General features: G+C 38.3%; 1 protein-coding gene across 2 annotated transcripts; it reads right to left on the bottom strand.

Moving 5' to 3' along the window:
- Positions 1–36599: 36599 nt before the first annotated feature.
- Positions 36600–47644, bottom strand: SLITRK4 (SLIT and NTRK like family member 4). 2 transcript variants are annotated; one of them, XM_036306061.1, is made up of 2 exons: positions 47302–47644; positions 36600–42827 (listed from the first exon to the last, which is right to left on the bottom strand). In XM_036306061.1, the coding sequence occupies exon 2, from the start codon at positions 42775–42777 to the stop codon at positions 40264–40266; it is 2514 nt and encodes an 837-aa protein (XP_036161954.1). In that variant the 5' UTR covers positions 42778–42827; positions 47302–47644; the 3' UTR covers positions 36600–40263. The 2 variants fall into 2 exon arrangements, with proteins under 2 accessions (XP_036161954.1, XP_036161955.1); XM_036306062.1 differs by lacking the exon at positions 47302–47644 and adding an exon at positions 46468–46649.
- Positions 47645–72089: the final 24445 nt, after the last annotated feature.

Here is a 72089-nt window from a genome sequence, read left to right as displayed (position 1 = left end):
CGTGTCTTTCTCAGATTCTCCAGGTTGAAATTGCCCTCTTGATCTTTTTAATTCATAAATCATTTGGTATATATTTTCCTTTGTGGCCCCCAGACTGCATTGCATCTAAGTTCATTATTTACTTGATGTTTTTCTCAGCCTATAATCACCTAACGGTAAGCAGGGTAAGATTCATCTTTGTATTCTTAAACTTTGTCTAAGACAACAAGTGGCATAATTTAAGATAATAATTCATGAAAGGCATGAATTATTATCATTCCCTTTATGCAAATAGAAAACTAAAGTCCAGAAAAGTGAATCAGTTTATTTAGGGTCATGTGGATAGTAAGTAGAGAGCCTGTAGTCAAATTTTTGTCCATCTTGTCTATGATTCTTTATAATATTATATAATATATAGAGGCCTGGTGCACTACATTCATGCATGGGACAGGGGTGGTCCCTCAGCTCGGCCTGTACCTTCTTGCAGTCCGGGATGCCTCAGGGGATGTATGACTGCCAGCAGGAGCAGGCCTAAGCCAGCAGTTGGACATCCCCTGAGGGGTCCTTACCACTGCCGCAGAAGCAAGAGAAACTCCTGCCACTGCTGCTGCACTCACCAGCCATGAGCCCAGCTTCTGGTTGAGAGGCACTCCCCCTGTGGGAGTGCACTGACCACCAGGGGGCAGCTGCTGCATTGAGCATCTGACCCCCGGTGGTCAGTGTACATCATAGCAACCAGTCATTCTGCTGTTCAGTCGATTTGCATTAGCCTTTTATTATTATTACTAGAGGCCTGGTGCACAAAAATTTGTGCACTCAGGGGGGTCCCTCAGCCCGGCCTATGCCCTCTTGCAGTCTGCGACCCCTCAGGGGATGTCCATTTGCCAGCGGGGAGCAGGCCTAAGCTGCAGTTGGACATCCTTAGTGCTGCTGAGGAGGCGGGAGAGGCTCCCACCACCCACCACTGTACTGGCAGCCATCAGCCTGGCTTGTGGCTGAGCAGAGCTCCCCCTGTGACAGTGCACTGACCACCAGGGGGCAGCTCCTGCATTGAGCGTCTGACCCCTGGTGGTCAGTGTGTGTCATAGTGACCAGTCATTCCCAGTCGTTCTGCTGTTAGGGTCAGTTTGCATATTACCCTTTTATTATATAGGATAGAGGCCTGGTGCATGGGTGGGGGCTGGCTGGTTTGCCCTGAATGTGTCCCCGATTAAGGTGGGGGTCCCACTGGGGTGCCTGGCCAGTCTGGGTGAGAGGCTGATGGATGTTTGCAGGCTGGTCACACCCCCTTCAGGGTGGGGGTCCCCACTGGGGTGTATGGCCAGTCTGGTTGAGGGTCTGAGGACCGTTTTCAGGCTGGCCAATCCCCCCTGGCGACGGAAGCTCACAGCCTCTCCTTTTTTTCTTTTTTTTATTCTGGGATTTATTTACCTTCTATAATTGAAACTTTGCAGCCTTGAGAGGAGCTCAGAGCTGGCCAGGGCAGGTGGGAGGGAAGCTTGGCTTCCTGCATCATTGGAGAAACCAAGCCTCCTGCTTGCTCCAGCTCCGTGGCTGCTGGCTGCCATCTTGGTTGGGTTAATTTGCATATAGTCGCTCTGATTGGCTGGTAGGCGTGGCTTAAGGCATAGCAAAGGTGTGGTCAATTTGCATGTTTGTCTTTTATTAGTATAGATTTTTTTAATGTATTTTCATTGACTTCAGAGAAGAAAGGAGAGGGAGAGAAAGAAACATCAATGATGAAAGAGAATCATTGATCGGCTGCCTCCCACAAGCCCTCCACTGGGGATTGAGCCCACAACCCAGGCATGTGCCCTTGACTGGAATCGAACCCTGGACCCTTGAGTCCGCAGATCAATGCTCTATCCACTGAGCCAAAGCAGCTAGGGCTAGACTTTTATTATATAGGATATGCTACTGTAACTTTCCCTCAACACTGTTGGATTGAACTAATTAGAACAGAGCTAAATTTTATGGACATGAAATAGACATGAAATATAAGGCAACCAGAAACCTCTGATTTAGCCCAATCCTCTCACTGTACAGGCAGAGAAATGAAAACTTAGCATGAAAGAGTGACTTGTCCAAAGTCAGGCAGCAAATAAGTTGAGTGTCTTGCCTCCTGAATTGGCGCTCTTTCTTCCATATATTCTATTCCTCCCTTGTTTTGTCTGCTCATGCTGTACTAAAGTGAGGTCAAAGAGCTAAATCCAGGTAACTATCTATAAAAAGATATGATATGTGTTTACGGCTCAATTTAGCTCATTAAATATCTTCATGCATCCTTTGACAACTGGTAATGATCATGGTTCCTGATCAGACAATTCATTTTTATGCATCTAATTTTCTACATTTTTTCTTTCAGATATTCTTTTTAAATGGAAGTAGAAATGTATCAGATATTATAATAAATATAGTCTACTTAATTCACAGAAATTGCAGTCCTTTAAATTAAATATTGAAGAGACCAGATCATTTCAATATGTCTAAAAGAGCCTTGTCACTTGACATAACTTAAGAGGTCATAGTGTACATTTTATTACAATCATTCATATCCGGCTCACCCTCAGCTTCTATGGCTCAACAGACTTACCTAAGATTCTTCTTGAGCCACAAAGAGAGCAGAATATGATGAGCAAAATAGAATCATAACTTGTGTCTAAGAATTGTTAGATAGCTATAACCAGAAGAAGCTGCATGTGGTTGTTTCTATATGACTTCAAATCTCTCTGACTTTACTAAAATAAGTCCATTGAAAAACACATAAAAATCCTCAGATCTCAAAACACCAATTCAAAGTATTCTAATTTTTTTTTTCTTCTATTTTTGATGTAAGTGCTTGAAAATAGTACAATTTTGTCTCTCTTAAATGACTAAAGTCAACAGTTGAGATAGTTCAACCAATAGTGAAATCAGTAATAAAAAAAGAATTTTTATTAAGATAAACAGAAAAAAAAACCCAGTGAATTAAGGATCAAACATAGATTGACTTAGTTTAAACACAATAAATCAAGTTCCTCATATAATAAAAGTATTTGGCTTTCTGTAAGAATTTTACTAACTGCTTTCCTGATGATTTTGTTACCAAATTTAGAAAATTGGGCCCTAACTGTTTGGGCTCAGTGGATAGAGCATCAGCCTATGGACTGAAGGGTCCCAGGTTAGATTCCGGTCAAGGGTATGTACCTTGGTTGCGGGTACATCCTCAGTAGGGAGTGTGAAGGAGGCAGCTGAATCAATGTACCTGTCTCATCAATGTTTCTAACTCTCTATCCCTCTCCCTTCCTCTCTGTAAAAAAATCAATAAAATATATTTTTTTTAAAAAGAAAAGTGGGCAGTACCAAAAGCTAATAGACTTAAATGTTATAAAAACATCTTAAAATGATGAGACCATGTCATCAAAGGCGAAAGTTAAGATAGAAATGCATATAAGTACAAATGTCCATAAGTAAAATTAATTCATCTTACAAGCATTAATTGAGTGCTTTGCAATTGAGTGCAGGCCAATAGGCCCAGTGGTGCATAGGTAGGAGAGCTGACTTAGGCAAGAGGTACACAGTCCTGCCCTCCAGGAGATCTCAGCCTAGTGGCAGTGATAGCAATATAGAACCAACTATAATAAAAGGTGTCTAAGGAAAGAGACAGATGGAACACAGTGGGAACTCAGGGAAGGAAGAGAACAATTCCAGCAGGGGTGATATTTGAAATCATGTAATATCTAGAGCTAACACTCCAGTGAAAAGACAGTCAAGCTTCTGGACATACCACTCTCTCTAATGTGGTAAAATAAGGTTATGCTGATGGTCTAATGGAGTATTTACAGGAGCACAAGGAGGGCTGGAAAGATCTCAAAGGTCACATGTGAGCTGGGCTTAAATAGTAATAATACATAAAGCTGGAGAGATTGACCAGTTTGGCTCAGTGGATAGAGCGTTGGCCTGCAGACTGAAGGGTCCCAGGTTCGATTCTGGTCAAGGGAATGTACCCTGGTTGCGGGCACATCCCCAGCAGGGGGTGTGCAGGAGGCAGCTGATAGATATTTCTCTCTCATCACTGTTTCTAACTCTCTATCCCTCTCCCTTCTTCTCTGTAAAATTAATAAAATATATTTTAAAAAAGGACCATATTAAGATATTTAAATTTTGTCCTGTGGGCAATAGAGAATCATCAAAATGTTTCAGGTAGAGGAATGACATGATGATAGTTTGCACTTGAGAAAGACCACTCAGTGTAGAAAATAGATTGGAATGGAAGAAAGCAAGTGAGGAGGTCGAAAATTTCATTAAATTTATTTTTAAGTTAAAGACGATGAGTGCCTAAGAAGGCAGTGGTGGTGAGGCTGGAGAAAGTAAAATTTATTTGACAGTAGAATTGAAACAGAAATGATAGATCTTAGAAATGTGACTAGATAAAATTGACTAGACATGGTAAGTGATTGGATTTGGGGTGTAGGAAAAAAAAAAAAGAGTCAAAATTACCTCTCAGATTTTTAGCTAGGATGACTCTATAGTAATAGAATGCCATCCTATCTAATAAAAGAGAAACATGGTAATTAGCTTACGAGTGCTACCCTTCCCATTGGCTAATCAGGGCAATATGCAAATTAACTGCCAGCCAAGATGTCGGCCGGCAGCCAGGCAGCTTAAAGCGAACATGAGGCTTGCTTGCTTCAGTGACGGAGGACTCCAACGTTCCCTGCCTGCCGCTGCGGGCCTCTGAGCTGCAACTCTAAGCAACTATGTTACAAATATAGAAGCTAAACAAAACCCCAGAAACCTGCTTTAGTCCACTGGGCTTCAGCCAGCAGGATAGCAACATTGTTTCAAATATAGAAGGTAAACAAAGGCCAGAAACCTGCTTTCAGGAGCAGAGGCCTAAGAGCTGGAGCCAAGCCTCAAAGCTGAAATTGGCCCAGAATAAAAAAGAAAGAAAAAAAGGAGCGGTTGGGAGCTTCATTCACCCACCAGCCTGAAAACAGCCCTCAGCCCCTCACCCAGACTGGCCAGGCACCCCAGTGGGGACCCCCACCCTGAAGGGTGTGTCACGAGCTGCAAACAGCCATCATTCTCCTCACCCAGGCTGGCCAGGCACCCCAGTGGGGACCCCCACCCTGATCCAGGACACCCTTCAGGGCAAACCAGCCAGCCCCACCAGTGCACCAGGCCTCTATCCTATATAGTAAAAGGGTAATATGCCTCCCAGCACTGGGATCAGTGTTACAGGGGGCAGCGCCCAAACACCCTGATCGCCCTGCGGCTCTATGTGTGACAGGGGGCGGGGCCACAACCTCCCTATCCACCCTGCTCTGCTCGTGACAGGGGAAGGTGCCCCAACCCCCTGATCGGCCCTGCTCTGTGTGTGACGGGGTAGAGCCATAACCTCCCCATCGGCCCTGCCCTGAGTGTGAGAGTGGCAGCGCCCCAACCCCCTGATCCGCCCTGCTCTGTGTGTGACAGGGGGCGGTGCCCCAACTCCCCTATCAGCCTTACTCTGTGAGTGACAGGGGGGAGCTCCCCAACCCCTGATGGGCCCTGATCTGTGCATGACAGGGGGCAGCGCCCCAACCCCCTGATTGGCCCTGCTCTGTGTGTGACAGGGGGTGGCGCCGCAACCTCCCCATCGACCCTGCCTTGAGTGTGACAGGGGGCGTTGCCCCAACCCCGCAATCGGCCCTACCCTGAGCGTGATTGAGGGTGGCATTGCAACCTCCCAATCCGCCCTGCTCTGTGCATGACAGGGGAAGGTGCCCCAAATCCCCAATCGGCCCTGCTCTGAGCCCGGCCAGGGCCTGCACCTAGGTTTTGTGCCTGCCCTCTGCCACCTGGGAGCAGGCCTAAGCCAGCAGGTCGTTATCTCCCAAGGGGTCCCAGACTGCGAGAGGGCACAGGCCAGGCTGAGGGACCCCCCCTCCCCCCCCCGAGTGCACAAATTTTTGTGCACTGGGCCTCTAGTCCTATATAATAAAAGCCTAATATGCTAAGTGTCTGGTTGACTGGTCCGCCTTTCAACCAATCAAAGCTTAATATGCTAATGATATGCTAAGGCCACTCAACCACTCACTATGATGTGCACTGACCACCAGGGGGCAGACAGTTGACAAGTTGACCAGTCACTATGATGTGCACTGACTATGAGGGGGCAAATGCTCCAACTGGTAGGTTAGCTTGCTGCTGGGGTCTGGCCAATCGGGACTGAGTGAGATGGGCCAGACATGCTCTGGAGCCCTCCTGAGGTCCTTCCCTGGCTGGCCAACCTCCTGTGTTTCTCCCTGCCCAATCATGCACCTTAGCCAGGCCTGAACCCTCTCACAATCTGGAAACCCTCAGGGGATGTTGGAGAGCCAGTTTTGGCCCAATCCCGCAGACCAGGCTGAGGGACCTCACTGGTGCACTAATTTGTGCACTGGGCCTCTAGTTACTATATAAAACACATTTCAGTGAGAATGATGGCAGGGGTGGGAAACTGGGAAAAAGTATGTAAGAAACTGATCAAATTCCATGAGAACAAGAATTACCAATGAAAGGTATTTGAATCTGTAAACTCTACTATAGAGTAAAAACAAACAAACACCCACACACAAAAACCCCTTTTTATGAATTGACCTAATAGTTATTGGGCATATACCAGGATGAGTTATAGGTACTGGGGAATATATCAGTGAGCAAAACAATGGTAGACCTATATTCATGAATTTATATTCTAGTCAGATGTGACAGATAATAAACAAAAAACATAATTCTTCAATTGGTGATAAAAATTATGAAGAAAAATAAATCAGCATAATATGGTTAGAGCAGGGGTGGGCAAACTTTTTGACTCAAGGGCCACAATGGGTTCTTAAACTGGACCGGAGGGCTGGAACAAAAGCATGGATGGAGTGTTTGTGTGAACTAATATAAATTCAAAGTAAACATCATTACATAAAAGGTTACAGTCTTTTTTTTTTTAATTTTTTTTTTAAATATATTTTATTGATTTTTTACAGAGAGGAAGGGAGAGAGATAGAGAGTTAGAAACATCGATGGGAGAGAAACATCGATCAGCCGCCTCCTGCACATCTCCCACTGGGGATGTGCCCGCAACCCAGGTACATGCCCTTGACCGGAATCGAATCCGGGACCCCTCAGTCCGCAGGCCGACGCTCTATCCACTGAGCCAAACCGGTTTCGGCCTTTTTTTTTTTTTTTTTTTTTTTAGTTTTATTCATTTCAAACGGGCCGGATCCAGCCCACGAGCCGTAGTTTGCCCACGGCTGGGTTAGAGAGTGACTGGATGCTTTTAATGTAAAGTAGTCAGGGGTAGTCTCTCTTAAAAGTGATATTTGAATACAGAACTGAACAAAATGAAGTGGTAAATGTGCCTATCTGGATGAAGAATATTTCAGTCAAAAGGAATAGCAAGTGAAAAAGCCGCAAGGCAAGAGCATGAATAGCATATTCATGTTCAAAGAATAGCAAGGAGACAAGTGTGACTTAAGGGGGAAGTAAGCAAGGGAAGCTTGGATAGAAGATGAGGTCAGAGAAACCAGGGACTGGGTTGTGAAAAGCTTTAAAAGCTAGTGTAAGGACTTTGGCTTTGTCTCTAAATGCTCTAAGCTCCATTAGATTGTTTTTAGTAGAGGAGTGACATGGCCTGACATGTTGCAACAGGATAACTTTGCTGTGTAGAGAATAGTTTGTAAAGATGCAAGAGCAGAATCCAGCAGACTTGTTAGGAGACTTTTGAAGTTATCTAAGCAAGAGATCATGATGGCTTGCACCAAAGTGAAAACATTAGAGATGGTATAGTGAGAAGTGACCAGGTTCTGTTTTGTTTCATTCTGATTTTAGTTTTGTTCATTTTTTAAGGTAAAACTGGCCAGATTTACTGAAATGCTGGTTATGTGGTGTGGGATAAAAAGAGAGGCAAAGCTAATTCCAAAGCATTTGGTTTAAACAACTCAACAACATTGCCATTTACTGAAATGACAAATACTGTAGGAGGAACACGTTTCAGGATGGAGTATCAGTAGTTTGATATTAAGCATGGTAAGTTTGAAATGCCTATTAACGTATAGTTGGCAATTAAGTATACAAATCTATAGTTCAGGTAAGAATTTTGGGAAGGAAATAAAAATGTAAGAGTCATCAGTATATTGATAATATTTACTGGCTAGGACCACCTTCTCCACAGAGGAAAAAAAAATGAACCCAAGACTAATCCCTAGGACATTATAATGTTTAGTTGTCAGCAGGAAGATCTAAGCAGAGAGCAATAAAGGCCACTAAGGTAGGAGAAAAACAACCAAAATAAACAAACAAACAAAAAACAAAAGAAAAATAGTGGTGTCCTAGAATCAAGTGAATCAGTATCTTGCAAAGAAGAGAGCAATCAACTTTTCAAATGTGTGGACAGATCAGGTAAGGGGAGACTAAACATTGATCTTTATATTTGGCAACTAGGAAGTCACTTGCGAACTTGACAGCAGCTGTTCAGTGGAGTGAAATAGAGTGGTATGGTTTGAATGAAAACATGATTATAGTCAATTCAAGAGAAAATGGGAAGAGAGAATGTGGAGGCAATAGTGGCAACTAATATTTCAAATAGGAGTGATGTAAAGAGGAGGATAAAAATGGGGCTACCTCGTCATAAAAGAAGTGGAGAATCCAAATCATGTGTTATCTTGTAGGCCAGAATTAGTACTTTGGGTTTTACTCTTAGAGAGATGGAGAACCATCATTCTAGAACAGAATTCTGAGGAACCCCAATATTTAGAGGTCTGAAAGAGAAGAGGAAATTAACATAGGCTGAGAAGCTACTAATGAGATGATGCTATAGGATAAATGCATAAATGGTCTTTCCCTGTTGCTAGTGGGAGTGGGGTTCCACTGGAATAAGTAGTTCCAGAATCATACATGGGAGGATGAGATGTGGTAGAAAGCTTTATTTGTGTGGAATTGCATCCTTGGTTTGCAAAGTCCCATTTCCCTTAATCCTGTCCTGGAAGATGTGCAGCTGATATTCAATAGAGCTAAAAGCAAAAGCTGTGTCCAAAGTCTTCGATCTATTATGGAATTGGATCCGGTCTAGCATTAGGCTTGTTGCAGTCCATTAGTCAATTGTGTGAGGGGTGCACATGGCAGTGGGCAAATGGAGGAGCGTGAGAATCCCACAAGCCAGGAGCACTAATTAAGAGCACAAGAAACAAGATCAAGAGAGTGAACTCCTTTGTATAGGAGATTAAATATTTTAAAATCTTCCTGTGCTTGCAGTGGCCACATCTACTCTGCCAATGACCTGTTCCCAAGTGTGACTGATATGCGAATACCTTCCCTATGTCACCCCAGACTTTACTAGGCATGCGTCTAAACTGCAGCTTCCTGGCAAAGCTGCACAAATGACTATAATATTTGGCCTTTTCTTTGCTCCTTTCCAGTTATTCATAATTAGGCTAAATTACAATGATATCAGTAGGAAGGAAAATTTTTAAAAAAGCATTTATGTAGAAGCCAAGACAGGAGAGGATGAAGTGGTCAACTATTTCAAAAGCTGCCTTGAAGTATAGTGGGTTGGGGAGAGTTGAGAAGATCTAAGAGTAATAGTAATCAGGCACACTAATCTAGAACAGAAGAGATCAGCTCCACTGGCATATACAGAAGGGGAAAATTGTGTGTGTGCATGTATAAACCATAAAATACATAATAGTTCCTTTAAAAATGATTAGGCAGGGATTGAGGATTTAAAGATTTAAATACTGGACTTTGGGAAGCAAAGGATGCTGACCATTGAAGAAGATTTGAATGAATGGCAAGTATAATTCTAAAGGTATAAGATTGGTGATTAAAATTTGGAATGGAGTGACTGGCTTTTGAAAAGTAAGTGGAATTCAGATCTTAATGACTCCAGAGCTAAAATTAGTGCACTATTACAATAATTATATCTTTCCTTTTTCTTGGTACAATTATCTCTCCATTCTTATCTTTCTTTGGTTTTGGAGCTCTTCTTGAAATTTATGTACTTAAGCCATCCTTTGTGGATGTACTTTTACTATTAGTTTCTTCATAGTACATCTCTTTTGAAATATACAACTACAAATACTATTTAAACGCACCTTAGGAACTAGTTTCTTGGGAAGTCTTATTTGGTAAATGTGAAGCTAACCAAAAGGTAAAAGCTGGGTAATTTTAATAATACTCTTCAACTGTGACAGACGGGTGTGCTAGAGGGCTGCTCTGTCAAGGGGAAAAGAATTTTTGTGGACATTGATCAAAGTAACCATCTACAAATTTACTGGATAAATATGGAGTATTCCTGCTTTGGATTCTTCCCTTACTTCTCCCCGCTAAATTTTTTACAGACTCCAGCCCTTCTGCTAACATGTTTACTTCTGCTTAAAATTTAACTACCATTTATTGAGTTACACTGACTTAGGTATTTGGTTAAGCTAAAATATAATAGCTTATGTTTAATGGAATGCTTACTTGAAGTACTTAAACGCCATTTAATGTTCACAACAAACCTCTTTGGTAAGTGATACAATTCTCATTTTTGCAAATGAGAAAACAGACAAAAAAGTAGGTCGAAGTAACTTACTCAATATTGCACACATAGGTAGCTGTGGAGCTAGGATTAAAACCCAGGGGGTGTGGCTCCAGAATCTATGCCCTTAACCACTAAGCTCTACTGCCTTCCTAGGACTAGCATACCTTATTTCACTCAATGTTTTTATTTCCATTTTATAAAGAAGAAACTGAGGCTTAGAGCAAAGCATCAATAAGTGCTTCAAAATAACACACGTGGAAAACAAAGAATTTCCATGCCAAGCTTATCACTTTTTCCACATTTATAATACACTTGATATATTTAGAGAGTTTACTTTCTCTTTAACACAGTAATTGTCAAAATTGTTTTCCTTGGTCTGTTTGAATAGGCATTGTTTAAAACAAAAGAAGGTTCTATTAGTAAATACATTTGGGAAAGCTAAAGAGATGTCTTTTCTGCAGGTCTTTTCAATACCTCTGATATGCTAATGTGCCATTTGAAGCCATGGGGGGCGGGTATTTAGCAACTTAACCATGTAATTTGTTTTTCTTAGAGCATCTTTACCAGCAAATTCATAGAACATACTTAAACTGAGGCATAAATACATTCCTGAGCACACACATAGTGCTCTGATGACCTTAACTGGATTGAAAGGCAATCTGGTTTCTGAATTAGATTAAGAGACAGTCAGATCTTTATGGCCGAGATGCAGGATGTAATCTTTTCTTAATAATACCATATTTACATGCCATTCATTATGGTAAATCATTTTGAAGATGTCCAATTATGTCCAATTGATTTTTGTTCAGTTTTAGAGTGATGTTTTCAGAGTTGGTCCCAAAGTTCTAGGGATAAGTCTTTGTTTGCAGGCATTCCATGCTCTATATTCTGATAACCATCTTCAAGGGTGCCACCAATAATTTGTATTATAATTTTGTGGTTTATGTTCTTGTAAAGTTAAGTGGATACAGTCCTTTCACTTCTTTTAGAAGTGTCGCTGCAGTTGGATGAATTACATGAGTAATAATAAAGATAAAAATAAGAATATTTAAATCATAGGAGGATAAGAATCTAATAAACATGTTTATTGATTTTCATCACATGGTAGCTCCAGTGAGCTCTCACTTAAGGTGATATCTGCTTCAATGATGGCACAAAGTGATTATTGTGATGAGGAGGTCTCAAGCCAAAATGTATTCCTCATCTCCATTATAACATAAAATAGAGAAATTATTTTGGGATAGCACTAACCTTGGAGAACCCACAGGAAAGTACAACCCCACCCTCAATCTATATCATAAAAGGCCTGTGGTCATGACGCCATAATGTCGTCACAACCAAAAGAGCAGCAGCTAGTGCAAAGGGCGGGGCGGGGCGCCGGCAGTGTCCATGGAGTGTGCGAGGCATCACAGTGTGGCGGACATGGCCCTTATGGCAGGCTAGGCCTAGGGGACCCTACATGCGTATGATTTAATCGTGCACTGGGCCTCTAGTTATAAATAAACATAAGAATGCATTATGTGCTAGAAAAGAATGAGCTGAAATGCAAATGCTTTCTTTTCCTCAGGGAAGTCATTAGGAATAAAAGCTAATAGGTAATTGTGACTTGGTGCCAAATTTCATGGCTGTTAGGAAAAAAAAATCAGATCTTAATTTTTTTATAAAGACCAATTGAGATGGAACAGAGAAAGATCCATATAGAGTGGATATTCCTTAGGCCTAGAAAAGAGGAAAGTAAAGAAAACACACACACACACACACACACACACACACACACACACACTCAAATTTTGCACTTGGGTTCTATAGCCTGTTACAAAATCAGGAAATCATAGAATATTAGAGTGGGAAGAGACTATTATACTATCTGACTTATCAATCCCATCTATAATAGCTCCCACAACTGATTGTCAAATATTTGCATGAATGAACTAACAAGATAATGAGATAGTTTCTTTCATTACTATACTAGTAGAACTTATACTGGTCATCGGGGAGGCCTTGTATTACAATGAAAAGACTACAGATTTTGGAAGCAGAATAGACTAGGTTCAACTGTGACTCTTCTTCTATTTATAGCTGTATCAGCCAAGATAGGCTGAGTTATGCTATAGTAACCAATAACTCCAAAGTCCCTGTGAGAAATAGAAATTTATACTATAAAAACAACCACAGCTTAGAACATGAGCATAGAGTAAGGATATATATGTATGTATAGTAGTCATCTCTTGGGTTTTCATGGCCAGTAAGAAAGGTTTATTTCTTTTTTCTTTTATTTTTTATACCCCCATTCAATCTTGGCTGCCACAATCAGACAGCAGAAAGCATGAGCGAGGACCTTTTTTCTTGCACTGGAGCCCAAGTGGCAGACAGTAAATACTCCAGACCTGTCAAATAGATGCATAAGGTTTATTTCTCACTTATGTCACATATCCAACCTATATTGGTAGGGAATCTCTGCTTCAGCTTTGCATATGTTTTTATTATCACTGCTAGAGGGAGAAGGGAATATGGAGAATCACATAGAGACTTTAAAAAATTCCACCCAGAGGTCACATGCCCATCCTTAGCTTCAAATAAGGTTAAGAAGTACAATCCTACTCTGTATCTGGAAAGAGGATAAATGAAATATTTGTAAACAGTCTTAATTACTACCACAGTATCCATATGACCATAGGAAAAATTTACCCTTTCTTGATCTACTTCTTCATCTGTAAAATGGGTCAACAATACTTATTTTGTCTAGAACAGTCTTTGATATAATAGATGTTCAAGCATAGTACTTCCTCCTCTGTCTAATATATATATTCCTTCTTCGCTATGACATGCACTGACCACCAGGGGGTGGCATGGAATGAAGGAAGGCCCCGGCCAGTAGCCGGCAGCCGCTAGGGACCCTACCTGTGCATAAATTTCGTGCACTGGTCATCTAGTTTAAAGATAATATTCTTACCTGCACACAATTATTCTCTCCAAGCTAAATATTCCCAGTTCTTTCAACCATTCTTCATGCAGTATGTGTTTGAATAGCTTCATCATCTTAGTATTTCCCCTATGACCGTGTTCTGGTTTGTCTCTGCTTTTTTAGAGTGATGTTCATATCTGAGCCCAGTGTCCCATCCATTCTAGTCTAATAGCATAGCATTCAGTTGAGACTATAAGTGGCCTCTTCCTGGACACCATGCTTCCTCTTCATGTAATAAAGACATTTTGAGAAGTCAGGCCACACTCATAAAATCAATGGATGTCATGGCTAGAAACGAATGGAAATTATTTAAACCAGAGGTCCCTAACTATAGATCTTTCTCAGTAACATCAGCTTTGTTTGTAGAGTTCTTCATACAGTGATATTTACATGACAATATAATGAAATGCACTCTTTTAGTTTCCAAGGTCTTAGGCAGAACTCTCAAATCTGGCACATTGACAAATTTGAGAACTCCTCTTTAGTATCCCCACAGCTTTCTTGATTCTATACATTGTTATTTTCAAATGTTCACATGTAGACCAATCATATACTTCAGAACACCTGAAGCACTGGTTAAAATTGTTTCTAGAGCCTTCCCTCAAAATATAGAATTGGAATCCTTGGGTGTGGAGCCCAGAAATTTGCATTTATAACAAGTAGTTAAGTACAATCTGATGATCAGCTAGATTTGGGAACCTATGGTCCAGTTCAACATTCCAGCTAATGCTTGAACTATGAATAATTCTGCCAAGAAGTTTCACAGCAAATATCACCTTGAACTCAATTAACAACTTACACAGTAGAATATTTACAGATTAATTAGGCCGAGAACATAGGATAAGGATGTATACACATAGTAGCCTTCTCTTGGGTCTTCATGGCCAATAATAGAATCATGAAATCATAAATACTTGGAGTTAGAGGTACTTGAGATTCCAATTTTAGTCGGGATTTCCCAAAGTATGTTTCATAGCACATAAGACCTTTAAAAAGGAAATTGAAAGTTAAATTAGATTGGAAAACACAGAATGATATCACATCTCTTCGAGTGTCAAAATGCACATTAGCCCAATAAACACTCTGAGAAGTACTGTAGTAAGTAAACTCTTTCAACTTTAATAAAATCAACATTTTAAAAAAATCGCCCATTAGCCTAAAGAATCAGTGTCCTATGGAACAGTTTTGGAAAACGGTTATCTAGGGCATCGTTCATCTAATGAATGAATGTACTCTCCAATGTTCTATCAGGAACTCTAAAATTGGAGGCTGGTCATTTCATTTCTGAAATCTCCAATTGTTCACACATGCATCAGCATATTGTCTTCTGTTGTTTTTAGTTCAGGACTATATGCTTTATGTCTAGAGATAGCATAATGAAATGCATATGAAATTACTGTCAGAAGTCCTGGGTTTGAATCTTGGCTCTACTAACTACTAATTATTTGCCCTTGGGCACTATTCAGGCTCAATGAACATCATTTATTCTTATATAAAAAATAATACTCACCTTACAAAGTGTATTGAGAATTAAATGAAATAATGTATGTAAAAATCTTAGCACTGTGCCTGGAACAGAGTAAGCACTCAAATAATAGCAGCATTTATTCCATTCACAGATGACAATGTGCAGTGCTTAGTTTCAAATACAAAAGGAGGGGCATTCTGTCTTGTTACCACCTTTGCACCCCACCCCATATACAAATCTCCTTTCTTCAATGATCTTCCTCCAGATTTTTCTGACCTGTACAGATGCATATCAGTTTGAAATTAACATCCCGATAAATTTCACTTTAATAAAAACAATTCTACTGACCCTATTACTCAGTAATATTTTATTTTCAGAACACAAACTAATGGAATGCAATGTGAGCATATTAATCTCCCAAGAAGACAAGATAGATGAAACACTGGAATAAAATAAACATTGTGAGACAAGTTGGGGGAAGTGCTGAAGATGCTATTATAGGAACCAGTGTGTTCTGTGAAAAGACTTTCCTTAGAAATATTTAGTGGTGACTTTAGTGGGATTACTTATTTATTAATACTCTATATATTTATAGGAAAACCAAGTTAATAAGACATTCTACATACTAAAAGTATATGACTGCCTTATGATAAAGTAAAGAGTGGTAGGGAGATGACTATGGGTGTTTCTATATATTAGCAAAGCAAACATGAAAAGTGGTATTATTTAAAAAACAGTGCAGCTGCTTCGATTAAAAAAAGAACAAGCAGATATTAAAATGCCAACTCTGTCTTTACCTAGCTCTAACAATATGTAAGTCATTTAAATTCTTTGAGACTTGATTTTCTCTTCCACAAAATGGGTAGTGCAGGACAGTTGGTTGGTTTTTGTTGTTGTTGTTTTGTTTTCTTGGAGTCAAAACTCTAGAAGCTTCCAAACAATGAGATTTATTTAAGATAATTTTTAAATAACTAATTTTTAAAATACTCAATTGTCAAGAACATAAATAGGCAGTTATTATAGAAGTATAAATAGCTTATAAACAGAAAAATATGCTTAGCTTTAATCATACTTAAATATATGCAAATTAAAACAGAATGAGATACTGTTTTTCACATATTATAATGGTAAATATATAAAACAAAATTAATAGTTCAGAGATTTTTTTTGTGGGTGTGAGGAAACTGGCACTTTCATACAATGTTGATTGACCTCCAATATAACTTATTGGAGGTCAATTAGACATCACAGATCTACATTTTAGGTGCATATCCTCTTTAACCTCTACCCCAAAATTATCCTAACAATATGTTCACATTTGTGTGTAAATCTATTATGAACAATGTTTTTTCTTTGCAGTAAAGTTTTTAATAGTAAAAAGCTGAAAACAATTTCAGTGTTCACCAGTAGGAGACTGGTTATATAAATTTGGTTCAAAGTAATACTATATGGGCACTAAAAAATGGTGGTAGTTAGGGAAGTTTCTCATGGGGCTAGATCATTTATACCTTACATGCAAAGAAATAAAGAAGGTGTAGACTAACTCACATTTAATGATCACTTACTGAGTGACTGACTGGTACTGGCCCTTTATTATTTCACTTAGTCTTTACATCCAACTCTATGAGGCAGTCTCTATTATCATTCCAATATTACAGAGGAGGAATTTGAAATACACAGAAGGATGACCAAGTTCAAACAGCTAGTATGTGACAGAACCCGGATATAAACTCAAGATTGAACTATATTGACCCACTATTCTTTTTTGCTTCTTCTTATATTAAGTCCCTGTATTTTTCCATTTGAAGAAAGAACAAAGAAAATATGTACATATGCCTGGATATGATTTTAAAAGTCCAAATGAGATACCCAAATAAATGTTAGCTGCAGTTTACTATGGAGGGTTGGGGAGCTGAGGCTACAGATAGGAGGAAAACTTGCTCTGGGTCATATATATCCCTTTGTTTTTGTTTGTTTTGTCTTGTCTTTATCGTTTTCATGAATTAATTTTCATTTAGTGATAACTAGAAAAGCAACTAGCGTTTTAGGCTAAAAATTTATTTCAAAACAAAACCTAATATTCTCATCATTCAACAGATTGGGAAACTAAGACTGAAAAAGGGGAAGGGATCCAGTGAGTTCAAGGAGCTAGTTAATAGATAAGTAAGAACAACAATCCATGGCTGTTTGTTTGAGTTTTCTTTTAACTTTCTTATCCCTCTTATCCCTGACCCTCAGGGACTCTGTGGGTCAGAGATAAAAGAGAGACATCAATTTCATTGTTAATTTTTTAATTTTGTTAAACATTTTATATATTTTAATTAAATAAACATTTTGTCGAAAATGCCATCATAGTACTAGCTAGCAGAATTCGACAGCACATTAAAAAAGTAATTTTTGTCATAACCAAGTGGGATTTATTCTAGGGATGCAAAGATGGTTCAACATATGAAAATCAATTAATGTGATACACTACATTAACAGAATGAAGAATAAAAACCTCATGATCATCTTAATAGATGTATAAAAAGTGTTTGAATCAATTCAACATCCTTTCATGATAAAAACAACAACAACAACAAACAAACACCTCTCAATAAACTAGGAATAAAAGGAAATTGCCTCAACATAACAATGCCATGTATGACAAGCCGTAGCTAACATTATACTCAACAGTGAAAAGCAGAAAGTTTTTCCTCTAATATCACAAACAAGGAAAGGATGAACACTCTTGCCAATGCCACTTCTATTCAATATAGTACTTGAAGTTCTAGCCAGAACAATTATCTAATAAAAAGGCATAAAAGGCATCCAAATAGGAAAGGAAGAAGGAAAAAATGTCTTTGTTTGCAGATGACATGATCTTATATATAAAAAACCCTAAAGACTCCACCACAGAACTGTTAGAACTAATAAATTCAGTAAAGTTGCAAAATACAAAACCTACATACAAAAATCCATAGTCTTTCCATATATTAACAATGAACTATCTGAAAAGAAAATTACGAAAACAATCTCATTTACAATAGGATAAAAATAATAAAAATCTTAGGAATAAACAACTAAGATGGTGAAAAACTTGTACATTAAAAAATACTGATAAGCCCTAACTGGTTTCGCTCAGTGGATAGACAGAGAGGTCCCAGGTTCGATTCTGGTCAAGGGCATGTACCTTGGTTGTGGGCACATCTTCAGTGGGAGGTGTGCAGGAGGCAGCTGATCGATGTTTCTCTCTCATTGATGTTTCTAACTATCCCTCTCCCTTCCTCTCTGTAAAAAATCAATAAAATATATTTTAAAAATACTGATGAAAGAAATTAAGGAAGACACAAAAAATGGAACGTCATCCTGTGTTCATGGATTGGAAGACTTAATACTGTTAAAATGTCCATACTACCCGAAGTGATCTATGGATTCAATCAATGTCTATCAAAACCCCAATGGTATATGATTTCACTTATATGTGGAGTCTAAAAAAAAAAAAAAAAACCAAAACAGATTCACAGATACAGAGAAGAGATGGATGGTTGCCAGAAGGGAGGGGGGTTGAGAGGTTGAGTGAAAAAGGCGAGGGGATGAAGAACTACAAATTGGTATTTACAAAATAGTCATGGGTATTTAAAGTACAGCATAGGGGGCACAGTCAATAATATTGTAATAATTATGCATGATACCAGGTCGGTACTGGGAATACTGGAAGGAGCACTTTGTGAATTGTTTGACTGTCTAACCACTGTGCGGTCCACCTGAAATAATACATAATAGTATTGAATGTAAACTGCAATAAAACAACTTTAAAAAAACAAACAAACACCTAAACTGGAGGTACCAGATAATACAAATGGTATTTCTTATAGAAATAGAAAAAAATTCTAAAATTTATATGGCACCACAGAAGACTGCATATGGCCAAAATAATTTTGATAAAGAAAAACAAAGCTGGAAGCATCATACTTCCTTATTTAAAAATAGATTACAAAGCTAAAGGAATTAAAACAGTATGCGACTGGCATAAAGACAGACATATAGCCTGTGCAGAATTCAGAGTTCAGAAACAAATTCATGCATATGTGATCAACTGATCTTTGACAAGGGTACCAAGACTTGTGTTGGGAAAACTGAATACCCACATGCAAAAGAATGAAACTAGACCGTTATCTTACAGCATAAACAAAAAACCAACTCAAAATGAATGGATTTAAGACTTAGAGGTAAGACCTAAAACTAGGAAACTTCTAGGAGAAAAAACAGGGGAAAGCATTATGACATTAATGTTGGCAATGATTTCATGAACATGATAGCAAAGGTATGGGCAGCAAAAGCAAAAATAGACAGGGCTAAATCAAACTAAAAAGTTTTTGTAAAGCACAGGATGCAGTCAACAGGGTGAAAAGGCAATCTATTAAATGGGAGAAAATATTTGCAAGCCATTTATCTGATAAAGAGTCAATTTCCAAAATATATAAGAAATTCTTATGATTCAATAGCAAAAGCAAATAAAATAAAAAACAAACAAACAAACAAAAAAACAACAAAAAATACACCTCATAACCCAATTAAAAAATGGGGAGAGGGCTTAAATCCACATTTTTACAAAGGAGACATACAAATGGCCAACAGGTATATAAAAAGAGTCTCAATGTCAGTCATCACTAGGGAAATGCAAATAAAAACTACAATGAGATATTACCTCACACCTGTTAGTATGGCTATTATGTAAAAAAAAACCACACACAAAAAAAACTTAAGACAACAAGTGTTGGTGAGGATGTGGAGAAAATAGAAGCCAGTACACTTTGGGTAAGAATGCATAATGGTGTAATTGCTATAAAAAACGTATTGAGGTCCCTCAAAAACTAAAACTAAAACTACCATATGATACAGCAGTCCTGCTTCTGAGTATTTGCTCAAATAAATTGAAATCAGGTCTCAAATAATATCTGCACTCCCATGTTCATTGCAGCATTATTCACAATATCCAAGAGGTGGGTATAACTTAAATGTCCATGAACGGATAAACAGATAAAGAAAATGTGATATATACATACAATCAAATATTATCCATCCTTAAGAAGGAAGAAAATTCTGTCAAGTGCTATAACCTAGATGAACTTTCAGGACATTAGGGCAGGTAAAATAGGCCAGTCACAGAAAGACAAATATTGCATGATTCTTCTCATATGAAGCATCTAAAATAGTTAAATTTGTAGAAGCTGAAAGGAAAATGGTGATTGCCAGGGGGTGGGGATGGGGGAAATGAGGAGCTATTATTCAATATGTGTAAAGTTTCAATTATGCAAGATGAATACGTTCTAGAGATCTGCTGTGCAATAATAGTGCCAACTTGGGTTCTAGGTTCTCTGAATTTATAGAATCCTTGGTGCCAGAGCTATATAGCCTCTGCAACTATCCCATTACACTAGACTTTTCTAAAGTTGCTGATATTCTTTCTCACCTTGAGCTACCAATGTTGATAAAATTGCTTATTTTGCTCAGGCATGGGAATTTTCCAAGAAGTTATTAGCCTCTTTGATATGCTGGGATTTCCTTGAGTTGGATAGTTGAGTATACTTGATCAGGCTTGGCTTGTGTGTGTGTGTGTGTGTGTGTGTGTGTGTGTGTGTGTGTGTTTGCAGTACTCTTATGGAGAGGACAGGAAAAAAAAGATACATCACTAAATGGAGACATTAGCCACACTTGACCTTTCAAGTGTTATATTATTCTCTTCTAGGCTTACATAGGGAATAACTCTATTGGTTAGATGACAGCAGCTCTGAGTGTAGACAGACTGCATGTATCCAACAGTGAAAGCTAAAATAAAACCCAGATAAACAAGCAACAGTGAGAAAGGCTGAAGTGCTTTTTGGTGTATATATATGGAAGTTGAGGGTGGAAGTAGGGAAAGGAAGAGAAGAAAAAATCAGTTTCTTGGGCCTCTTAAAATTTTTATCCAACTATTCTATGATAGAGCTATTTTACTTTGTTTAAATCAACTCATTTGTAGTCAATCTCTTTGCAAATTAATTTGCTCCCCTTTTCTAACCTTTTCCCTGTGAGGAAAAACTGAATTCAGTGCCCCATGAAATGTCTAAATTTTTGCTGTGTAAGTGGGTATTGTTGTTTAATACTGGGAAATGTTAGTAAGTGTCATCTTTCTACCTGCTACAAAAAGTTTGCAGCCCTATTCTAGGCTGCTATGTAGAAGATCATTACGACTATAAAATAATTTTGAATCCTGCCACTAGTGGCAGGTAAATCTATACATATAAGAAAGTAAATAGAAAGGACAAACACAACTGACCTAAACAAGATAAATGATCTAAAGCTTTTTAAGTTTTGTTGAAAATTTTGCAACTCTTTAAATTCGCATGACAAAGGGCATAGCAGCTATTTCTCCTCCCTCCATTACAAAATAGGGAGGGAAAAAAAAGAAAAGAAACCTAGAGGTTCAGAATAGTGAAACTATGGAGCTTTAACAAATGTGTTCAGAGCCTCCCTCACTTGTCATTAGAGTCTGAGATCTTAAATCAGGTGGCTTCCTTAGGACTTTAGATGGATGAGACTGCATCCTCATGGAGAGGCCCCTCCTTTCCAAATCTACTTCCCACGGGACAAGATCAACACAACTTTATGAACAGAAGAAACACCATGGGAAGAAAGGTTAGGTAAACTGTGAGTCTTCCTTAATAAAAGTGCCTTTTGGGGACAGTTTTATTTGCTACCACTGGAGGCCAAAATGGAAACTCAGCCTCAAGTTAAAGAGAGATTTATTCTGTTGATATTTGATCCTTGGGGTTCTAATTATTGAGATCCAAGTGTAACTAAGTAGACCACCCACCCTGCTGACAAACAACAGAGTCATACTCCAAATGCAAGCTCTGTTCACAGAGAGGTGACAGCTCATCAAGGCCCTCCTTCCTCAAAAAGCAGAGCAGACAAGCACAAAAAATAAAATAAAAACTGGTTCTTCCTTACAGAGTAAAAGAAAAAAGAAACGAGAAAGGTAGGCACAGAAAGAAATGAAAGAACAGGTTCCCTATCACCTGAAACCAGGGACTAAGGCAAATTGGAAAATATAAATACCATGGATGGAACTGGAGAGCATTATGCTAAGTGAAATAAGCCAGGCAGTGAAAGAAAAATACCACATGATCTCACTCATTTATGGATAATAAAGACCATTATAAACTGATGACCAAAAAGATAGATACAGAGGCAGAGAAGCATCAAACAGACTGTCAAATTACAAGAGGAAGGCTGGGGAGTGTTGAGGTGGGGTGGTAAGAGATCAGCCGAAGGACTTGTATGCATGCATATAAGCATAACCAATGGACACAAGACACTGGGCGGGGGTGAGGGCATGTGCCGGAGGATAGGGGAGGCCGGGGGAAGGTCAATGGGGGAAAAAGGAGACATATGTACTACTATTTGTAATACTTCAAACAATAAAATAAATTTAAAAAAAAGACCCCATGTAAAATTGCTAGGAGGGTCAGACTTTGCTTTGAATGGAATAGTTTAGAGCTGTTTATGAAAATCTACACTACTCAATTATTTCATCCTTTAGATGCCTGCAAAGAATTAGAACATCACAAATCCTAGCAAAAAAGCTTCATTTGAGTTTAGCAGAGTACACCCACCAATAGACGTAGGAGTGATGCACTGCCTCCCCAGCTTTCAAGGTTTTAAAAACAATAACCCCAAACTCCCTCAAGGGCTATTCTGAGCTAAAAGGAAATACAAAGTATGTCACTTGACTGAAAAAAACACCTTGTCTTCAGTTATTTCTTACTCAGATTGGAGATAAATCACCAGAAATACAGGCTAATGCATGATTTAGCCTAATTCTGTGGTATAACTACAAAGTGAGATTTTTACCTAATCAATGTTAAACTTCTGTGTAAAAAGAAGCATGCTGGAATAAACTACCTGAGCTGCAGGATCTTTGAAGGAAGAAATATGTTTTATTCTCCTTTGTCTTTCCAAACATATACATTGGCATGTAGTGTGTATTCATTCTTGTGTTCATTCAGCTAATGTTTAACAACTAGAGTCCCGGTGCAGAAAAATTTGTGTACTCGGGGGGCAGGGGGGTCCCTCAGCCCGGCCTGTGCCCTCTCACAGTCTGGGACCCCTCAGGGGATGACCACCTGCTGGCTTAGGCCCGCTCCCCAGGGGATTGGGCCTAAGATGGCAATCAGACATCCCTCTGGCAGCCCAGCAGCCCTCGGGGGATGTCCACTTGCCAGCAGGGAGCAGGCCTAAACTGCAGTCGGACATCCTTAGCGCTGCTGAGGAGGCAGGAGAGGCTCCCACCACCACTGCTGTACTGGCAGCCATCAGCCTGGCCTGTGGCTGAGCAGAGCTCCTCCCATGTGAGAGTGACCTGACCACCAGAGGGCAGCTCCTGCATTAAGAGTATGCCCCCTGGCGGTCAGTGTGTGTCATAGTGACCAGTCATTCCCAGTCTTTCTGTTGTTAGGGTCAGTTTGCATATTACTCTTTTACTATATAGGATAGAGGCCTGGTGCACAGGTGGGGGCTGGCTAGTTTGCCCTGAAGGGTGTCCCAGATCAGGGTGGGGGTCCCGCTTGGGTGCCTGGCCAGCCTGGATTAGGGGATGATGGCTGTTTTCAGGCTGGTGGGCAACTGAAGCTCCCAACCTCTCCTTTTTTTTTTTTTTTTTTTTTTTTATTCTGGGATTTATTTACCTTCTATGGCTGTCACTGGAGCTGAGAGCTGGCTTTAGCTCTGAGGCTCGGCTCCAGCTCTGAAACCTCGGCCTGCTGAAAGCAGGGATCTGGGTTTGTTTGGGTTCTATAATTGTAACACTGTTGCGGTCCTGCTCATTCCAGCTCTGACAGCTGAAAGCAGGTTTCTGGGGTTTGTTTAACTTCTATAATTGCAAACATAGTTGCTTAGAGTGCAAGCTCAGAGGCTGGCAGCGGCAGGGGGGAACCTTGGCTTCCTCTATCACTGGAGCAAGCAAGCCTCCTGCTCGCTTCAGCTGCCTGGCTGCTGGCTGCCATCTTGGTTGGCAGTTATTTTGCATATCTCGCTGATTAGCCAATGGGAAGGGTAGTGGAGTTATGGTTAATTACCATGTTTCTCTATTATTAGATAGGATTCCTACTAGGGCCAGCCTGGTGCTAGGTACTGGTGGTATAGCACTGAGTTATATGTGGTGCTGTCCTTAAGAAAAGCAAAATCTAGTCGAGCTTGTCAAATAAAACAACAAATCTGAACTTTGTTAAGTAGAGAATTTATTGGAAATAATTGTTGCATGTAGGATGAAAGGGATAATCGCAATAAAGGGAAACTTGCAATAGGGTGAAGATTTTGATCATGAGATCAGCAAGTGTCTCAATGCTCAGGGATGAAAGGGTTTTCCTTTTACAGGGAAAGATAAACAAGGCTAGAAATAACTAGGTGTGAGGAGTGGTATGAGCAAGGGTGGCATGATGGGATGAAAGGTCAGAGAATGTTTTACTCTCAAGTGGAGGCTTTAGGCTGCTAGTTCAGGCTGAAGGTGGGTAAAAATTCAGAGGTCAGGAGAAAGAAGAGAAGGCTGACAAAATATGTTCAATTCTAGTTAGTGGGCATTTTGTTATGATTTTTCAATGGGTTTAAACATTTCAGCTAATCATTTTTGAGATAAAGGATGGAAATTTGGTGTATCTATGTCCGTAGTTATTATAAGAATTCCAGGGACTCATTCACAAGACTGCACTAAATCAAGGGGAAGAGTGGTTCTTGGCTGTAAGTTATTTCAGGGAACACAAAAGTGTTGGGGAGTTATTTCTTAACCACTGCTCTTTTCCAGGAACACGTGGCTCAGGTAATGCAACACTGTCAAGGGATAAGACCTGTACATAATTGAAAATGAACCAAAGCCATGCTCTTATAGAGGACTGTTCAAAGAACTTTCAGAATAGAGAGGAGAGGTCCACTAACTGGGGATCAGGGCAGGTGACCCAGGAGAGTTGATATTGTGGCTGAGCCTTGTGGGGTGATTGATTTGTCTGCCAGAATAGCACTTCCCTTCTAGTTTTCTCTCTCTCCCTACCCCAAGGCCCTCATGCACATACCCTCTAACCATGAAGTTCAAATGAGAACTGTCATCTTATAATTTAATTCACTCATTCAATGAAATTATTAAGTACCTACTTCTTACCAGACATTGATCTGGGTACTAGGAATATAGAGTGAACAAAACACATGGACTTTCCTGCTTTTGTGTACCTTATGTTCTAGAGGAGGAAGATGTGAAATATATGTCCTGAGTATATATTAAATGAGTGAATTCCTTTCTCTCGCACTCTATCTTCCTTTAAGCCATTACTTAAAAGTTATAGATCATTTGGTCACTAATACTTTGGGTCCTCATTCTCCTCCTTACTCTGCATTCAATTATTTGTGTTTTTGTGGGTTTCTCCTCTCATCTTCTAGGCCCATACTATTTACCATGTATAGCAGTGTTTCCCAAGCTCTTTTTCCATCTCACTGGACAGCTGGGTTTTGATACTTCTATTAATAATAATAGCTCATATTAGTAATGATTCTGAAAACAGTGGTGGAGGTAAGACTTTTGAAAAATATATGTGATTACCCCTCCCTGAAATTTTGTTTTACATTTTAAGGCAGAGCATACATCCTTACTCCCCAGTGGAAAATCACTGATCTAGACTACAGCAATAGTATCCATGGAAGATTAGGTTATTGTTTAGCAAATAATCATTTCCTCCCCTCTAACCTCCATTGGAGGAGTATTTTTCCATGTCCCTTTGATGTTGGGCTTGCTTGTATACTTGCTTTGGTCAATGACATGATCACAAGTAGGGGCTTGATACGTACTTGTGTGGTTAGTCTTGCCCTTTGTGCTGTGACACTGCTATGAGGAAAGCTTCATAATGGTGTTCAGGATGATGTTCAGTTGGGCCTAGAACATTGGTTCTCAACCTGTGGGTCGCGACCCCTTTGGCTGTCGAACGACCCTTTCACAGGGGTGGCCTAAGACCATCCTGCATATCAGATATTTACATTACAATTCATAACAGTAGCAACATTACAGTTATGAAGTAACAACGAAAATAATTTTATGGTTGGGTCACAACATGAGGAACTGTATTTAAAGGGCCAGAAGGTTGAGAACCACTGGCCTATGAGAATGAGAGACACATGAAGAAGACAGAACTTAACCTGAAGATTGTAGACAAGATCCTCTAAACTGCGCACCTGTAGTCTCCAGCAGCACCTCTGTAGCTAATCCACAGACCCATAGCCTGGAGCTGAGCCACTCCAGCCAACTCATGATGCCTACTGCTGAGTTTTTTGTTTGTTTATTTTATTTTTTAATTAAGTTTTATTGGGGTGACATTGGTCAACATGAACATATAGGTTTCATATGTGGATTTCTAAGTTACAAAATCTATATATAACACCGTGTGTACACCACCCAAAGTTAAATCTTCTCCTGTCACCTCATATTAGGACCTCTTCTCCCCCAGAGGGAGGGATGTGCTGCTGAGTTTTGAGGTAGTTCTTTTGTGCAGCAAAAACTGACTAATGCCCTAATTTTATAATTATCTTAGTAACATCCTCATTATCTTCTTGCCTTCAAAATCACCTCTCCAATTTCCACAGAGTATCAGACTTTTCTTCCTAAAATAAAAAAGCTTAGATTATATCTTTCAACTTCTCAAAAATCCTCAATGGTTCCCCATTGCCCAAAGAACAAAATACAAATATATTCACATGGAACCCAGTTCCTTAATAATTGACTCCAAACTACCTCTCTCAGACTTTATCTACTGTCATACCAATTACTATATTTATTGATTTAATAAATAGCTGTTCATCACCCACTATATTCCAGGCACTATGCTGGGTACCGGGGATATAAGATGAACAGAATATGGATCCCACACTTCAGGAGCCCTTATTTTAATTAGAGAGACGGATAAGAAAACATGCAGTTTTGATACAAGGTGCAAGTGCTAATACAGGGGTCAGCACAGGGTACTATGGGGATGTATAGGAAGGGCTTCCTGAGGGAGGTAGCACTAAGATCTAAGATGACAATAGAAGTCAATGTAGCAAAGATAGGAACAAAGGGTAGTTTAGGCAGAGGAATACAGCTATATGTTCAAAAGCCTGAGGACAATAGAGCGTAGCACGTTCACATAATGGCAGCCATTTAGTTCAGTATGCCACATAGAATATTAATGGAGAGAAGGTAATAATGGCATGACGTAAGACTAGAGAAGACAAGCAGAGGCCCAGACATGCTGGCTATGTTATACCATGCATGGTAAATAATTTACATTTTGTAGGAACCATGCAGTGCAGAGAAAAGTTTGGGATCTATAGCCAGAATGCCTGGGTCTGTTTTCCAGCTCTGGTACTTACTAGTGTGTAAGCTTGGGCAAGTTTTAAAAATCTCCCATTGTCTCCATTTCTTCATCTGTAAATTGGAGATAATAGTAACTACAAGGTCTGGAGAATTCTCCAAGACTCCCATATTTGTGCCTCATCTTTGTGGGGCAACACCACTGAGCATAAAGCCTCTTAAAAAGTAATGAATTTTGACCTTTCATCACAGCCCACCCTGACACCCTCTGGTGTTAACTCTAGATGCTCACTTTGACCTCCTGCCCTATGTATGACCTTGTGGCTGGTTTTGCTGTTTCCATGCCTCTCCTCTGGACTCATAAGGTCTTCCTTGCACTGACATTTTGCTTTCAATTTGTCCAGTATCCTGGTCCTGATTCTTGTCTCATTTCTTAGACTGTCTTCATCTGTGAAGTTTTCACCTGTGAATCTGTATTCTCTTAGGACATGGAGTCCCACAGCTTTTCCAACATCTGTCTTGAAGGCAATCCAAGTAGACTATTACCAGGAAAGCCTAGTGAGATAACATGATGTCTCTCAGCAACACTGAACACAGTTGACCTCCATCCTTCTTGTAGCACTCATTCTCATTGCTCCCAGGACCCCACAGCCTCCTGGTTTTTCCTCCAGCTGTCTGGTTCTGATTTCTGTCTTGTTCAGGTGCTTTCTCATCCAAGTTACTTCAACAGCAGTGATTCTCACAATTTAATGTCAATGAGAATAAACCGGGAAGCTAGAAAATGCACATTCCTGGGCCCTGCCCACAGATATTCTGATTCAGAAGGGGCCTGAGAGTCTAGATTTTAATATAGATGGTGCACAGATAACATTGAAAAAACAAAGCTCAGAAATACCCGCACTTATTGCTGAGCCTTGTTTTCTAATTCTGTGATCTCCTTCTATGACCTTCAGTGTCAGTGATGATGATTCTCAAATCTATCTTTGGTCTAAACTGCTCCTCAGAGCTCTTGCTAGACAAAGTCAGCCATCTATCTGACAACTTGAAGACTTCCAGAAATTTCAAATTTAACATATTCAAAATGGAACTTGTACTCTCTTCATGTCTACCCTCCACAGCCACTTCTTCTATAGAATTCCTCATCTCAGTGAATTATATATTCATTAGCCCAGTTGCTCATGGCAGAGAACTCTGAGAACCCTCTTTAACATCATGTCATCCTTAACCCCCATATCCAGTCTATTGGCAAGATCTTCAGAGTATACATTTAAAATATGACTCATAATTATATACTTCCTTCATCTTTAACAGTTTAGATCACTTTTTTTTTTTTTTTTTTTTTTTTTTTTTTAGTACTACTGCAAGAGCTTCCTTACTGGTTTCTACCACTTATACTCTGATCTTCTCTTCCTCTGGTTTCATCTTCAATATAACAGTCAGAAGCCTGTCTTAAATAAGCATAATCATGTCACCTCTCTTGCTTTTTGAAACCTTCATTGACATCCCAAAGCATCTGGAAGTCAGAATCCCTTCACAATCTAGCCTAGCGGTCAGTTGGCACTGATGACTTTTGGGACAAATACATTCCACCATCATTTTTAGTTGTTAGGAAGAAAGAGGGAGACAGATTGAGAGAGATTACTTTATTGTTCCACCCTTTTATGCATTCATTGATTTTTTTGGGCATGTGCCCTGACCAGGGATCGGAACTGAAACCTTGGTGTAAACCTCAACCTTGGTGTAATGGGACAACTATCTAACCACTGAGCTAATGGACTAGGGTCCACCACCTTTTTGTTAATAAAGTTTTGTTGAGACACAGCCACACCCATTTATTTACTTATTATCTACTAAAGGCCCAGTGCACGAAATTCGTGCACTCAGGAGGGTCTCTCAGACCAGCCTGTGCCTTCTTGTAGTCCAGGAGACCATGGGGAGCATACCTAAGCTGTCAATTGGACATCCTTAGCACTGCCATGGAGGTTCCCACCACTGTCTCTGTGCTCACCAGCCGTGACCTCAGCTTCTGGCTGAGCAGCTCTCCCCTTGTGGGAGCACATTTACCACTTAGGGGAAGCTCCTACATTGAGTGCCTGCCCCCTGGTGGTCAGTGCACATCATAGTGACTGGTCATTCTGCCATTTGGTCAATTTGCATGTTAGCCTTTTATTATATAGGATGGCTACTTTTATGCTGCAATGGCAGAACTGACTAATAACGAAGACCATATGGCCCACAAAGCCTCAGGTATTTGCTATCAGGCCCTTTGCAAAACAAGTCAGATAACTCCTCTTCTAGCCCCTACCTATCTCACCAGCAGCACATAATAAGATAATTGTATTTTGGAGTCTTAGCCCATGCTGTTCCCTTGGCTTCATATGCCTTTCCTTAACCCCACTCTTTAACAACTAATTTGAACTAACTCTTCAGGGCTTTAATTTAAATGTAATTTTTATAGGTAAGCCTTAGCTAACTTCCCTCCCCCTTCTCCTCACTCCAATATGCATAAGGTTGAATGAAGAAAAGCATATTAGGGAATCTAACCTTGGTGTTTAGGAGAATAAGTTTAAGCGAGTCTTCCAGTTCCAATTGATCTGAGCTGCACCAGCTTTACACATGGTATTACTGAAGGATAGCAAGAAAGGCCTCCTGGTGCACTGCTTATCATACACCTGAAATGCCCACATTTGTTCTACTAATTTGGTATGCTCCTCTACTCCTGGTATCCTCTCTTAAAAATGCATATAACTCTAAGAGCACTGACATACTAATGTGCATGTGAATTAGCTGCCTGTATCTGAATGAAAATCAGAGAGAAAGAAAAATATTAAACAGAATCAGCATTGTGATGAGAGTGGAGCTTCACAGGCAGTGAGTAGGGTGAAGTGGTGGCCTCAGTAGACACATAGATAAAGAGAGAGGGAAGCCAGAAGATCAATATGTCTTGCTCTTACAAACATTTTACCAAATCAGCAACAAACCAAAGTACATATTTTTATTTTTTTATTATTATCTACTTAAACATAAAATTAATTAGGCAGGGGTTGTTTATACATTAACACTGTACTGTGACTATTTATAAGTGAAGTACGATTCTAAAGGGTAAAACTGCTAATTTTGAATAAGTTACTAAGTAATACCTGAAGGAACACTCTTTGTGATTAAATGGGTCAGTGAGTGCACAATAGTCAATTTTGGAGGGTTCTAGTTAAAGTGTTGAATGAAAAAAAAAAAAACAATTGCATTTCAGAGTGATCTTGGATGTATTCAGAATCTTTAAAAACTAACACCCAAAATAAACAATCCAAAACTCTTGAAGTCTGAAGATTTTTTCCCTTTCCTTTTTATGAAACCTTCTGTCTCTATGGAACACAATTTGAATAGAAATATCTGAGTGCCTTTTTAAAAATAGCTTAGATTATTTGAAGTTGCTATTCTTAATATAGTCTGTTGAGCTATAACCTGAACTAAAATTCTTTGGAATAAATTTCAATTCTATCTAATTGAGGGTAAATGAAAAATAGACTCAACTCCAACTAGAGAAGATGATATAAGAAGTAACTTTTATGTTTCATTTGCCAGTGTCAAGAAATAACCTCAAAATTAAAATGTAGGATTCAAATAATAAATATAAGCATGCCTTATCATTTCTAGTGTGAGGTTGTTACTAGAGTGCCATCTTCAGTGCAATGTACAGAGGAGGTGTTTTGGTTTTTTTGTTTTCTTTTGTTTTGTTTTTTTGCTTTGTACAAAATTAAACATTAAAGACTTCTTTTTGGAATGCTGACACATTGAAAACACTAAAAATTAAAGGGAACTTTATGTCTCTTCTAAAATGATGCTTAATATATAACTGGTATTTTGGGTTATTGATTTGTTATTCTAGTATCTAGTAGATATAATCTATTAGTAATTACTAGATTGAATATTTAAATGTTTGAGACAAAATATATATTTGATAGTTTTGACTTGCTTGATAAATTATTTTAGTATATACACCAGAGAAACCTAGGAGCTTAGAGTTAGAAGTGTCTTCCAAGATCTAGTCCAAGCTTGCATTCAAATAAATTTTCTTGAATAATATCTATCCTTCTTGTTAGAATCATTCTCACTTTGGACACTTCCATGGATAAAGAACTCTGTATGTTGTATCTAGCTCATTCCAGTTATAGGCTGCTAAACAATCTTATGGAAAATGTTCTTATGCTACATTAGACTGTCTCCCTGAAGTCTCACCAACAGATCCTCATTCTCCCCTCTGGAACTTTGAAATAGAGCAGTGTAATGGAAATAGCATCATCCTGTGAGTCAGTAGAATCAGATGGTAGACCAGAATGGCTATAATATCTTATTTGACCTTGAACAAGTCACCTTCCCTCTCTAGACCTAGTTGCTCTTTCAAAAGAAATGGGATTAGGACCAAATGGTCTGATTTGAAAATTCAATGAGTTGTGTATGCTCCCATCTTTCTATGATAGTGCTTAAACATTGAAGGTGACTTTTTGCCAACAGGCTTTTGGTTTAACACTGCTCTGATAACCTTTGAGATGGAATAAAGACTATTTAGTTCAGCCTTACTTGGCTACAGTAAGAACATTATCTTAGAAACTGGTCTTCTCCAATGTGATTATATTCAAATGAGCAGCTGAAATCAGATAGGCATGTGGGATTAAATACTAGTAACCTAGTTAATGTTCACATTCTACAGCACAGTCCAGGCAACCAAGATGACTGTGTAGAGAATGGAAATGCCTTTGAACTCGAGTCTTACTTCCTTCACAATGCACATATTCAAACCTACAAAAAGTCAAGAAGTTCAAAGGAAGGTGATCTACCATGACGTAATTTTAATAAAATGCCTCATTTTGTTTCTTTAAGGACACTAATTTTCTTAATTCCGATGTTACTTTTTAAATATTTTTATTGATTTCAGAGAGGAAGGGAGAGGAAGAGAGAGACAGAAACATCAATGATGAGAGAGAATTGTTCATCAACTGCCTCCTGCACACCCCATACTGGGATCAAGCCTGCACCTGGGCATGTGCCCTGACCGGAAGTTGAACCATGACCTCCTGGTTCATAGGTTGATGCTCAACCACTGAGCCTGAGCCACACCAGCCAGGCCTGATGGTTTTATCCAGTTTCCAATACACATTTCTATGTAACAGCTTAGGTACATATAGAAAAAAAGTTTTTTGAATTTTCAGGGTAAGAATTTGATACAGCAGCTGTATCAAATCTGAGCAAAGAAATATTTTCTTAGAGTGTGAGGAAAAAATAGTAGCCATGTGGCAAACCTACCCACATGTCAGCAATAATATACTTATTTAATTATTGCAGGGATTCCAGAGTGAAAACTGATTTCTTTGAGTCCAGCTCAGAAACTAAAGTATTATACTTCACTTCCAATGTAAGAATCTAAAATACAAGGTTGACTTTTTTACTGATAACTCACTCTGTCTTCTTATAATTCTTTCTGTGTCAGCAGGACTTCCTTTTAAATCAATCACTTAATGTATTAACTTTTCTTTATTTCTAGAAGTTACCGAAGGAAATGAGCAGAGAGAAGTGTCCTGATTCTTTCTATAAATAACTGTGACTTTCCAGGGTGGAGATTGCCTTCTACATTGAAGGAGAGCTATGAGTAAAACAACTCATAGTTGTGAGCTAGAAGATAACTAGTAAATAAAAACAAATATAGCAATGTAGAATACATATGCAATTGAAATGTTCTTTGGTTGTGATAGTTTTGCAATGGCAAATATATGCTTGGACACAGAATCCTAGATTTTTTGTGTGTACTGCCACTAAGGTTCAAACAACTGTGAAAAAATCTTCTTAAGCTAGCCCATGCCATAGATGACAAAGGCTGTTTATACCACCAGAAAAGAAGAATTTCCAGCAGAGAGAACTTGACAAATGTGATACATCCTGCTATGAAATAAGGGGACCCATGGCACAGACATAGCTTCCCAGGGGTTCTTTGCAGGAAATAGCTTCCGAAATATGCACTTGGTAATCTGTATTGAAGTACAATTTCTGAAAACAAACCAAAAGGCCTAGCTGCTTGTTACCATATGGGACACTCAAAATGATTGTATTTATTTATTTTGCTCCCTATCAAAATTCATTATATGCACTCAGTTGGTGTTGCTCAGTGGTTGAGTGTCAACCTATGAACCAGCAGGTCATGTTTTGATTTGTAGTCAGGGTGCTAGCCCAGGTTGCAGGCTCGATTCCCAGTAAAGTGGTGTGAAGGAGGCAGCTGATCAATGATTCTCTCTCATAATTGATGTTTCTATCCCTCTCTCCCTTTCCCATCCTCTCTGATATATATATATATATATATATATATATATATATATATATATATATATATATATTTCATTATACGTACTATGCATGTTTCACCTTTTGTTCTCATTAAACACAATACTACTTATTATTTTTTACAGCTAGAACTATATCAGGAGGCCCTGACAATCTGTCAATCCATGGTGTTAGTCATCCCAGGAAAAGATTCTATGGGGGCTGGAAAGGTAACTAGCTATTTTAATTGACCACTGAATTATTTGAAAACATATGAATTACTGGTGTTGTGTTGATATAGCATACATTTCATATATTTAAAAGAAAGCAGAGAGAATAAGGAAAAATATGATTTGATTTTTTCTCTCTTAATAGTCCTTAGCCTTTATCCTCCCTAATCTTAGCTTAGGTACAGAGCTGTTTAGTCAGTAATCTTCAATATACTTTCTTCTCTTTTTTAACCTCCATGTTCTAATAATTTCTAATCTAATTCCCACCCTGGGGTTCTTTATTTTGGATCTAGATATCCCTCCATGATTCTCTGAATAATATTTGTGAAGGATGGTAGCAGGATTGATTTACATCGTGGTCAGCTACCTGGGAATTACGTACTGCAATACACACTAAGTAAGCTTATAGAATGAGGATAATAATGATGATAAAGTTAACAAATAAGGAAAATCAAAGCCAGATCTCAAGGTAATAGACATTATTGAAATCCAAGTAAGTCCTGGTAGATGGACTGGATCTACTTTTTACTATACATAATAAAATGATCAGGTTTCAATTTAAAGTGAAACAAAAAGAAGAAAAAATATCATTTTGGGCCCCAAATACATACTTTGATTTGAAAAACCTAGGTAGTTGAGGCAGAAATGTTGTATTTGTTTACATCAATTGAATAATTCCTTTTGTGCATAATTCACTGTTTCTGTGCATTCGTGTGTGTGTGTGTGTGTGTGTGTGTGTGTGTGTGTGTGTTTATAGATATGCCTATCCTATCCTGTAAACTAATAAACAATTGTACCAGCTAAAAATCAGATTATTTACATTTCTTTGGATGTTGAGCTTCACTAATTTCATGATAATGAACACACTGAATGGCTACAAGTATGACCTATAAAAAAAAAACTTTTATTAGTGAAAACAGCATTAAAATTACTGATTATCAACTCAGAATTTTACCACAGTGGTTCAATTTACATGAAACAATGATTGATATATACGTTGCAATTCTTATTAGGGAGAGCAGAGCTTATTCTGATTTCCAAAGGCTTCCATGAGCAGTTTCCACTGTACAGCATGGCTTCCTTAGGCTGTTAACTAGCAGGATAAGAAATTATCTAGTATCTGTGAGTTGCCAACTAAGAGAAAGATATTGTTCAGGAGCTTTAGAAGACTATTTCCTTCCTATAACTAGTTTAAAAGTGATATTTTATATTTTTTCATTACATATTCATGTAATTTCTCTGAAGGCCTTGTTCATGAGTTTTTTTAAGTTAAACAAGTATTTCTCACTTTTGATGTATTACTAAAATCATCAAAATTTCTATTTAGCCAATGTGTCTACAAAAGAAAACTAAGGTGGAGGGCTGAGTAATTCTTTCCTGGTTCTGGATTCTGTAGCCAGTGGATCTGGTAATTATGATTTAATAAAAAATTGAAATTGTTTTATTCTCAAAAGCAATTATTTGGTTCAAAGTATTGAAGTAGTTGTCTCAGAGCCCCACTTCATTTTCCCTCTGTGGACATAAGAACAGCAGTCTAAAAATAAGATTTAAAAATTAAAAAGTCATAGTGTTTCATATCAGGCAATTCAGTTTGCTTTCCTTGATTTCCCCTTCTGAAATGCAATCTTATCAACCAGTGGAAACTAAGACAAAATGAAATTTGAAAATAGATTGAGGGCAGTTTTATACAAAATAAGCTATTAAAATTCATTTAACCTCCCATTTGCTTTTAATTTAACAAAGGACAGATCCCCGGCAAATCTGTAATTGAAGGTTAACAATTATCAGATGAACTTGATATATGTCGCCAGTAATTCCCGGTAAATGAAGCCACAAACAGGATATTTTAGTTCAGTCCATCTGACCATAGTGACTAATTGAATGAGCACTGGAAATGAAGCCAAACCTTTATTTGATGCCACTTGTCTACATAACTGATGGCTGGACCCAAAGCCCCAATGTTCAGTACTCAGAAAGAACGAAAATAAGTCATATAAGCATGTGATGTATATCCTGTGATACATAAAACTTTTAGTCCAAAAGTATTTGTATAAACTGCCTATACTGTTTACATTTTCAGCATAGCTAGGTACAGACATAAAGCCACAACAATATTAAATTATATTACCTCTCTCTGTTTTCCTCTCTCTTTATATCTCTTTCTATAAGGAAATGTGCCTATAACCCACTTTATTGGTCAATACAGTCTGTTTATAATCTTTGCTACCCTCAAAGGAACCATAATGCAGTTGGCTCCTGTTTCTCAATCATAATGACCCTGGTAAAATAATGGACTGATGATTTTGGTCATGTTTGAAAAATACAAATCACAATCCACCCGATAAATAGGTAGGTAACCAGTAATCAGTCAAGCTGGTCATGAATTATAGTGATCATAAAGTTTTTCTAAAAGTATTTCAATCAATAATTAAGACAATATTATATTTGCTTGTCTGCAGTTATGTCAGATTCCAACTGATTAATCAGAATGAGCAAGAATCAAAGCATGTTGATCTTGGCACTGTCCTACTCTTCTCCAAAGAGGCTGCCAGTGGAAGGGAACACAGATTGTAAAGATGTTTGAAAAGAAAGCATCTCTTAACATAGATTTAACAATTAAGTTGAATACAAACAGTATTCTAAAGCTCTATGTCTTACCCTCAAATCTAGATGAAAAGATCAGTTCGGTTACTGCTTTATTTCTTCTGAAAAATAATGGAAAGATAAATATATTTAACAAACTGTGGCTTCAGAAATACCATTGTAGCAAACAATTTTATTAATACTTTCATAAAAATGGCATTTAGTAAATTTTCTCTAATACCTTGATGTTATTAAAAGCAAACAAAAGTCATTAAAACAGTTCCTTTCTGTTTGATTACTAATAATCAAATCAGGGTAAAAACAATACAATGTGTTTTCTTTACTTTATTTCAAAATAGTGATTATAAATACATTTTAATATATTTTCTCCCCCAGCTCTTTGGATGTGACAACAATAACAACAACAAGAACAACAAAAAACCTCACTGTGCTCATTTCATACAGTGTCAATGTACAAATCATGCAAAAGATATTATAGATTAATATTACTGCCATACATTTCTAGATGTGTTCTCTTATTTCAGCAATACCTGTTGACATTACTCATGAGGCCATGCCCTGTATAATTTATGCATTCTTATGGCTTAAAGAAATGAAATGTTTTTAAAAGCAACAAAAGAATGTTGGTCTTAAATGATTTTCTAATTAATATATTTATTGAGTTTATTATGCAGAATGGAAAACTAAATATAGAATATAAATTGCCTTATAGACTTCAATCACTATATTTTAATAGCTGCTTTCTCATAAAATTACACAAAGATTTACTTTTAAAGAATTGAATCATCTTTATTGATTTCATAAAAAAATAATTTAAAACTTGATTTATATTACATGAACATAATATATTGTCTCAACCCCTTCACTGAATTATATGCTCTAATTTACTTTGCAACTATTCTAATAGAGTCCAAGCACATGATACAGTGCCAAGAAGCCCACGATGTGTCAGACCACATTAGAAATGAACACTTCTTGGATTTTCTATATTTGAATCAAAACCAAAAATGCTGTATTGACATATATATCACTCCTGCAGGGGTTAAACTAACATCAAGGTTATAGTTGAAGTCAAGAAAATGTAGATACAGAATTTTAACTGCTCTTGTACTTAACTAAAAACTTATGCCTAACAACATTATCATAAAATATACAAGTAGAACTAATGAGAGACAGGTGCAAAATAGTATACACTGTATAATGTAGGCACAATGACTTTAGTTAAGGAGAATATATCAACCTTAACCAAGGATTTGTTACTGTCATTCACTTACAATTAGATCCTCCAAATAACCACATACATTTAAATTACTTTTTAAAAAGTTGAACATTTACATCTTTCAGCAGAAGAGTTTGAGATAGCCAATATGCTACAGGAATCTTTGAGATAGTGGCAGGTACTCCTGCCATTGACAGTTGCAGAAACCTTGAATCATCTTCAAAGCATCACCACACTGAATAAAACACATCATCCGAATGACCTATGATCCCCAGATCATGGATGGAGTTTTTGATTCCTCCCATAAGGGTCTACTTAAGATTTTTCAATCCATCCACACTTTATTGACAGGATAAACCTTTTCATCTTTATCCTGTCAGTATGCATTAGGAGCCCTTTAACCCATGGATGCATGCAAGCATGGTAATGGTATATTAAAAGTCCTTATGAAATTATAGATGAAAACAAGCTGTTGGGCACACATCTTCATGTCCTTTCTTTCAAGGTCAGAAAGTATTTGTATTTTTTAAATATTCATATAAAGTTTTCACAGACATTGTCATGAAAATTAAAACTACACATTAAAGTTTTAAGAGCACCAGCACATACATACGGAGACTATTTTTTGTTTGCTATTTTAAAAAAATCTCCAATTATGGATATGTATGCATACACACACACACACACACACACACACACACACACACACACACACATACACACACACACATGTCCAAGAATGCCAAGTTGTCTGTTTGTTTGTTTATCTTGGAACAAACATAGAAAGCCCTCAAATTAGTAATCAATAAATGGACTGCTGTTACAACTTTAATCATAATATCATTTTAGAAGCTGTACTAAAACATTTGCCACTTGAAATTCATGAAGAATATATATGTTGTTTACCTTCTTGGTCATCTTACTTATGAATACAGTAGTTATAAGAGATGGAGCACAAAAAAAATATACATACACAGGCAGACCAAGAAGGCAGTGTGTTTCAGGATGTCACTGCTAATCGGGAGCTCCTAAAAATCTTCAAATATCTCCCATTATCAAGTATTTCCTTCCTTTGACCAAGTTTGACTCAGCAGTTAACAGCACAAGCAAACACAGTGGCATATCATTTGTAGTTGCAGAGTGTAAACTCATCTGAGATCAATGAAAGCATTTTACAGTGTGGCTTTGGTAGCCAAGAATACCATGATGTTTACTGTTCTATTTGATTATCTGATAGTAGTCAGAATGATGAAAGAACAGGAATACTGATGCATATGAGATATAACTATTAACCTTACTCATTACTTTTTTAAATATTTGCCATTAAAACTATTTGAATTAAGCTCATATAATCCTGAAAAGCAAGACAACTGATGGCGAATAACAACTGCCCCAGACAAGATACTATAAAAAACTAAGGGATCTATTTTAAAATGCACAATTGGTAACAAATCTGAAGAGATAATATGCTAAATTCTCAAGAATAGCACAGAACTGTTTTTTTAAATATTTTTGTTGCTTTTTGTCTTTTTTTCTTTTCTTTTGTTTTTAAATTATACCTGATCACAATGTCCAGAATATTTCTGTACACATAAGCTTCAGTTTCAGTTTGGTATATTTTCTCTGTCTAAATTTATACTTATTGATAAATTCCCTGTGATCAGGAAAACAAGTCAGGCATATTAAATACATATTAAGGAGTACATATTTTTCTATTTAGTATACAAAGTACTTCATAAATATGAATTATGTTACAAAAATAGCTTTGGGTGCGCTCACACGGTAAGCACTTTGCTTATTTTGGACAACCTTTAAGGATTGTGGGTATTTCACATAACTGAGAACAAACTCTAATGTTAGTTTAAGTTGAGCCATGTTTAATTCTGATAAACGTCACGTATTTCTTAAGATCACCACAAACGTTATGTAACTCACGTTGATTTTTTTCTCTCTTAGGTTTTATGTATAGACAGGTAATGCTTAAAGTGTTCAAATTTATTTTATACTTATGCAATGCATGGTATATTTTAAAGAAATATTTGCACAATTTAACATTATAAATCCAGTGGTTTCAAGATGCAGGCCATAAAGGTTATCGATTTACAAATACTATCGAATGTTCTCTCTTTGCATGCTTTTTGTTTTACTTTTCAGATAATCTTTACAGAGAGTTGTTACAATGCCACAAATCAGAAGGAGTATTCCAGTTCCACCAACTTAATCTACGTGCAAGATGAAGGACCCAGTTGAAGTGTGAACACTGGTACCAGTTTTCTTGACTTTGCTTTACAAAGCACAAAGAGAGGAAGGCTTTGCATTGGGGTACAAAACAGATTTGCCTCTTGAGGTTAAATTCAGTGTATTATGTATATAAAGCATCCCTTTGGCAATAGAGTTTGCAGTATCCCCACAGGACTCCACAGTATAGGTTTTATGCAGTAAAATCTATTGGAGATTCTCTTCTACTGGACACATCTTTGCAGCTACAGTTAATGAGACACCCTTGGAAACACCTGCCTCTATGCCTATTGATAATATAGTATTTGGAAGTTAGAAATCAACAAAAGGCACTTTCATCATTAAATAAATGTCCTCTGCATGAAATAAAATTGTGTGACCTAGATCTTGTTCAAAGCTGTCTGCTCCTCAAGGACTTGTAGGTAGTCGGGGGAACTCTGGAGTTTTGCCTTCAGTTCGAAATACTCGCTGCTCTTCCTTTGCTCCACCACAATTTTACTGTGGTTGCCGCCTATCAATGACTTCTTGTTTTTCTTGTCTTGTTTTTCTGGATAACGGATCTCAAAGCCACTGACACCTATGCTGTTGTACTCCTTTTTGTTTTCGAGAAAATTCTGAATAAACACATTGGAATCCCTGCTTGGGAATAATTCATCCAGCTCATCAATTGTGCTCAATCTCTTCCTGCTATCCACATGTAACAAATCTTTCTCCTTGTCGGCAACATTTCTCATGATGACTTTCTGTCCTGGGGGATCTGAAAACATGAAGCCAGTTTCTGACTCTTTCAAGCCACAGGTGTGGTTCTTGCTCATCTGTTCTATGGTTTGCGGAATGAAAGCTTCTGTGCTCAGTCCATCTTTTTTATTGGTTTTGTGGTCATGCTTCCTCAGCTGCAGCTGCATGGAACCACACTCTGCATTCCCCAGGCCCTCATGCTTCACCGTGGGTTTCTTGTTTCGTCTCAGCACAAAAACAAGAAGGCAAAAAGCAACGAACACAGTTAAAATGAGGACCACTAAGATACTTAAGATTAAAATCGACAGAGGCACTGGACCTCCAGGAGGACTTCGAATGGGTCCCAGCGGGGTGGTGAAGGTAATGGCAGGTGCAGGGCTTGTGAATGGTGCAGATGGCTTGTTTAAGAGTTTGGGACATAAGATTTCATTTTTGAGGGACTTCAGTTCAATGTTGGCAAACTGAACAGGTGTTTCACATTTTAGTTCTTTCACAACAATCCCGTCATTCAACTTCTCCAGCCACAGCTTTAATGCCACCAAGTCACAAGTGCAGTCCCATGGGTTGCCCTCCAAGTCAATCTGTGTCAGAGACTGCAGCTGATCAAGAACCCCGCTGACAGGTAGGTACATGAATTTGTTGTTCCTCAGGTTCAGTCTCGCAAGGGGTGCTCCAGAAAAAATGTAAACGGGCAAGCTCTTTAAGAGATTGTTGTTTAAGTATAGTAGCTGCAAATTTGGCAGCGAGTCAAAGGTGCCCGCTAAGATTTCTTTAATCAAATTGTATTCCAAGTACAGATACTGCAGGTTATGAAGGCCTGAAAATATTTCAGGATAGAGTCTTTCAATCTGGTTGCCATTGAGATACAGCCTGCGTAAATTAGTGAGATTATGGAATACATCTCCCTTTATCACTGTAATCTGATTACTGCCTAAATGGAGCAAATCCAGTCCTTCAAACTCAGCGAAGTCTGAGATGTCCACATCTTTGATGCTGTTGCCATTGACATGCAACTTCTTGGCATTTAAAGGTTTCGGTATCAGTTCAGACATGGACTGTATATTTTTCTCTTGGCAGTTGACACTCAGTCCAAAATCCGAAGGATGTGTTTTGCAAAAGCAAGGCGCTGGACAAGGTGTAAGAGGAGGCACCCTTGTTTGGTAAGACACAATCTGACTAAGATTGCGGTTGGAGAGGGCTTTGCCTGCCACGATTCCAGAGATCTTGGAAGGATTTGTAGTTTTCGGTGGTTTGGTCACTAATCTGTGGAAGGATGTTTGAGTAGTGTGGCCATTGGGAGTGGTATAGCCGGTTTCCAGCTGAGATGGAGGCAGGATCCGTACATCAAAATCACTGCCTGTGCCCATGGGGCATAATTCTTGCTTGTTGGTTTCTTTTAAAAGCCTTCCATATAAGTCACTGGGAGTTTCACAGATAGCTTCTCCTATGTAAATGTTATATGGCATATTCTCCAGCCAAGCTTTTAAAGGCAACAAATCACAGCTGCAGTTCCAAGGGTTATCTTCCAGTTGCAATTCGACAACTCGGCCTATGTGTTCCAGAACTCCGATATAGGGGAGCTTCTGAATTCTGTTTCCCCGTATGTCCAGATGGGTCAAAGATGCGAATCGAAAAATATTATCAGGAAGGAATGAAATCAGATTGTCATTAAGAATGAGAACTTTCAGTTTGTGGAGCTTATTGAAGGCTCCTCGTTCAATATACTTGATTAAATTGTAGTCAGCCTGGAGATACTCCAAGTTCTCTATGCCAAGGAAAGTGTCAGCTCGGAGAATCTTTAATTCATTGTTGTTCAAGTGCAACTGCTTTAATGCACTGAGCCCAAGAAAGGCTCCTCCCTCAATGTTCTGCAGTTTATTATTTCCCAGCTGCAGGGATACTGCATGTGAAAAATTCAAGAATGTATTTGGATAGAGGATATTTAAAAAATTGTTTTGGAAATTGAGGTGATAAAAATTTGACCAAGGCGGTTTCAGCTGGTTTGGTCGGTAGACTGAAACCTTCTCACAGTTGACATAGAGCACATTCTCCACTGACACACAGGAGCACACATTGCAAATTTCCACTGATATGTCAGAATCTGCATTTGTCGAAGAAATCAGGGCTGACAAAATCAGAAAGAGCCAAAGAAACATCTTCTTGCAATCAACATGCAATTTTATGCGTCTGAATAAAGAGAAATAACCTAAAAAATAAGAAGAAAACATTTTTTCAATGATTATTACTAGAAAAATTACTTGTATTTATAAATACAGTAACTGAAAATGTGGCATGTGATAGCAAACACGTGACTATAGTTATTAAGTTTGAATTTTTAAGGTACCAAAAGCTCTGAGTATTCTCACTTAGTCGAACACTAACCACCAAAAATGCCATACATTTTATTTCCATACCTGTAGTTTATACAAAATTTGCATGTGCAGAACACATGACAAATAACAGCAAAAGACTGTTGATCATACTTAAACCTTAAAAGTCTGAAATATTTTCTCTACTTGGACCACCAAACTGTGCCCTTGAACAAACACAGACCTTAAGCTTTCTATTTGCAACTCTAATGACTGATCCAACCCAGTCATGTCAGCCATGTAGTTAGCATCACAAAGGCATTTCAGCTTGTAAATGTCTACTCTCTAGGCTTCAGCTGGATAAGAGGCTGAGCAGAGAAAATATTAGATCCCTGAGTTCAACAGAGGATGCCAATGGGATAATTGGGTTACTGTAAAGGGGAAAGTCAAAAGGCCAAGGTGGAAGGAGCCCTGGGAAGAGATCTGCCTGAACTTCAGCCCACTGGGAAGCACATTGCCATAAATCAGTTCATTCCTGTACACTGCTGCCTTAAAAAACCCACAGATGACCCTGGGGTTTTGAAAAGAACCGAGGTTTTAGAAAAGAACCGAGTAGGGAAGGCCAAGTTTTAGATTCTATTCCAATAAATAAACAGTATCTAGTTTCCTATCAGTGATCTTCCAAACAGGGAAAAAATACCTTTTGTCTTTGAGTCCCTGAAAACAGGAGAGAAACATACTTGCTCCTGCACTGTCTAGCTGATGTCCAGACAGCTTTCCCTCCCCCCAAGAACTGGTTGTCCTGCTTACCTGGCCCTCTTCCATTCCTTCATGTGCCATTTTGAACCCAGGTCTGACAGGCACTTGGCTCAAATGCTTATCTCTTTCACTTTGATCACAGATTGCCACTGCTGAGGAAGATGTAACACACTACCATTGTTGAGTGGCTATTGCTGCAGCCCCAAATACATTTATTACAGCAAATGTTTGTCCTAAAATCATCATTTCCCAAACACCACTTTCCAAATATTAGTACGGCATGCCTCTGTCTATAAACAAATCAAGAATCAATTTAGTGGAGTTTAATGCTTAGCAAATTAACCTGTTTTAGCCAATTCCTTAAATACCACATGCATACACAAAAATATGCAAATGCTTCATGGAAAAGATTAAAAGGGACAACAGGAATTCTTGTTTTATTGATGCCGTTTTAGCCACGTAAGTCTTTTCCATCTTGAATGGAAAGCTGGCTGCAATTTCAATATGGTTATCACCAAATATTAATTAAATTACCCAGGAACACACAATGAGGGAATGATACAAAGCCAGAAGTGTCACACAGAAATGCCTTTGTGTCTTTTGCCCACGAGGAATTAGCTAGTGGTAAAATGAACATGTCTCAAGGTAGACAACCCAATAGACACGACTCAGAAAGATTTGCATTTTAAGTAGTTTGGTTCAGCATACAGGCAGCACTGCCTAGATGCTCATTGGCTGATGTATGGAAATGCATTCCCCCATTCACCATGACAGCTTGATTGATAGTGCAGAAAGAAGTCATAATTCTTACGTATAACATCATTCAAACCAACTTGCATTGTAAAAGCAAATTTTCACTTGATCTTTTTGCTTTGCTATAGATGTGGTTTTCAACAGCCAACCAGGTTCGGTTGAGTCATTTCTTGTTATAAGCCCCCCAACCCCCCCCCCAAAAAAACCCCCAAAAGTAACCAAATTAAAAACAAAACAACAACAAAAATAACCTGAATTCAGTACACAAATAATAACAAGGAGCATCAACTGATCTGAAATCGCATTAGGAGCTACCCTCCTGCTCCTAATTTCTACTTTAAGTAAGCAGGGGTGGGGTTGAAAGGTACAAGGACTAGCTAGGAACTTCCCAAATGCAGGTCTGTGAAACGGAGGAAGCCAAAGCAGCTGGAGAAGCTAGCAAGGGAGCTGAGGAGTCCTCAGAGAGAAGGGGAGAGGGAAAGGGCAAGAGACCACGGAGAAGTGGAAAGAGGAGAAGGGAGGGAGCAAGAGGGGAAGGGGGAATTGCATGTAAAGGAAAGAAACGTCACATTCACATGGTACCACTAAAACATGCCCACTTAAAAAAAATAGGGAGGGGGAATGAAGAGGGGAGGCAACAGAAAAAGAAAACACAAAGTATGAGTTGGGTACCAAAGTCATCTCTGGGGCTGCCAAGAGCTGCCCGGTTCTCCCCACCCCCCACCCCCCACCTTAGGCTTCCAAGGCTGGCCAGGACTGCATAAAACTAGCCTTACCACAAATCCAGTATCTACCACAGTGCTGCGCCTGGCGCTCCGCGCGCTCCTGTGGAGGGAGCTGGCCTGTGGGGAACAAACGACCCAGGAGGGTGGGCCGAGGTAGCACCCCTGGAGCTGGCACGGGAAACCTCCGTCCGCCGCCTAAGGCAGAGGGGGTGCTCCGCTGGGGAACGCGGTCACTGCCGCCCACTGTTCGCTACCTCACCTCGAGCCGGCAGCGATGCGCCTGGAGGGGCCATTGGCGATAGCGCTTACCGCAATGTTTTGCCGCATCCCGTTGCCTGGAGCCGGCACCAGCCCCCTCCCGGGTCCCGCCCGAGCTGCGGCCTCTAGGGTCAGGCAGCGGAGGCGAGTACCGCTGGGGATGTCGAGGGGGCTTCAGCCCATCTGCGCACACATTTCTTCTAGCGCTCTCCTCCCATAAGGGGCAACTGCTGGAGTTTCCATGGGCCTCTCTAGACCCGGGCGTGCGTGCGGTGGTTGGAGAAGAGATGACTAGCTCGGGCCACCAGGGCAATAGCCACTGGGGTGTCACTGGCCCACTTGTCATAGGCAGAGTGACCCTGTCCTTCCTTGGCCAAGAGCGGCGGTCCAGGATCCCCCTTGCCCGCCCCCCACCCCCCAACCCGCAGCCAGGCCAGCCACAAAATGCTCTCACCAAGCCAGAAATCAGCTCAACATTTGGGCATCTTGTAAAGTCGCGCTGCCAGCACTTGCCCAGCTTTGCAGGGCTTTTAGAGTTACCCACCGGCTTCTCTCGTATCCCCTTTCTTGCAGGGTGCCAGCTGTCTTCCACCAGCTCCCGGGCCACTGCCCGGAGCCCCAGGTTCACGTTCGCCTAGAGTACCTGCGACAGGGGCACAGAAGACAAAGCCCAGCGCCCCGTCCCTAGACTAGGACACTTTCCCCGCCGCCCCAGCCTCCCTGGGGGCAGCGAAGCTAAGGACATCGGATTCCTTCGGCCTCAGGGACTTGTGACCACTCCGTGGACAGGCAAGAGGGAGCGGCGGCGGAGTAGCCACTACGGCCGCTTTGGCCACTCAGACGGCCCCAAACCAACACGACCCAAACTAAAAATAATAAGCTACCGGCTCCCCTCCGCGCAAGAGCGCGCGCGTGCGCGCGCGCACACACACACACACACACACACACACACACACACACTCACAGGCACTAGCGAGCTAAGCGGGGAAGAGGCAGCGTGTGTTGGTGCAGTTATCTCAGCCCCCGCTGGAAATTCACCCACCTCCGGAGCCTGGTGGCTCTTGTAGGGCCTGGGGCGCCGCGATCCCCGCTACAGTTTCAGCGATGGTCACTACGTGATCCCAGCTCCAGCTCCTAGGCACCCTCTCGTCCGTCAAACCCACGGAGCAGTCGGGGCAGGCAAGCTGGCGGGCAGCAGCGCGAGCGCGCACACACCCGGCCAGACACCGCGCGTGCACCCAGCCTCTCTTACAAGGGCTGCACCTTTACATACACTTGCTTAATCCCCGCCCCCGCCACCCCCACCTCCCTCCCCCCCCAGCACACGCGCGGCCCTCCCTACCGACACTCAAACATCTCGACCCCCGCACATTCCTGAGCTCCTCCGTCCCCCACCTAGACACCCCCACTTGATTTCTACCCACACGCCAGGAAAGAGCACACTTTCCTCCTGGCATCCGCCCCCTCTTTATGCCTAAAACATCCCCTGGGGAGGAGCGACCCCTTTTCTCTCGCAAAGAGACACTGGTTCCCTAATGCGAGGGCGCCAACCTCCATCCCCCCACCACATACACGCACACTCGAGTCCTTTCTCCTCCCCCAGTCCCCTAAGAACAAGGCGCGCGCGCACACACACACACACACACACACACACACACACACACAACGAGCGGGCGTTCCTTTGAGAGAGCAACCGAGAACCCCAGCAAAGCCAAAGAAACATCGAAGAGCCAGGGGGAAGATGGGTCGAGGGAGGTAGACAGGGGCGTCGAGTCTCCGAGAAACTGAATAATTCCAGGATCCAGGGGGGTGAGTCAACAACAATGACATTCAAAGGCAACAATTGCACTTGGGCTTTGTATCACGGGTACGGTACCTTTGGCTAATTGTCACCAGGCAGAACAGAGGGCTCCGGGAGTACTTCTTCAGTAGCGGGCGATCCTGGATGGAGTCTTCTTTGTGGCTAGTTTCCCGGGATCCAGTAGTATTTGTACTCCCCCGTACCTGTCTGCGCGTAAGGGGCTGGGGGCTTTAAGGCAAAAGTGTGAAGCTTTAGCCCAAAGTGAGACTATTTCCTGGATTTAGGAGTCGGTTAATTCTCTGTACCTCAGAACTCTGCGAGCCTTTGGTGTCGAACAGGTTAAGCAGGGTGATTAAGGAGCTGGGGGTGGGGAGAGGGGGATAGAGGTAGAGGAAAGAGAGGTATGGGATTGGGAGAGATGCCGCACTTGCTACCAAAAGAAGAAGAAGAAGAAAAAAATCTGCTTTGGCTACTGAGCATGCCCAGTCCCTAGCTCAAGCCCTATAAGGGAGGCATTGTGTGCGTTCCACTTCTCCGGGCTTTGGTGGTGACCAGGAGGAGACTTTGGTTAGGGAGGGTGGTGGTGAATGAGAGACTTAGGGGAAGGGAAGCAAGGTTTAAAGCTTTGGGGCTGTGCAGAAGGGTTTGTGAAAAGACCCCCGGGATACCTCAGAGAGACAGGAAAGGAGACAAAATGGTCTAAGAAAAGTCACTTCAGTAGCCCCTTCACTGTCATGTCTGCACTAAAGAGGCTCTTGCAATTGCATCTCAAACATCCATCCAGAGTCTGCAAATCGCGCATGTGGATAGTTTAGGGCAGACCCCTTTTTTCTACCCATTTGTTAGTGCTTCCACCAGAAAGTAGGAATATTCCCGGGAAGAGCTAATGTTCCAACCAGTTTCGTGCAGATTGGTAATTGAGTCCTTATGTTTGATAAGAAAGCAAATTTAACTATGTTGGCTATCTTGTCTGTATTTCAAATACCTTGTTTTCCTAACAAGAAATGGCTGAATCTGTCCTTTAGCTCCCTTCCCCCCTAACCTTGCAGTTTTGTAGGGCTTGGCAAAGAAAAACAACTCTTTTTCTTTACTTTGTGTCTGTGGGAATAAACTGGCTTTAGGTAAATAGAGCTAAGTTATAAGTGGGAAGTATTTCCCTAGGACTCCTAGTAGTCCACTCTTTCACACATTTCAGGTAGTACTGCAGGGCCCATTTATTAAGGATCTAATCCACTTATTCAAATTCCAGCAGCTCTATCTACTACAGGGATAGCCAGTACCCAGAAATGCTTTTACTTAGAAATGAAAAACTCTTTTAAGCTAAAACTAGCAAGAGCTTTGAAACCAGAATTTGGCTGTCTGCCTGAACTCCTACAGTTAAACATTTACCATAATTGGTTGATGTTTAAAGGCCTCAAATTGAGGCAAAAAAATCCAATGAGCAAAGGATTTATTACATTATTTGTGAATACTGCCTTACCTTCTATATCATTTGTAGTATCTATTCATGTAGTTATTTTTTTTTAATTTTTGTCATTTCATGAGGCTGCCTTTAGGATATAATGTTGCAAATGTTTTCTGGACACAGTATTAATACAGAGATGCACATGCATTATTTAAATGAATACTTAAATAGATATGTGTATATAGGCATATTTCTTTGTGACCTTGGTGAATATTGCATCTTTTATAAAGAACCTTTTCTTCACCTCCACTCTCATTGCTCTTAAAATTTTCACCTTTCTCTTTTAAAATCAACCTAGAGGCAGAAATTGAGTGGGGAGCAATGGTAAAATTTTCTATGTTTAATGGGAAATCCATTATGAAATAACATTGCTTAAGGAAACATGAAAGAATCTGTCCATAACAACATATGTAATTGTGCAACTCCTCTTGGTAAGGTGAAATATGTTTCCTTCATAGGTAACAGCTGCAGTACATTGAAAAATCCCTTTACTGTTGTACATTTGAACAATACAGATCCTGCTAATTAAGAACTCATATTTGTACTATATTGTACAATGAAATGTGAAAATGGTAATGGATACCAAAACAAGTTGGCATTCATTCTAAATGCAAAGGTTTCAGGAAGCTACAATATATTTTATTAGGATAGGTGAATTGTTTGTCCTTTACTATAAATGTTAACAAGATTCAATAGGATGAGCCAAACATTTTTTACCTGAAACTATAATGCACATTCCAACTATATCATAGCTGAAAAGGCCAGGTTTGGACAGTAAATATCAGATGATTTAAATGTTTATCTTTATCAACTTTAAAAACTTTTGAGAGTTGACTATATTTGACTGCAATAACTGTGGAATGTTCTCCATATGGATCTGGAGACAAAAATCTGAAAAAAGCACACCTAGAACATCAATACATTAAAGTTAATAATAGTGCTAATAACCTGATTAATATTGAATCATTAAAATGAATGCTTTAATTTGCTGCTTAAATGTGATAAAGTGGGTACTCAAAGAAATAATATAGAAGTAACAGCTTCCATGCCTTTTGTTTCTTTTGCATTCAGAGTAATTTTAAAAAAACAACCCTTTAGTCCTGCAGTCTCCTTTCTATCTCTTAGAGCTACACGTGATATCCATAGGACAACAGTAAACTTAGGGAAATTTCTAGCTTAAGAAAAGGAAAGTAAATATATAAATAAATAAAAGTGTTAAGGAAACTTCAGCACTATTTATGGAGATCAAAAGAAAAACAAAATTGGTGTTCTAAAATGCATGAATGCAAATATGGTGAGCCAGATTTGTAATAGCTTCAGTTTTTCTGCATGTTCCACTGCCCTTAACCTTGGCTTTGAAAGGAGTAGACCTGGAACCACAGTACTATGCTGAGGCACTGTCTCTCTCCTTCAGGGCAAATAAAGAACTGCACCAGGAATTTCACCAAGCTTTTGGACAGCCTTAATTCCAAAGGCAGCTCTAGTAAATCAAACACTAACAACAAAAAAATAACTCCAACAAAATGTGGCCCTAGTCAGTGGTCTTTCACTTTCATTGTATTTTTCATTTACTCTACCTTATCCTGCTGCTGCTTAAAATCAAATTAGCCTTAATATTGGAATCCAGGTATCACAGATTATTCAGTGTATCTTAATTCAAAAATTTATTTATACTCTGGAATTTAAAATAATTACAAACTTGGCATATCTCTAAGTGGAATACAAAACAAGCTCTTAGGATGTTAATATATCTTCTTCAAAGATGTTTCTATGAGCAAATGAATTTAGGAGACCCTGATAAAGCTAAGCATTTTTTTTTAATTTAGGAATTCAATTGTATTGAAAATGAATTCTGACTTAGAAGGGAAAAGGGCTAGGTAGAGCATGTACAATTTCTCATACTTATTTGACAGTGTAATCCTTTTTCAGATATACTTTGAGAACCCTTGTACTAATTGCTCATTTTTTTGCAAATTTTATGGAACTTAGAAGCTGAAAAATAGCATTCAGATTATAATCTAATTCATACCGTAGTTGCTACTATCTATTGAGTGCCACTTCTTCTTAGTCATGTTGTCCGAAAACACCATTTTGTTCTATGAACAATACTACAAGGGAGAGATTCTTCTTAAAAAACAAAGTTCAGGGAAGTTAAGTGATTTCCCCAAGATCACACAGTGAGTAAGTGACAGTCAAGATTTGACCCCAGGTTTTTGAGGTTTTCCTGAAACTGTACTATTCCTTGCCCACAGAGGAATCAAAGCATTTTTAATTTTGAAAGCTTAATAGATAAACCCAGCTTAAAGAATAAACCAATAAAGGACATGAACATAAGTTGTGCACTACAGGCACTACAGGGTCTCTTAAGTCAGCTGATTTTACCCTTCCCCAATAGTGGGCTTATTCCATTCACCCTGCTCTTTCAATTTTTATATCTGAGTTGGTTCTAAACCTGTAATGATATCTCAAGTGTCTCCTTTGCTACTGCCAAATGCAGCCATGAAGCCCGGCTTGTGTAGCTCAGTGGTTGAGCGTCGACCTAGGAACCAGGAGGCTGAAGTTTGATTCCTGGTCAAGGCATATGCCTGGAATGCAGGCTCAATCTCTGATCCCAAGGATGGGGCAGACTATCAATGTTTGTCTCTCGTCATTGATGTTTCTATCTCTCCCTCTCCCTTCCTCTATGAAATCAATAAAAATATATTAAAAAATTAAAAAAAATAAAGCAGTCAGATTCATCCCTACAGTTATTCCAGAGTTAATATTATATCTGGTAACCTGGTTTTTTGTTTGTTTGATTGTTTTGTTTTGCAGAACCTAAGAGGTCAGCTGTTAATGTATTAAGGTCTGAGTACTCCAGACATTGGTTGATTTTTCACAGGATATTCCATTCACAAATTCTTTCTGGAGGATTAATAAAAAAGAATATGCTAATTCGAAGGATCTTTGTAATTTTAGCTCTTAGTGAGTACTTGTTTATATGGCTCACTAGTACCACTTTGTATTCGTTAGAATATCATTTTTCTTAGCCACAGATGCAGACATAATAGTATCTGTTCTGTTTACCCACTTCTTTCTGAGTATTTTCTAACTTGAAGAAATCTCATCTTTCTAACATCAGAAATTAAGGCCTAGAAACAAGCACAACTGCCCTCAGACAACAAACAGATAATAAATATTGTGAAGTAAAAAATAGGGAGTTAATAGCCAGACAATCTACTGTGAGAATTATTCCCATGGGCTGTACAAGTTCCATAACACCAACCAGAGCTTTGTCAGAAAGACAGAACGTTGATGAGAATCCTTCCATTTTTACCATGCTCAATTCTATCTGGGAACCAGAATACCGTCACCAGCCAGAAAAACATGTTTTCATTTTGCAAAAATATTGAGGGTCATTTTTCCCAATGCTTTTATGCTTTTATTAGAGTTTTATTTTTCCTTAGAAATTTAAACTTAAACTTTTCCTTCAAAATTCATCTCGGTTAAAGCCCTTTCCTTTTTGTTTTAGAGGTTACTTTTGTAAATTCAAAACGTGGTCAAAATCAGGAGCACAAAGCAAGGCAGAAAAGGCATAATAAAAGAAAAGGCATATATCAAAAATAAACTTTATCCTTTTCTGAAGCTCAAAAGGTAAAGTCAGGGGAAAGCATAACATCTATGTGAGCCAGTGTTATTTGTCTGTGATTGACTATCTTCTTTTTCATTTCAAAATTGAAGCTTGTATTTCCCCAATCTGAATCAAATTGAGTAATGCCTACCCAGATAAGGTCTTCTTGAGAAAATGGTCCTCAGTTATGTGCCTAGGGATCATGTCATTTCTGAGAATTCCTGTTATATCTGTAATGTGCATAGTATTGTTGCTTAGTCACAGAGTTTCAGGGCTTAAAGGGACCTTAATATTCTTATGGTTTAACCATTCCCAATCAAGCTGAACTCTTTATCAGAATAACACTCAATGCTTGAATATACTAAATGATGGGGAGCTCACTGACTGTAGAAGCTCCACTGAATCATCTAGAAAATTAATTACAAAATTTTTGAAATCTTTGCTGTATTGTAAATGTGAAAGGAACATAAAAATAGAACAATGGGAATTTTAAAAAGCATGAAATTTGCAACCAGATGACTTGGGGTGAAATTCTTGCTTCACTATTTAATAATTCTATGATTTAGGTCAGTTAACTTTACTGAGCATTCACTGCCTCAGCTGTAAAATGGGTATGGCAAACTCAGTCTCCCTGAGTTTTATGAGGATTAACTAAGATGTTTACAAAATACCTAGAATAGTGCTTTTCTGTCACAGGGCTATTTTCTCTTCTTCATAGATAGAACAAACTACTTAGACAAAAAACATAGTATATAGACTATATATTTGTTTTCTACTCTAGTCTATCAAAGGATGATGAGTAGAAGAATGTTATGGGATTGTTTCTTTGTTTTGTTTATTTCAAATTATTTCAAAAGCTAGAAACTATTATGTAAAAATAAATTCATTGGTGCTTATACTTCCTGTTATCTTTTAGTTAGTTTTCTATTTTCATCATGTTGTTAAACATTAAATTCAACAACAACCTCTGTAGAACTGAGCATTACAAACATCAGGATTATTTTTTGTCTTGCTTGCCAGAGCATCTTCTGCTCTCCAGCCCCACAATGAGTGGGTAATAACATTATTTAAACAAAGTTCCTCATAATGGCCCTGGAGAGAATATTAAAAATATATATTCTGGAGTGTATCACTGAATATATTTTTGGAAAAACAAATAAAAAGGGAGAAAGAAACAGGAGGGAAGGAACCAAAGTATATATAGCTGTTATTTGTAGCTTTATTTGTAACATGTACAAAAAAGCTCAAGAACTTAGGGGCACTAATTTTATCATTTTTATCTATAGAAAACAGGTATTTTTAGAAACTTAATTACTTGAAAACCTAGCTTTATTCTAGCCATAAGATTATTTTGTCACCAGAATGGCATATGTTGTTTTTAGAGAAAAGAAAGTTGATCTGACAAGATGTGATTAGTTATAACTAAGATCACATTTGTGTGATAAATTATACATAAAGTAACTCAATCTCCACCACCCAATAACTATTCAGATGGATATAGTATATATATGCATGTATCTGAGTTACTGTTAATTTATTTTTCTTAGAATATTCATTGTTGGAAATGTTGAACTCTAACTTATATTATTTGTATTCTATTTGTAATTCCCTATAGTAACAATATTCTATTGTAAAAAATGTTCAAGGTATGAGCACTAACCAATGTATTTTTCACAGACTAAAAGTTCTTAGGCATTTTTCTTCTTACAGCTAAAGCTATTCTTTAAATTTTTATCATCTTTATCTGTGAAAGAATATGCAGAAAACCAAAACTATAGGATCCAAGAGCTCAGAACAATGAGGAAAATAAAAATAAAAATAGGCCATATAATGATGACTTCTCTCATTTCTCTGTGTTTCAAGAGATGTGAGTTTCCTGAACCTTGAAGGGAGAAGAGTCTTATTAATTGCCACTCTGACTTCTTGACAATCTCTCCTATATGGCAAATGGCAAGGCATCTCTATGAGGGGGCAGTGGTCTTGGGAGCCTGATCTCCCATTCTTACCCGTCCATGTATACTTAAAGAAGACTTCTAGTCAAAAGTATAGGAAATGTCATTCTCTAGTCCAAAATATGTTGAATAGTCAGACTTGTGTTTGTCAGTTGACCAGTTATGCCTTGTGAATCCAAAGAGCCATAGCATTGGTAGAATGTTTTTAAGTTAGCACTAACATTTAAACTGGAAGTTACATATGACAAGAACTTATAATCTGTGAATAAATATTTGTAAATTAGTTGTAGAATTTTGTAAAAGAAATTTCTAAAGGGGAGATGTCTTGCTATAAAATAATTTAAATTTAGTAAACATATTATAAACCCTACAAAGATATACTTTCATTTATTATTTCCATAGTAATAAAGGACTGGCAAAAACTGGTGATCAAGTAGATTTCAAATCAAAAGGTAATTATTTTGGGGTCTCTTTTTAAGCATTATATAAGTTATCTCCAATTTATTACAGATTCAGCTTTTATCATTTATTAAGACAAATGGCAAGAATAGATTGTCCTAGAGGAGAAAATGGATAAAGGAGAAACAAATACATTTTAGCATAGCCATGCATATGATTTATAAATTACACATAACTCTCAAGTAGCTTTTTCCCCTCATTCAAATCATTATCCACTTCAAGTAATTACAGTAAGTCCTCACTTAACATCATTGATAGGGTCTTGGAAACTATGGCTTCAAGTGAAATGCCATAGAACAAAACCAATTTTACCATAGGCTAAAATATATGAACAAGAGTTAAGTTCTTAGGTCACAAAAACATCACCAAACTTCTAAATAAAGATCTCAAACACTTCTAATATCAAACATTGAAATAAATGTAACCTGTACATACATTTAAGAAAGATTAATAAAAACAAGATAATTATTTTTCAACCCACTTATTCAGGGTGGCTGGTGGCTGGAGCCTATTATAGTTCAGGGAGCAAGGGTGACCCACCCTGGAGAGGACACCCTTCCATTGCAGGACAATTACATACACTTACAATCACTCATTGTGGGACAACTCAGATACACAATTCACCTCATGCAATCTTTGAGGTGTGGAAGGACACCAGATTCCCCAAGAAACCCATGTAGACATGAGGAGAATGTGTAAACCACAGTGACAGTGACCACACCCAGGGAATTCATTTTTTTTTCATTAACATTACAACATTGAACAAAATGACATTCATTATTTGAGAACTTGCTGTACTTTTTTTTTTTTAACCAAACATTTTCTTTCTTTCCCACTGACTGTAAATTATGTATTTGCATTCAGAGCTTTTCTGGAAAAAGTCAACTTTAATCCTGAAGAGTTTCTAGAGAGCCATGTTGCATATTTTTAAAAAATATCTTCATTGATTTCAGAAAGGAAGGGAGAGGGAAAGAGAGATAGAAACATCAATGATAAGAGAGAATCATTGATTGGCTGCCTCCTGCATGCCCCTACTGGGAACTGAGCCTGCAACCCAGGCATATGCCCTGACTGGGAATAGAACCCAGGACCCTTGAGTCCACAGGCCTGTACTCTAACCTCTGAGCCAAACCAGCTATGGCACCATGTTGCATCTTATACCACATAGACATAAACTCTTCAAAAGTATAACAAACCAGTACCACTCCCTCTCCCATGCCATCCCAATTTTTGATTTGGTAACTGCACATTGGAAGCGTCAATATTAAAAAGAAATTAGCATGTTTCACTCTCTCTTTCCTAGGAATAGAAAATTGCCTTTTCTTTCAGACTCTGAGAACTCTATGAATTCAAGAACATAGGAAGTTTAGTTAAGATAGCCTGACTGCAAATAATCTTTTCAAGCATAAAATGCAGTTTATTTGAAATCTTTATTGAATATCTATTAATTACACATCAGGCTTTGAATACCAAGGTGAAAGGTATTGTCTTCCATCAAATGGCAAGGTCAACAACTTTTATGTCCTTCTGGAGATGACAGAGTCCAAAACTTTGGTATTCCTCATAATCTCTGAGTTTATTGATAAAGCAGATGGGACTATCCTATATACTAAAAGGCTAATATGCAAATCAACTGAATAGCAGAACAACCGGTTGCTATGACGTGCACTGACCACCAGAGGGCAGATGCTCAACAAAGTAGCTGCCCCCTGGTGGTCAGTGCGCTCCCACAGAGGGAACACTGCTCAGCCAGAAGCTGGGTTCATGGCTGGCGAGTGCAGTGGCGGTGGTGGGAGCCTCTCCCGCCTTCGCAGCAGCACTAAGGATGTCTGACTGCTGGCTTAGGCCCACTCCCTGCAGGAAGCAGGCCTAAGCCAACAGTCAGACATCCCCCAAGGGCTCCCAGACTGCAAGAGGTCGCAGGCCAGGCTGAGGAACTCCCCCTCTGAGTGCACAAATTTCGTGCACTGGGCCTCTAGTGTTATAATAAAAAAGCATTCTATAATGTATTGAATAGAAATGCCCTTGAATCACTCAATGCTCATTTTTAAACTTTACCAAATTTCTCACTTTTCTGAAATACTGTATATGAAGGTAATAATGGTAGGCTTCCATGGCACATATTCAAGGAAATTAAGAAAATCAGAACATTGTCTTTCATCAAATGGCAAGGTCAACAACTTGTATGTCCTCTGGAGATGACAGAGTCCAAAACTTTGGTATTCCTCCAAAATACAGAGTCAAAATTTACCATGTGCCAGGCATATTTAGAAAGGACATTAATAGGAACTGTTCTATAAAATAAGAAATTAAATCATTTGAAAGGGCCAGAAATGGAAATAACCAATGTAGCCAAAAGAAACAAATGAAAGAAGACACCAAAACAGCAGAAATCTTTTCAAATTTGGTGTCCCATTTATGAAAGCTTCAAGAAGGGAGACATAAAAAGGAAGAAAGCTTATGTTTTTTCAGGGTGTGAACATTATAGAGGTGTGTTAGGACTTGGCTTCTAAGTGGAACTAAAGTGAAAAATAGTAACAACTATCTTCTCATATATATATATATATATATATATATATATATATATATATATATATATGGATCTAGTGATCAAGGAACAACTAAAAAAATCCCAACTTATTCTCAGAAAATAAAAGCTGCTGGCAATAATATCCTAAATATAGCAGGTATGGTTTTACATCATTTCTCTCTTTTTTATTGATATACACAAATGTGCCACAATATTTAAATGGGTCATTTGAAAAATATTTTAAGAGAGCTGAATCTTACCAAAATTATTTACTGAAAAGTGGGTTCCTTTATATTTATATTTTTTGGACTGTTTTAGTATGTCAAAACAGACTGGAGATTTATTTCTTAGAGCTGTTTAGCCTTGGGACTCCTACCTCAGCCTGACAGTGATGCTTTCTAATTGTTGTTTATGGATGTCAAGACTTTACACCTTTTTTTTTTCTGTTTGCTCTGATTATTTTTTTCTGACATGGTGTTTAATTTGTGCTTTTGCTTAGTCCACCACTAATAAACAATACTTGAGGGAATGTTGCATTTGAATTTGAGCAGAGATTTCATTAGAACTTTGATGGTCAGGATTTGCCATTACTTTTTTTTCAGTTTCATTGCTTTATTGCATAAGCAACCCACCATCCCCACCTGCCCCTCTTGGAAAAAGGAACAAAGCCAGAAAAGGAGCCATCCCAAAACATTTGCAGTTCAGCATCCTACACTGAAATCATCTTTTGCTAGTCAATGTCCTTGTAAGTTAATTTTTTTTTTCTTTACAGAACTATTTGGGAAGGAAAAAACTCCACATTTTCCCTGCTGTTGCTATTGTGTTATTATTTGACTGATTTTCAGTTTACTCGTCATTCATCTGGATTGGTGGCAATATATTTCCCCAAAGGTTTAATATGGAAAATTATTTCTTTGGCCATATTGAATCTTAGCTCAAAATTTTCCTTTTCCATATATAAGAAGCTTCATAGCTATTTTCTTATTAATGCTCACAGCACTCTTGTAGATTATTTAAAAAGACATCATAACACAGTTTCTAATATAAGAAACAGACTAAAGCTAACTTGATTAAGTTACACTAGTTAACAAGTTAGGAGCTAGGAAAGAACAAAAGTAAACAATTGTTAAAATCCTGGGTTTCCTGGTTCTCAGTACAATGCATAAAATGTTCTTCTAGCCCAGCTGGTGTTGCTCAGTGGTTGAGTGTCAACCTATGAACCAGGAGGCCATAGTTCAATTCCCAGTCGGGCACATGACTGACCAGTAGGGGGCATGCAGGAGGCAGCCAATCAATGATTCTCTCTCTCATTGATGTCTTTCTCTCTCCCTCTCTTCCTCTCTGATACATAAAGTATATGTAAATTATTTTATTTAAATATATTTTATGGATTTTTTTTTTTTACAGAGAAGAAGGGAGAGGGATAGAGAGTTAGAAACATCGATGAGAGAGAAACATCGATCAGCTGCCTCCTGCACACCCCCTACTGGGGATGTGCCCGCAACCAAGGTACATGCCCTTGACAGGAACTGAACCTGGGACCTTTCAGTCCGCAGGCCGACGCTCTATCCACTGAGCCAAACCGATTACGGCCATAAAGTATATGTATTTTAAAATGTTCTTCTATGGCTCTATTAAGGCAGGTAACTGTAATATATTCATCATTGATGAACATAAAACAGTTTGGGGATGCTGAAAGAAACTGTAAACTGGAACCAAGTCCTACTGCCAGGGTAAAGTGGAGTTGTTGGGATACTGCTGACAGGACCAGCAAGTTATCAGCAAGGATAAGGTCCTTTCTCTCTCCTTGAAATTTGCAGTCTTCCTCTAGCTCTCCAATTAGCAAAGCTTAATAGGGAGCCAGTTAGCAAAGGAAAATGTGGTTTGCAGAGTCCCAGAGCCAGGATCACAGAGCCGTGTATAGAAGTGTGCATTTGGCCCTGAGAGCTCACTTTTTGGATACTTAGTATCCATATCCACCCTTCTACACATATTCAATTTCCATACAACAAAGCTCTATGTTTTTTATCCTTTCTCCAAATAAAGATGTTTCTTCCCTGCCCGGCAGGCAGGCATGGCTCAGTGGTTGAGCATTGACCTATGGACCAGGAGGTCACCATTCTATTCCCCATCATGGCGCATGCCTGGGTTGCAGCTCGATCCCATTTGTGGGGTGTGCAGGAGGCAGCTGATCAATGATTCTCTCTCATCCTTGATGTTTCTATCTTTCTCTCCTCCCTTCCTCTATGAAATCAATAATATATATATATATATATATATATATATATATATATATATATATATATAACAAAAAAAGATGCTTCTCCCTTTCCCTCAAAGCAAAGCCCTGACAGTCACTATGTCCATCTCTAGCTGATATTAAATGCTCTTTTAAGTCCACCTAAACATTATGTAACCTAAAGAATAAGTTGCAAAGTTAACTGCTAGCACAATCTTGACATAAAATAACAAGGGAAAGAGAGGAGGAAGGGGAAATAAAGAAACTGTATGTGTGAAATTTTGTGTACATATGTATATCATATATAAAATATTATATTTATAATATATAATAAGTACTATGCAATGTATGTTTTTGTGTGTGTATATATACACACACAAGCAAGGAGGAAATAAGCAAAGCTGCTCCAGTATGTTTTCCTTCATGAGGCTGTAAATAATATTACAACTACCTTCTTCCATTCTCCCTTTTGTGTTTCCTTTGCATGAAGTTAGGACTTAACTAGTCATTTTTTTTCCCTAATACAGTGACCCAAACCTTCATTCTCAAAGCCTTTGAATGCTCAGTACTGCCCATCCCCCTTTTTGCATTAGTTTTCCATTAACCTTTCCTGTTGGCCATGAAAGTATTAAGAATCAGCATGGAAGTACTAAGAAGGCAGGTCCAAACATAATCCTTTTTACTTATATTGCGTAACAGCAACCAAAACTATCATTGCTAATCAGGATTAATCTTCTGAGATCAAAAAACTATAGATGGCAGGTGACTTCATTGGCATATTGTTCAATAACATCATAGTTTATTAAGTTAGAACTGTTATTGATGTCAGCCTTCCAGATCTCTTTGCCTGTTGTGGCCATAAGAGGCAACATGGGCTGTATCCTGAAGAATGACACAGTGGAAAGACCCATAGGCAGTAGCACACATTGTCCTGGGCAGCCTGGTTGAAAATGTGGAAAACTGAGCAAATTAATTTTGGTTAGGGTATTATATATATACATATATATTGCAGAGAGGAAGGAAGGGGAGAGAGAGATAGAAACATCAATGATGAGAATCATTGATCGGCTGCCTCCTGCACGCCCCATACTGGAGATCGAGCCCACAACCTGGGCATGAGCCCTGCCTGGGAATCGAACCATGACTTATTGGTTCTTAGGTCGATGCTCAACCACTGAGCTGTGCCAGCCAGGTAGTTAGAGGTTTTTTTTAAATTAAAATTTAAAGTAATTACAACGATTTTCAAAATGCATTCACCTTCCATTTGTGATAGTAAACAAATTAAGGCTATGTCTAGTTGATTATGACACAACAGATAGATTTGACAATTCAATGATGATGATGAATCAATTTAAGTGAACTACACTGACCTTCTACAAGTTAAATATCTTTGGCCCAGACAAGCTTTCCAACCTTCCTTTTTTTTTTTCCTTTACACAGACTTCACATATTGCCTTGTGTTTGTCTCATCTTTATTATTTCTGTCATACATTGTAGCCCCTAGGGGGTCTTCTTCACAGTTTCTCTCTTTGTCCCCCAAATATTCTTCTTAATTAAAGTGTTTTCCTATTAATCACTATGAGAATAAAAAAAAGATCGTGGTGACTAGAAATACCATTATCTCATTCATTCACCAAATCATTTTTTTAACACTTACTTTGTGCCAGGAACTATATGCTAAGCACTAAGATTTCAGCAGTGGAACTAAACAGTCCCTGCCCTAATGGAGATTACAGTTTTAAGAAATTATGTGATGGTGGCTATATAGATCTCAGGCATATTTCAGTTTTTGTAGTCATTGTCTCTTTTATATAAATTCTTACTCTCTTACTAGAATAAGACAGTATCTGTATTTTCAAAAAAAAATCAACTCCAACCCAATTATATATATATATATATATATATATATATATATATATATATATATATATATATATTTCAGAGAGGAAGGGAGAGGGATAGAGAGAAACATCAATGATTAGAGAGAATCATTGACTGGCTGCCTCCTGCACACCCCCTACTGGGGAGAATGGAGCCCACAGCCCAGGCATGTGCCCTTGCCTGGAATTGAACCTTGGACCCTTCAGTCCACAGACCTACGCTCTATCCACTGAGCCAAACCAGCTAGGGCCCGATTTGATATTATGTCATTGAACACTTGCCTTAACTTTTTAGACTCTGGTCCAAAGTAGATTCAGGCCTGTACCATCATTATACGTGGAAAATTTGGCTATAATTTTGAGTTGTAGACATTTCTCTCTCTTCTAGGATCATTTTCACAATCTCTAAGTATGTTCCTCTTTGCCACCTAAACTTTACCTTTATGATCTTGCTTAAGACAAGTGGCTTCCAACCTATCTTCATTTCTTTCATCTCTCCTAGGAAGACTCCAAATCCAAGAAGTCTTACTCTCTTTCCTATTTCTGCCTCTGGCCTGAATTAATGATTTTCTTGAAAAAAATAAAAACATTAACCATATTTTAAGATTGGTTCTGTAGTCAAGTTAGTTGTGATGTTTTTCACCTATAGTTATAGTTTAATAAACTTTCATCTGTGAGCCTGATCTCTCTGTGTCTCACATTCATTAATAACCATGGAATTTCTTTATGTCAGGCACTATTTTAGGTGATTTTTATATATAATTCCACCTAATTCTCATAACAAGCTTTGAAGAAGGACATTTTATTATCTCCATTTTATAGAAGAAGACATTTAGGTCCAGAGAGGATGAGGTAGGTTATTCAAGGCCACATTGAGGCTGTGTGATCTTAGTGGTTGGTGTATTCTTTATTTATTTGTAATATGTTTTTATTGATTTGAGGGAGAGAATAAGGGAGAGGAAGAGAGGAACACAGATCCACTATGTCATGCATGCATCCTATTGGGGATCGAGCCCACAAAGCAGGCATGTACCCTGACCAGGAATGGAACCCATGACCTCTTGGTGCATGGGACAATACTCAACCAACTAAGCCGCACCATCCAGGGCATGGTTGGTGTATTTTTTCAAGGTCTTGCTCTTAATATTTTGTTAAGATAATCAATAGCTGTAATATATGAGTTCCTGGTAAGATTTGACTGAATACAAGAACAATGTGACTTAATAGTGCCTGTGCAAATAGGCTTCATTAGTGAAACACAGTATTTGTAATAGAGAAGGTGATAATTTGTTCTATTCTCTGTTGGAAATTCTATATCTGAAGTAATATATTTTATTCAGAGTACCATGTTTCACAAGTAATATTAAATCTAGAAAGTATCCAGGAAGAAACCTTTAGGTTTGGGAACCATGTTAGATGAGAAACCATTGAAGGGACTGATGGTGTTTTACCTGTGAAATTGGAAACTCTTACAGGAAAGAGATTAAACTGCTATACATTTACAGAGGGCATAACTATGCTCAGTAAATGCATAGGAGAGAAAGGGATATTTGAACTCACATTAAGATAGTGTTTTATGATTAGAATGTCCAAAAGTGGAACGGGCTGCTGCAGCAGAGTGGAAGTTGCCTATTTCCTGCAGGATTCATTTAGCTGAATCACTTTTGGGAAATGCTGAAAAAGAGATCTAGTATCGATTTAGTCATGTCCAATGAAATTCATTGATATATGAAAAAACAACTAGCATATTGGCATGCAACAAGTGTTACTGTTCAGGCCCATTATTTCCAAAAAGCAGATTCCACACCCTATCTATTCTCATATTTACTTACTACCTGAACCTTTCCTTCTTTTTGGCTAAACCTGACCATTTCCTATAATCATTTTTTTTTTTTTGCTGTACCTCTAGTTATTTGCCTCTATTGCTCCCTTTGTCTGGAATCCTAACCTAGTCCCATCCATGCCTACAGAAGTCCTGGAAAAACACTTCAAGCTAGATATCAAATGCCATCTCCTCAACAAAGCCCATAATTGAGCTTGTCAACCAATTGTGCTTCCTCAAAACAGTGTACTTCACTATCTTTTAGAGTCAATCAATCATACCTAACATCCCTTCCATCAAATTGGACACTTTTCATGGAACTATTGTCTTAATCCATTTTTGTATTTACCTCCTTTTCATACTAAATGAATTCACCTCACAAAGCAGGCAAAACCACTGTTTCTTAGATAACTTCTCATACTTATCTGTAAATTATGGTGATAACAGCATCAGACAGAATTTTAAATGATTTTTTCTGTCTCTTAAAATAAATCCCATTGTAATCCCATGCAAATTACTGTAGAAGGTTTCTGGTGGTAAATTCAAAGCACATTAATCATCTTTTCTTTAAATAATTTTTAATCAACCAATATTATACAGTTTTGCATGCAATTAAAAGTGTCATAGTGGTTGAGGAATCTTTGTTTCAGCATTTAAAACATATATTTTGGCCCAACCAGCATGCCTCAGTGGTTGTGCGGTGACCTATGAACCAGAAGGTCACAGTTTGAATCCAGGTCATGCCTGGGTTGCGGGTTTGATTCCCAGTGGTGGGGCATGCAGGAGGCAGCCGATCAATGATTCTCTCTCATCATTGATGTTTCTATCTCTCTCTCCCGCTCCCATCCTTTCTGAAATCAATAAAAAATATATATGGCTTACAATTTTTTTATTTAATTTCTGTGCTATTGTTGAATCACCTATTTCAAACTTATGCTAGTCATCAAGGCAATACCAGTTGACAAAATTACCAAACGTTATAGGTAAGATAGCAAAGACCCAACATTACTATATATTCATTTGTATTTACCTATTTATTTAGGCTTTTTAAAATTACAACTTAATTCAGCAGGTTTTTTTCACAATAATCAGTTTTATAATGAAGCACAAAATATTCTATTTTTTGTATTTGCAACATGTTTCATTTCATTCTCCATTTTCATTTTTCCCTTATCTAAACTCTTATACATTAAATTTTTTGGGTTATCTAATCTCATTATATACCCTTGAAGTTCCACAATTTTTGCAGAGTTTTCCCAGATTGCTTAAAGTAGTGCCAACCTTGTACTCTTCCAGCCCCCTTTGGTCATAAAACTTCCTCCCATCTATGCTAATAAAAGCCTAGGTGACCACCATGCCCTCATGTCATCACAAGATGGCCGCTTCTATGTCATCAAAAGATGGCCACCCCACGTCATCACAAGATGGCCACCCCCACATCATCGCAAGATGGCAACCACAAGATGGCTGGCGAGGGAAGGAAATTGTGGGCAATCAGGCCAGCAGGGTAGGGCAGTTGGGGGAAACCAGGCTGGCAGGAGAGGGCAGTTGGGGGTGACCAGTCATGCAGGGGAGTGATTAGGGGGCAATCAGGCTGGCAGTCAGGCAGGCGAGTGGTTAGGAGCCAGCAGTCCTGGATGATGAGACATCCCCTGAGGGTCTTAGATTGGAGAGGTGCAGGCTGGACTGAGGGACACCCCACACCCCCCCTCCCAGTGCACAAATTTCATGCACTGGGGCTCTAGTGTTTCATAATCTACCCAACGATGTACTTTTCTAGAATGTCGCTGAGTGGTACTTTATTTGTTTCTCTCTCTTTCTCTATGTCTTGGTTTGATGGTTTGATTCCATTTTTATATTTTTAATTGTTTTTGTTGCCTATATAGGTTGCTAGGTTTCAAAAAAACAATCTGTGTAATTCACTTGGTAGAAGGCCATGCAAAAAAAATTTAATGGATACATTTTTTTTAAAAGGCAAACAGTAGCTATGCTTCCTTCAATTTAATATCTGTTGGTATATAGAACAGGTTTGCTTCATTGAACTGTAATGGATTTGGCTGAATTAATATTTGTTCTGTTATGACTTGTTACTCTGTGTTTTCAAAAAAGAAAACAAAAATGTCTCCGTAGATTTACTGTATTGTTTGTTTTATGGCTCACTTAATATCAGGAAGCTTTCACTTTAGTGGTATAGATATTATAGCAGCGCTGTAAAGTACTAAAAACCTGCCTTACAGGTTGTTGTTTTTGTTGTTGTTGTTTTGTGGGTTTTTTTTTGTAGTAAAAAACAAATTCTGACCAAAGATTTATATATATAAGCAGGTAGAAAAGCATGTTATCTTTTAATAACTATGCTCAGATATTAGGTAAAGCTATTTTCAAAGTGTAATCTAATATGGACACAATATCATGACCACCATGCTAATAGTTTCTGGTACAGGTGCAAGAGGACTTTCACTAAACATGATCAGACAGTTATGCACCTGAAAAGAGCACACCACATAACTTTTAAATATATTTAGATGGTAAAATAAGTCTAACACCTCAATTTTGGTGTGTCGTTATAATCCACGCCAAAAAGGAAAACAAAGTTTATAAAAAGTTCACTTTCACATGTTCTGTTGAAATCTGCTGGCACCTTCAATTTTGACTATTTAAATACAGCTTTCTCCATCACAGCTGGTTGCCTGTGAATGAGAAATACTTAAATATACTGCTAAATTTTCTAAATGAAATTTTTAGAAACTCCGCATTATGCATCTGCTTATGCAATTTCAGTTAAATTATAATACAGCATAGTAGTAATATATTTCTTACTTTGCTAATTACTTTATTAGCTAATTAGTATTAAAACAGACTGCCAGAATACCTAATAGGATTCCTTAACTGCTTCTTAGTGTTAAAGAGTAAAACTGCTACCACTGGTAATTCACTGAGAGATTTTTTAAATGTTCTTGCCATATTAATAATAATTACAAATGAGTTGCAATTAGATTCCTAAAGTCTTAGTGCATGGTGCTGGCATGGGCCTCACAACCTTTATGAGAATGAGTGACTAATATTTAACCTCCCTAACAAGTTACCTGTGATGAATTTGATGAGCCTAGGACACAGCGAGGAAATTCTCAAGCAAGATCAGTAGGTCAGAGAGTATAAACTCAAGGCCATGTGGGTTTTTTTGTTTGTTTTCTTTTTAGTTTTTTTTTTTTGTGTGTGTGTGTGTGTGTTATTATTTTTCTTTGTATACTTCCTATTGTACCTAGCACAGTTCATTGCATATAACAGGTAGTCGACAATGATTTGCTCAATGAAATAATTGAACTGTAAGAATTCAAGGTCTGTCCTGAGTCGGGATAGGGTCCAATAGATAATAAGCACTTACTTTTTTTCTCTATACCCTTGGGAAATTTTGGGTGGCTCACATCCATTTGTACATAAGTTCAAAAAACACATCAACTGTGTATGAAGCATGGACCCTCTCCATAAAAATCTATATTTAGCTAGAGTGACAAAATATATAGAATTTTTTAAAAATGTAGATTTGTTTGAGTAACAGACCCATATGTGTATACTTATGCTGACTTATATACACTTATATTTATAATAAAAATATTCATGTTGGAAACCTTTAACATATAGCTTAAAGAAACAAATATTCAAAAGGTTCAACATAAGCTTCATTTTGGCCTCCACATATTGAGTTCCTCAGACATTTTTTAGCTATATGGGTATTACAGAATCTTCTTCCCTGAAAACTATCATGTAACTGAAAAGGAACTAATTTTGAAGTCATGTAGACCTGGGTTTTAATCTTGGCCATTCCTTTTACTTTCTGTGTGGTCTTTTTGGGGTTCAATAGCTTCACCTATGAAATAGTACAGAAATAGCATCTATACCACAGGCTTATGGTGATAATTAAGTTAAGTCATATATGTAAAGCACACATTACATTATAGTTAGTCACGGTATGCTAGTTACCTTGCACCTGCTTATGACAAACTGTCTACATATGCAGCTGGGAGAATTGTATATTGAAACCCATGAAACTTTATCTCAGTAGAATTTTTGTTTTTTCCCCCAAATCACTTTAAAATCTATTTACATTATTAAACACCTGAGACAATTCTGGTATTCAGAATCTCTGTATTGTTTTGTTAAAAATTAAATTAAAAATAAAATCATGTATAAAGATGTACAACATGATGATTTGATAAACTTATACATATACATAGTAAAATGATTACTACAGTCAAGCTAATTAACATAGTTACCATTATTTTGCATGTGACCAAAAATATTTGTGAAGTCTAATCTCAGCAAATTTTTAGTATACAATACAGTATTATTAACTACTAGAGGCCTGGTGCATGAAAATTCATGCACTGGAAAGGGGGTTCCTCAGCCTAGCCTGCCCCCTCTCACAGTCTGGGAGCCCTCAGGGGTGGGAGGTGACCCAGAGATCAGGGGAAGGTGATGCCCCCATCACACCTCTGCTGCTGCCACTGCTGGCAGGGCAAGCCTCGGCCGGCCCTGGTTACCTGCACCTCGGGCTGGCCCTGGGTGGCTGGGGAGCTGAGGGGACTGGGGGACTCCAGCGACAGGTGTGCAGCAAGGCCGGGCCTGCCCCAGTGTGACTGAGGGGACTGGGCACTGCCATCTGTGGCTGTGGGCACCGCCATCTTTGAAGGCATGAAAGTCAATTAGCATATTTCCTCCTTATTGGCTGTGGGCACTGCCATCTTTGTGACAGCGTGAGGGTCAATTAGCATATTCCTTCTTTATTAGATAGGATAGTCATCATGCTTCATATTAGATCTCTAGACTTATTCATCCTGCATAACTGCAGCTTTGTACCCTTTGATCAACATCTATTTCCCCCACCTCGCCACCCTTCTACTCTCTGTGTCTGTGTATTCAACCTTTTTGTAGAGAATCTTTATTGTCAATTAGGACACTTTGTCAGCTAGGGCTCTTATCACCCAATAGTAGGCATTATCACATTTGAATTATGAGTATGTCTTATTAAGTCACTCAAACATAACAGAAGAACCAAAGGACACTCAACTAATGTATGTTTTCAGATAATATGGACTAAGATGTCATTTCTATTACTCATAGGCTGGTCTCATAAACCAAACCAAATTGAATTTTCTAAGTCTCATGATCACAGTTGTAAGTCATTACATTGTTGCCTTTGGTAAATGCATCTTCTTAGGTAGCTTCAAGTCATTAACCATTAACACAATAGAAAACTAACACTTAGCCTTTGGATCTGGCTGCCAGCAGATATAGCACAGACTTAACCTAGTCATGAGAAAGGAGCAAAGGTTTATTCAGTTCAGCTGACCATACATTTGAAGAATGCATTGTGTAGTACAGTGAGTCTTCCAGACATTATATTTTGTAGGGGTCAACTTTGTGACCCTCTCAGGGAGGGAAATATCTATCTGGTGCCCTAGGGTGAATCCTAGGGTGTTGAGGCATAAACCCCATTAATGAAGCTTCAGCAGGTTCATGATTGGTTATTTAGTGAAAGATTAGTGATAGGCTAGAGGCATAGAAGATAATACACAGGGCCAGCCTGAGGAGAAAAAATAGCTGACTAATCAGAATGAAGGGCACAAATAGGAAAAAAAAATGGGAATGTGCATTTAGAATGTAAGCCACTGCTGGGAAATTCTGTGGCTACAAATGGGTGATTAAGTTGCTATAATACGTTCATGCTGATATGAGTGATGAGTGGTGGAAATCCTTTAAAAAATGAGATGAATTGTTTGATCAGAGATGAATGAAAGAGGAATGTGAGTAATGGAAGTTCAACCATTGCACATAGTAACCCACATCCTTTATTAGGATGAAACAGGAGGTTAAGAAAACACTGCTACACATTTAAACCAGATTTTCATAACACAGCGTTCTGTATCCCTTGCAGAAATAGAAAAATATCCTAAAATTCATATAGAATCTCAAGGGACTTGAAGAATTGCCAAAACAAACTTGAAAAGAACACAATTTGAGGACTCACACTTTCTGACTTCAAAACATATTACAAATCTACAGTGATCAAAATAGTATGGTTTTTAGCATAAATGCAGACACAGAGAACAGTAGAGCAGAGTAGAAAACCAAGAAATAGAAGGGTGTTAAGATCACACAATAGGAAAAGGACAGAGTCTTCAACAAATGTTTGAAAAGCGGATGTCCACATGCAAAAAACTGAAGTTACCCTACACCATATTAAAAATATTAACTCAAAATGAGTGAAATAAATGAACATAAAACCTAAAATGACAACAATCCTAGAAGAAAACAGAGGGAAAAATCTTCATGATATTGACACCAAAATTCTGAGCTACAAAAGGAGAAATAGATAAATGGGACTACTCTAAACTTAAAAACTTCTGCACTAAAGAAAAAAAAAAAGGCAACCTATGAAATGAGAGAAAATAACTGAAAATCATGTGTCTGATTAGTTAATATTCAGAATATATAAAAAACAACAACAACAAGTAACATGATTTAGAAAATGAGCAGTATATTTAAGTATTTCTCATTCACAGGCAACCAGCTGTGAATGAGAAATGGTCAACAAGCATATGAAAAGATGTTAAATATCATAATCATTAGAGAAATACAAATCAAAACTACAATGAGACATCACTTCACACACATTAGAATGGCTGTTATAAAAACCAAACAAACAAAAACAGAAAATAACAAGTATTGGAGAGGATGAAGCACATGTGCACTGCTGGTAGGAATTTGAAATGATGCAGATACTATGGAAAACAATATGGAGGTTTCTCAAAAAATTAAAATAGAATTACCATATGATCCAGTAATGCTACATCTAGATATATATTCAAAATAATTCAAATCAAGATACCAAGAGGATAGTTGCACACCCATGTTCATCACAACATTATTCACAATATCCAAGAGTAAAAGCAGCCCAAATGTCCATTGTCTGATGAATGGATAAACAACTGTAGTATGTACATACAATGGGATATTATTCAGCCTTAAAAAGGAATTAAATTCTGTCACATGATACAACATAGATGAACCTTGAGGACATTATGGTGAGTGAAATAAACAAGTTGCAAAAAGCAAATACTATGTGATTTCACACATACATGGTATCCAGAATAGTCAGAACCATGGAAACAGAAAGTAGAATGGTTAGTTGTCAGAGCTGGGAATAAGACGGAATGGATAGTTGTTTGCTGGGTTTCAGTTTTTGCAAGATTAAAAGTTTCTAGGGATCTGTTACAAAATAATGTAAATGTAGTTAAAACTACTGAAATTTATAATGGGAGATTGTTAAGAGGTTAAAGTTTATATTATGTAATTTTTACTACAATAAAAAAAAATTAAAAATAGAAACTTAAAGAAAATGTCCTGAGCCTCTGTGGCCACAATTATAGCCATAGCAAACAACATTAATCTCCCTACAACCTTAAAAAGAAGGGCTGGCATATGTGATTTATATCAATGAATCAGGTGGTTTAACACTTTCCAAAGGTTACACAACCAGCTGGCTGAGAGGCAGAAGCCAGATCTGATTGTCCATCCAAAGGTGTCTACCACCTTACCCTCTGCTATCATGGCATCTCCTAAAAATTCTGGAAGAAATGAATGTCTCTCACATTGCCTCATCACTTCCCTCCTTTGTTAGTTGAAAGAAAAGAAAATATTTTCCTTGGTCTTTTAGATGTGTACCAGACCAAGAAATGCTGCATGTAAGTAATGTGAATCCTGCTAAATAAAATGTATATGACATAATAGCACTAAAATATTTCAAAATACAAAACACTTCTGGAAAGAGATAAAAAAATAATGAAAATGGAGTACTGCAAATATGTCTCCATTTGACACAGCCCCTGTTGAATGTCTAGTTTTGAACCTGTAATATTTCCCACTGTGGTGTGTCCTGCCACAAAATACATGTTCACTACTGATTTAGAAACACATTCAAAGTGATATTTAACCTTTGATTTTACCACAATTTTAGAAATCTGTTGTTATATATTATTTTCAGCCACCAGGTGGCATGCGTTTTGCTGATGAAATATGCAATGAAAATGTATAATAAAAAATGTATCCTAAAGAGAAAATTATATCAAGTCTTACATATCTAACAAAAAGATAATGATAGTCGATTGTATCATGAATTCAATCAATGAAAACTTACATGCTAATAGATTTGATAGTTATGAATATGTGACAAAGTCCTTAAGAGCTTTAGGGTAGACATGTATCTTAGTGGATAGCTCACAGGTAAAATTAATTTATAATTAATTAAAGATAGTTGAGTACAATTATTTAAAATTAACTGAAGGCATTAATTTCACTAATGAGCTGGTCTTGTAAGATGGAGGTAAAATTATATTTTTTTCAATTATAATGTGTAACCTTGACTATCAATGAGAAGTTTACACACTATTACCCAAGTATCAAACTAAATAAAGGTAAAGATATGTTTCATTTTAAGAAAACCATCAAATATTAAGAAAAATTAAAAGGTAATTATTCTCCCCACCCAAAAAAATCATTGTACAAAAGAATTTACAGCAGCGTTACCAAAAAAATAATTTCTTTAGAGTATTTAACTTTTCATCTGACATCACGTAAAATGGAAGAAAGGCCAACCCAATGCTTATAAGGTTGTAAAATTCCCCCTGGGACTGTAGGAGATTTTGGAGATGTGGCAAGAGAATATGAACCATCATATTCCCTCTCAATGGTTTATTTTTCCTTGTACCTTCAAACCCAAATCCAGGTAGCTAAGCCCTTTTGGGTTCAGCATTCAGGAGAACCATCTGACAAGGCACAAAGCTGAGAATGTAGTATTCATAGCTTTGGTTTCAAAAAATGTATGCTCTTAGGGAATGGATAAGACTACT

Source organism: Myotis myotis, unplaced genomic scaffold, assembly GCF_014108235.1.
Source record: "Myotis myotis isolate mMyoMyo1 unplaced genomic scaffold, mMyoMyo1.p scaffold_m19_p_4, whole genome shotgun sequence".
Classification (NCBI taxonomy): domain Eukaryota; kingdom Metazoa; phylum Chordata; class Mammalia; order Chiroptera; family Vespertilionidae; genus Myotis; species Myotis myotis.
This window is presented reverse-complemented; position numbering and strand designations above follow the sequence as displayed.

Excerpts from the sequence above, each read along its gene's own strand:
- SLITRK4 (XM_036306061.1), bottom strand. The coding sequence starts at position 42,777 with ATGTTTCTTTGGCTCTTTCTGATTTTGTCAGCCCTGATTTCTTCGACA.